Here is a 72,089-nt window from a genome sequence, read left to right as displayed (position 1 = left end):
ATTCAAAATACTTTTTAAAACAATATTGTTTGTAAAATATAGCAAGAATAAAGCCAAAACACAAAAAATTGAGACATAAACAGAACAAAAAAGAACACAAAACAGAAATCCTCAAAATCATCATCACCAAGTAGTTACAGATTCACGTATGGACTATGGAGTATGGACCAAGTAGTTATTAATATGTTTATGATTCAAAACAAATCACAACACAGCAATAAAAATGAAGTCTTTCTTTATTTTTATTTTAAAATTGACAAAGAACAGGTGGAAAAATAAAATTCTTTGTATTCCTTGTACTGAAAAAGAAAGGAAAAAAAAAAAGAGAAATTAAGAAGAATAAAACAAAATAGAAGAAATTTTTGAAATTTTAAACGATACTTTTGAAATTCAGAGTTGATCGTCTCTACGTTTGAAGTTCGTTTCTTTGTTTTTTAATTTTTTTAATTTTAATTTTTTTATGTAATTAGACTAAAGAGTTGGACTTTAGATTTAATATGATTAAATTTATTAATCCAAAATTAATAGTAGGCCAAATAAATTCAGAAGAAGAACAAAATAACACGATTTAGTATAATCGGTAGGATCATAAGATTCTATGAGATTCTACAATCATACTTCAGATTTTACAGATCCTACTTAGATTCTACTTTCCATAGATTTTAGATGGGATCGAAATCGTTTTGGCAATTTAGGATCGCATAATTGTAAGATTTTAAGATCCTGAATCGGGATTTTAACAACCATGGTTAGTAAGATTGTGAAGAAGAATATTGCCCATGGTTGTCAAAATCGCGATTCTGAGTCGTAGAATCGTACGATTCTAAGACTCAGAACTCAAAATCGAGTCAAATCGCAGCAGAATCGTTCAATTAATAGAATCAGGGGTAGAATTGGTAGAATCGGGGGTAGAATCGTAGAATCGAAGGTAGAATCGTACGATTCTACCGATTCTACGAAATTAGTTGTTTGGGCCTTTATTTTTGGGCTTTCTTTTATTTTTTGGTTGGTATCTTCTGGGCTACAAAATAAAAGAGGCCTGGCCCAAGTGCAGTATACAAAGTTAAATTTTTATTCTATAAAATATTAATTATTTTTTATTAGTGGCAGAAAAAGAAATATATATATGTATATATATCAATTATTTTTACCATGCATATTGATGTTTCATAATATATTTTTGTGTTTAATTATAAAAAATTAAAATGATCAATTTTATCTCAAGGATGCATATTCGTGACTAACAGGTTTAGACAAATTTTGGTTTCATTTGACTAATTTTTTTTGAAGGCTTATCATATATATTAAAAATTAAAAATAATTTAAAAGCTTAAAAAACTTGACGAATATGCCAGCCAATGTATAATCTTGTAGTCTAAACTGATAATAGAATGAGATCAAGTTAACGTGTGGTTCATATTTTGTTGTGCTAACTCTTGATTAATTTCATACTTGTGACTAATAAAGTTACATACACCGTAACATTTGGATTGGTGGACAAAAAGGTCTTTTTATTTCTTCAGTTTTCGAAAAAAAAAAAAAAAAAGGTTTACTTTTGATATGTAATTTTATTTTCTAACTTTGGAGATGGATGGGTTAAGATTTGAGATTTGTAAATTCATGTTATTTTGAGCTAAATTCTCTTTTGTTTATATTCGGACTTTGAAATATTGTTAGGATTTGAGATTTGTGAACTCATATATATGTAATATTGTATGTTTTGGCCTCATTTTTGTTATATTTTACAGATCTTGTTGTTTAAGAAGTTAGTTTCAATTGTATTTCACAATTTGGTAGAATCTTACGATGCACGATCCGATTCTACGGAGCCCAAAACGATTCTGCCTAGAATCCTTATTTTAACAACCTTGATACTGCCCAAGAAGGGGAAGACCAAGGCTTCACTGAATTCTTTGATTCCGAATTGGATGAACAAGTCCTCCTCTAGGCACTCCAACGTATTCGGTGACATGATTGCCCAGTGTCTCAATCCGGATCCACAACAAAGACCCGATGTATCGCTCAGAGTAGTGGATATGGACTATTTTGCAGCCATGGTGAGGTAAAAAGTAGATTGGAACTTCCCTTTTACATTGTATTTGTATGTTTGGACCTTCCTTGATTTGTCCTGAATTTTGCAGTCCTCATACAAACTGTTTAAAATTGAAAATGTAAATCTATAACAACAGTTAATCAAATGCTATAACATTCTTTCTTTACTACTTCAATTTATGTTAATTTTGGTCTAAAATTTTAATTGAGGTTCAGTCTTTTCTATTTTCTTTTTAATATTCTTTATAGATTAGCCCACACCCAACCTGCACCCATAAACCCTAGCCTGCCTAGAAACGAGCACCTTAAACCTCACAGAGTTCAATCTATGTCTGGTCGATATATATTATGCAGTTCGGTCCAGGTCTAGCTACCATGTACCAAACCCTATACACGAACAATTGAGCTCCCTACTTCAGAGATCATTCTGTGCAATGAACTACCAGTTAGGTAGGCCGAGATACTGAAATGAACATTAACAATGAATTTTACAAAAAATAGATCAGTCCAGAACAATCACATCAAGCTAGACATTGCCACATCCTTGGTAGCAACATATGACACTCTAGCTCGACATCGGAAGGCATTGAGTCGATGTATTTAAATCAGATTCGAAAAGAGTGAAGAACATAGACACGCATCCAGATCCAATAAATATCAAACTCACAACATAACTATGGGCTAATAATGCTCTTAGACAGAGACTGGTGTCCACCCATCAATCAGGGTAGTTCCTACAATAAGCCAGAAATTTTTGGACCTCTTACATCTAGATGGAAGCTGTTATATTATCATATAAACACAAGAAGCTAGGAATTAGTCAGATAGTTATGGGTTACTTATGTTAATCAAATACGGAGTATTAGATGTTATATACTACCTTTTATGCACTATCCCACCCCATGCCTAGCTTTTGTTCCCTTAAAACATTTAACCATCTGAAGTTGTCTGAAAACAAAAGCAATTTAACAATCACTATGGATCCCAGTACTTTTAAAATCATAAAGCAAATGTATGGATAGAAATGTCATGTTTTGGAACTTAGAAATTTATTCCTGTATTTTATAGAAAAATTACAATAAGGGACGGCAACTTGGCCAGGAAACTAGGTCACAGAGTGAATGTATTATTTTATGTGGTTGAAAATTGAAATAGCTTAAATCTAGCAACTTATGTAGTGCATGTAGTTATGTGTAAACAATACTTAAAGACCTTTTTTTTTTTTTTGTGACTGGAAAAAAAAAAAAGTTGGATTTCTTGGAAATTAATTTATGGAAAGGAAATGTGATGAGCAATGGACCAATGGTGAAAAATGGTGACGATAATAATGATAATGATGACATAAGCACATGGGTTTGGGCCTGAATTGGGCCAGACGATATTGAGGTTAGTTTATTTCAAATAGGTCCAGGGGAGGCCCATCAAATGGCTATGGTGACCAAATCTTAGTAACATCTCATGGGGGCTCCTGTTTTATTTTATTTAATTTCTAAAAGTTATTTCTCATTTCTTACTGTCTCCTGCTGAAATTGGGCACAGATTATTGTCTCTCATCTGCTAACACAATTTAATTTGTCTCCCTTTTAATATTGTTATAGCAATGATCCAATTGATATGATGACTAAGATAATTCTTATTGACAAGTTATGATTTGTATAGAATTTTCTACAATCTTTTAGAATGTTAGTTTTATAATTTTTAGTATACTATTAGGTAAAAGTATCAGTATACTTTGAATGAAATTTTGAAATATTCTTATGATAGTTTTGGAAAATTAGTGTGAGCAATTCAATTGTAACAATATTCATCGTCTATTGAGGAGGTGAAAAGTTATAAATAAGGGTGATAATAATAGTGTATGCCAACTAAAGTTGGAAAAGAAAATGTGAGAATTTTTTTTGTTTTCATCGTCTGACAGTTGTTGATGCAAGCCACCTAGAGAAACCAACTTGATTATAAGCAAGTTGTCACTTGAGTCGATTTGAAAGCATACGGGCTTTCAAATGAAAGAATTAAATACATAGGTTTATCAAGAAGATTTTATCGTGAATGAAATTAAACTTGCTTATGGGGTATTAGATGTTATATACTACCTTTTCTGCACTCTCTTGATCTATGATCCCACCCCATGCCTAGCTTTTGTTCCCAAACAAAAGCAATTTAACAATCACTATGGATCCCACTACTTTCAAAATCACAAAGCAAATGTATGGATAGAAATGTCATGTTGGAACTTAGAAATTTATTTCCCAGGGAACCAATCAGGTAAAAGGCAACTTCATGCATGTCAATTTGTCCTCAAATATATTGAAATCCACATGTAAGGATATTGACGCTTGGCTGCCTGCAGAATTAGTATTATACTACGTACACTGAATGTACTAATGCATTTGGTGAAATTTTTCCCTGGTGGCCCAACTCAACAAAGCCTCATCCAAACTGTTTACAATTGAAAATGTAAATCTAATCTAGAACTCCAGTTAACCAAATGTTATCACATTCTTTCCTTATTAGTTCAATTAATGTTAATTTTGGTCCTTCTCCTAGATCAATCACTGCCTTCTATGTCAATCACATTCCTGCTAGTGCAATTATTAGTCTTCACTTCAGAAGACCAAACCATCTAAGCCAATTGTCTCCTATTGTATTTCGAATGGACGCTACTTTGACCGTTTCATGAATGTATTCTTTTTTTATTTTATCATTTATTGTTAATCACACATCCCTCTTAAGGTCCACATTTCGCTGACACTATTTAAGAGCAAGTTATATGTTAACCACCCAACATTCTATCCTATAAAGCATGCATGGTCTATGAACTGTTCTATAAAATTTACCTTCCAATTGTAGAGCCATTTACTGGTCACAAAATATTCCAAGAGCACTTCACTTAAATCGTCGTGCTTAAATTTTAAGGACAATATCATCTCTAATCACTCTCTGAATAATTGAGACTAAGAAACAGAAGTACTAGTTTTTTGGTATCTCTTTACTCTCAATATTCACCATATTCCCACTTATGTTCTTAAGTTCCTAACTTTGACAAAATTACTTTCCATAAATTCAATTTTAGTCCAACTTATCTGCCCCCCATGATACAAACCTCTAATTATCCCTTCTGCAATTTCATCAACTAGAACAACATCACCTAACAACTAGCACAAGGTAACATCATTCCATACATGTCTTCAGTTCATCCAGAATTAAGCAAAAAGATAGACTTAATGCTGACACATGAAAACTAATGGTACCCCTTTGTTCCCTTGGCATCTGCAAGTTCTATCTAATCATCTTAAGTGGAACTATAACAGAAACAAAGATGTAGGAACTGCAAATAATTAGAATCATCACCACAGGGTGTGATATATCACAAAAGATAAAGAAAAAAGAACAAATGATTTGGTTCTTAAGTTCTTTTTAATAGATAAAAGAGAATCGTTCAAATGCGTCAAAGTTAACACAACCAGTGCAACCTGAATTATACACACGACTATACAAAAGTATAACTCGTATCAGCCTGATAAACTTATACAAGAATCAGTATAAACTAAGGATCTTCCATTTGTCCAAAAGAAGAAAGGAGCTTAATATCAAAGGAATGTCTTCTCCTCTCCTTCCCAAGGCACCACCAGCAATATAAAAGGCCCTCACTCTAAACACTCTACAATTGTAAAAGGCCATAAAAACAAATTTGAGGCGTAACCCATTGAAATCCAAACACGGAAAAGAGAAGACACATATATAAATCTCTAAACATTAGACAATGCAACATCATATGACTCACTAAGTCAGCATCACTTTACAAGTAATAGCAATTAACAATAAGTTTCCTCTTATTTATCAAATTGTTTACGGTAAGAATCTTTACAAACTCAATTGTCCTAGAAAAGGCTATATTATGGGAAATTTAGTAGCCCGATGACTTTCCATGGAAAATCAGGAAGGCCTCCACCTCTCAAGTCTCAACACCCAATGGAATGACCTTCCCATTCCCAACAGCACCATCTTAAGAAGTCCTAAGCCCTCTTATTAATAATACTGTAATAATCTAGAGTAAAATATCATGGTCATAGATTCATAAAAAACTTTGTAATAAATATGCAGAAGTTAATTGCTTTTGTTACAAACATACTGACTTAATTGTTTACTAATAAAATTAAAATACTGACTTAATTGCCCACTGCGTTAACTAAAACTAGCTGAAGAATGAAGAATCAACATCTTAAGAGTTAAGACACACAAGCATGCATATATATATATATATATATATATATATATATATATATATACACATTTTTATCAAGTAGTTATAGACAATCATACATTCATGTTGGTAGTAATGATGCTAGTGACTAGCTAGGTCATAAAGCTAACGGAGGTTAACTGAAATCACTATATAATAATGGAAAGGATCATACCTTTTTTCACCAATAGATCGAATTAATTACACACTACAGAAACAAAATACAGCTCTAGAATTCAACATATATTTATATACATATACATACATACATACATTTGGGGGGATTTCTCCAATGATTGTCCGCGACAAAGAGTGATCAGCGAAGACGACCATGACTGCAGACAGGCATAAAGTGAAACATGCAGTAAAGAGGGCAACAGAATTGAATTTTGGGCATTAATGAAGTAGGCACTAACCTCGCAAGCTCGCGATATAGATATAAAGTAGTACGGAGTGTATCAGATTAAAATTTTGAAACTACACACAAATGCCGCCCGTTGCTTCGAATTTACACATATGTATACGTGTGTGTATATATTCTTTCTATAATTGCCTGTACGCGGGACAGATGGATTACATGTATATTACGGTGGACTATAGAATGTTTTAAAAGGTGTGACACCCCTATCTACGGGAAAAAATAAAATGCAAAATGGCTTAAATTATCCTTCTATTTTCCTTTGTCATTTTTAATTAAGTCACCCTTTTATCCCCTTCATTTTTGTTATGCAAATACCATGAACAGTTGACGTTATAACTGGTTGCTTTCCTTTATTTCATTCACTCTCTTAACTAATAAGATCAGTTCTTTAATAAATAAATAAATAACTAATAATATAAGTTTTTATTTTTTATTTTATCCTCTTACTTTCTAAACATAATGTAAGCTTGCCTTATCAGTTTTTATTTATTTTTTATTTATTATCCTCCTACTTTCTAAACATAATGTAAGCTTGCCTTATTTAATTTATGTGATAAAATACCCCATATTTATGCCTTTTAATGGTCTGAAAATCATTTTTTAAATAATGCCTTTACATAATATAGAGTATAATATAAACATTTTATTTGTTTTGAAGAATGATAAAATAAAATAAAATAAATTATTCAATATTTTTTTTTAGGTGTGTTATATTTAATCAAAAAGTGTTAGAGGAGATAAAGTTTATACCCTTATCAAGTAATGTGCATGTCTAATGAAATTAGACATAGTGTTAGATTCCTTTTTATTATAAGGGTTAATTACATTCATACCCCCTGAGGTTTGCCTTATTGACAGCCAGATGAAAGATAGCCATTTTTTGAACAATGACACCCCCCGTCAGATTTTGCATCCAAACAATGCCTAAAAAGGAGTAAAATGTCTACATTACCCTTTAATACTTTATTCATATTTAATCTAAAATATCAGAACCATTAAATTACCGACATACCCTTTTTTTTTTAGGAAAAAAGAAAATTAACTATAGCTACCTACTTTCTCTCTCTAACCTCAATATCCTCAACCCACCGTCGCCATGACTCACATCTGCCACCGCCACAACCTCCACCCACAACCACCACCTCCACCCGGTTTTTTATTTTTCTCTCTCCACTCAACCGTCGGATCGCAATTCTCCTTGGTTAACGTTACTTCTTCGCCAATACGTCGTTTCTCACTGTAGATTTTACTCCATCCGATCAAGAAGAGCCCAATAAGTGTAACAACCCAGTTCTCTGTTTGTGTGTATATATATATATATATATTTTTTATTCACAAGGAGTTTAAAGGATTTGCGGCGACGAGAGGTGATGCACAGAGAGGAGGAAAGATGGTTGCTTCGATCCGACGAATATTCCGATCACCACCTATAGTCTTGTTGAGCCCGAAGATTGATGTTGGCTTGGAGAGTTCACTGTTCACGAATGCTACATCGTCATGCTCGCCGAATTCGTTGAACATATTGTTTCATCCCAATCGACACTCTCAAAATCCGGCGTGACGGCAATTTGGTTTTCATTACCATCTTCAACCCTCACTCTCCGGAGTTGACTAACCACCATCGACCCTAGGTATATTAGTTGGTGAGCACTGGTGTTGTTGGCGGTGACAGAGAAGGTTGCAGTAGCCACTTAGGGTTTCGGCATTTGTTGTTGACTACTTAGGGCTTTCAATTGCAATGGTCACTTTGGTGTTTGAGGATTTGCAAATCGTTGATCAGCGATTCAGGGTGATCGATGATCATCGATTTAGGGTGTTTTGCATTAGTGGGAGTTTTCAATGGGTTGCAGGGAATAGATGTTGAAATGATGAATAACGTGTTTTGGTGGTATAGATTACATGAGATTTTTTTTTTTAGGTAATCAAGGTGTCCAATCGATTATTAATGGAAAGGAGGTGGCCGACGTACTTTGGAGTGGTCATGTTTGGTGTTGTACATGGGGCTATAGTGGTTGTGGTGGTGTGCCACCAGTGGTCATGTTTGGTGTTTGACATGGGGTGCTATGCTGATGGCGGTTGTGGTGGTGTGCTGCTAGTGGAGATGGCAACCACTCTCTTCTTCTTCCCTTCCTCTCACCCTATGCTCTTTCTGTATATCTGTGTATATATATATATAAAAGGAGGGGATGATATATATAATTAAATGTATATAATATATATATCTGATAGGTAGTTTGGTAATTTAAAATTAGTGAGAAGGTTAAATCGGTAATTTTAATATTCTAATGGTTTAATTGACAAGTCAAAGGGCATTTTAGTCATTTGATAAATGTCAGAGTGTTTAGGTGTGCCTTTGTCAAAGTCAACAAACTTGAAGGGGTGTCATTGTTCAAAAAATGGTTATCTTTCATCTACCTGTTAATAGGATAAACCTCAGGGGGTGTGAGTGTAATTAACCCTTATTATAATTTATCCTTTGGGTCATAGCAAAACAAAAAACAAAAAAAAAATTATTAGGCAGAAAAAACTCAATCAGTAGAACTAATCCAAAATTTTCCTGATTGGATAGGATTAAACATTCCAATCGAATTTAAATTTCATCAATACGCATAAATTGGATTTAAGTCAAATCGATTCGAAGATTTGGTCACCCTAATTATAATTTTATCAGTTAAGTATGGGATTAATAAATAAAAAAAAACTTAATGATTAGCAATATGCAGTGATTTAGCGTTACGAGAACCTTAACAATTTTCCAAAAATAAGTTAGGATTCGAGCCTCCATGCAATCATCAACACATTCAACAAACCAAAACTGTAGCTCCCTATCATTTCATTAGTATCAAAGCAGACCTTTGACCTAATAGAACTTTCAAATCCACTTGTTTACCATCTAAAGAAGCAGAAAGAGAAAATGGCATAATAATTTGAAATTGTTGCATAAACTCTCTAGCCAAAAAAAAAAACACAGTGTGATTCACCAACTACACGGTTCTTAATTAATATATGTATTTATTCATAATTCCTATATATCAAAGTATGGGTATGGGTGAGTTGAATTGCAAGGACTCAATAAGATCAGCAGAATCTGGAAAACTGAGAGGAGGCAAAGAGAAGTGACTATAAGTAGAGCTTCCTCTTCTAATTTCTTGCATGGTGAGTAGAGCTGCAACTGTATTCCTGAAGATTCCTTGTCTGACCACTGTCATTGCTTCTCTATCACCTTGGATCTTAATATCTTCGTCGTCAACGCCGAACACAACATCCATGGTGCTTTCACATTCTTTGACAAGCTTTGAAATCAGATCGGTAGTAAAGAATGGCTGCTCCAACACCTTCTGAATGAAGGGCAAGCGTAACAGCCCTCCCGTTCGCTTGTCATACTTCTTCAAGATCTTAGCCAACCCTAAAAATCCAAGACTTAATCTGATTTTTCATTCACTAACAAAACAACAAAATAATTTATTTTACTTCCAATTAAGCTTGTCGACTCTGACTACTTTTAGCCTCGATTAAAAATATATATATACCTACCTGTGTAATTAATGTTGCTATAGTTCACTAGGAGCACCATTTCACCGTGAAAATCGACGATTATTTTTCTGATCCTTCCCATCTCCTCTCTATAATCCGTCTCTGATGGCTGACTGCTATTTGGCTCCAATTTCTCAATCACTCTCTGGATCCTCTGTTGTATTTCCTGCATTATTTTATTAAATTAAATCTTTTTTAGCAGTGTAAATAATAATAATAATACTTATGCAGGATGTCTTTTGTGGAGAAATATGTTGATGATCTTTAGCACCCGACCAAACACACACATCTACTGCAAAGACCTTGCAAACGTTTTTGGTATTATTTCTTTTGTTCTAGTTTTAAAATTTTTTTAAAAGAAAATTATAAATTTTTTGAAACCCTTTGCTTTTAGACTGTGATCATTTTTTACCGACTTTAAAATTTTTAATTTGAGTCCCTCATATTCTGTTATAGGAAACCTTAGAAGCATTGAAAGGATCGGGCACTTCACATTGTGACTTGTATGGTTTTAAACTTTTAATTCTAAGCACAACCTTAAAAAATGTGTGACATTTTACAGGTCAAACAAAAGTGTTACTATAATGCTTATTGGAGGCTTCTTTGTTTGTACAAACATTTGCTGACTTCCTCCTCACACCATTGAGAGGTTTTTGTTTGGGTAACTAAGCTTTGAGAGGTTGTTTTATTGTAGTAACGTATAACTTTACTTGAAATTCTTGCTGAACATTGTTGTAATTAAAGTTACTCTTGTTTTCAAATAGTTTTGAAATTCCAAATTATTCCCTATGCTAAAATAATTCTCCAATTCTGAATTTGTTCATAAATTCGATAGCAACTTAATTGTCATCTTCGATAGCAACTTAATTGTCATCTATCTACACGTAAATAAAAATCCAAGACCATATGCTATCCTATTTCTTATCTATAATTATGGAATTATGAATTTGTTCCTTTTTTATTTTTTTGCGTGTCTAATTCGTTAACACATTCCTCACCTTTTATTTAACACCGCACACTTGTCTTCTTATTATCCAATTCAATCACAACGCTAAAATGATTCTCAAAACCTGAATTTGTTCTTTTATTCGTATATTCAGTAACAACTTAATTGTGATTTGAACAATTTTCACACAAATAAAAACTTAAGATCATGTATGGCTTGAAATGGAGCAGAATCATATGAATTCAGATTCACATCCATAATTTTATGTCATGATTTATATTCAAATCGGATCCTATTAACATAATCCATATTGGATCCTGTTGACATGATCCGTATACACGACCTATGTGATTTGAATCGGATCTCAAATAAAACCCAATTCTTTTCAATTTTCAAACAACTCACAAATCCAAAATTTGCTACTTATTTTGTTTCTTACATTGGACTTCGAGTAGGGCCCACATTTCTTGGTACTTCCAAGTCATTTTTGACAAGGTGTAAAACAAATACTCGTATTACTTACCCAACCAACAATTCTAGTCCAAACGTGAGTGAGTAATGATGATGGTATATAAGTAGTTGGCTAAGAGTAAACCAAACCTTATTTGCTCAATTAGTAATTTAGTATCCTTTTTGCCCATTGGATATATAACTTAATAACATTTTAAAAAAAAAAAAACAAGAATAATTAGAAGTCACCTTATGCCGGATAACGAAATCCTCTTCTTTCTCCATGAAAAAAGCATTAAATTTCTCAATCTCACTGTTCAACAAGTAAACAAACTCTGCCTCCGCCTTCCCAAAGTCCGGTGATCCGTTCAACGTCTGTGGAGCCGACGAAATTAGCCGAACAAGCTTCTTCAAATCCTTGTAGGACAAAAATTTGTCACCCCACCCGGGCAAGGTCTCTTGAATTTGTTGCTTCAACCTCTTTCCGAATTTCATTGTTCCCTAATTTTGAACTCAAATTGACAATAGTTAGACACTCATAAAACCAAGGCCATGATTTGAGAGAGAGAGAGAGAGAGTGTGTGTGTTTGTGTGTGTGTGTGTGTGTAAAAATGAAGAGAGAGTAAAATGAGTTGGGGGTGGTTTTAGTAGGGAAAGGATGGAATATTTTGAGAGCATATGCTTGGCGTGAGGGAGTGGCAGTTAAGAGAAAAGCATGAAAGAGCCGTTGAAGTAAGAGAATTCCCAGCATATTCGGTTACTATTGTCTCATTTTAGTCGTACTCGAGACCGAAGCTACCAAATGACTTTTCTATTGTAGTAGTTAATGGGGGAAAGTGGGTGGAATGGGGGCTATGTTGACATGTTGGTGAGAGACTAGGGGGCATTGGATGAATGGGTCCCATACACGTGTCATTGCCTTGATGGGGTGTGTTTGAGATTTGCATGTCATGATAGTCATGAATGGGATGATTCTTTGGAATCTCCTACGAATCTCCTCTTCTAAAATTGAAATAATATATAAATATGAGCTGGGGAGAGGCATTGGAAGAAACCAATTAAGGGAATATGTGATTTTTCAACTTTTAGGCAGCTCTATTGTTCCCCAGTAGAACCCAACCAGCTCATCAATGTGTGACCTTGTGTGTTGTGTTGACTCATTTTGTTGCCCAATTAAATGGAAATTTGAATATTTCACTGTAGGTGGAGTGATCTCTAGGTTTACTCGGTTTCGTAAAATTCACTCATTTTAAGAAAATAAAAATCTCCGATTTATAAGGCTTATATCCTAAAATGTGCAGTGCATGACAAGAGAGAATCCAAGTTCTTAGAATGAATGACTAAGATAATGTTGTCGTCTTTGGTTTAGTTAGAGGAGTCTCATTGTGTTAGGAAATTAAAAAAATGATTCTTAAACGCGTTTTTTTAATAATTTTTTTTTGTTTGACTTAGATGGGTTGAACCTAATGCAACCTCAAAAATGTCGAAGTTCAACACAGAATACTGATGATGAGTTAATCTAAAGAGATTCAGACACACATTTGGGAGATGATTTCTTCTTATGAAGTTTACATATGTAACTATTTTTACATATACTAAAAAGAATAAGAAAAATATATGAATAAAGAGCAACGATACACATCACCAATTTATTCCGTGATTTTGTATCCGGTATCCAAAAATGACAACTTTTTTTTTTTTTTTTTTTGTGGTATCCTTTAGAATTCGTCCATCTTCATTTTTCTTAACAAAATAACTAACCATGTAGTATTACATGATATTAGTTATTCCTCACGAGATATGAAACTATTCTTTACCACTGGATAAAAAATTAAATAGTTAGGTTATATATTCAAAAAATAATAATAATAATAATAATAATTTCCAGTTATGTTACTACAATTGCACTATTAATTTATGAATTCATTTTTCTTCTAGTAAAATGATAAAGGCAGTGTAAAATTTCTAAGAAAACTAGTAAGTGATATATATATATATATAAGTTGCCTATGTTTCTTTACGTACATCGTCGGTCTCATGACAGAGAAAGAGGATTGCGTTAGTTAGATGCATGAGAGTCGGATGTAATGCGTTTTAGCTAACTATTTTACCAAACATGACTATTTCCATAGCTTAAAAAAAACATGACCACTTCCGTACAGAATATAAAATGGTTAAAGAAAATAATATTTGAAGAATAAACCATATATGATGCTCTTGGACTAATCATTGCACTGGATGATCTGTGCTGGCAAACACTCTTCAGATCCGCTTTACGCATTATTCAAAAATTACATAGAACACACCCACAAATACATATATATATACTCCTGCGTGTGTGTACACACACACATATATATAGAGAGAGAGAGAGAGAGAGCCAGGCCAATTATAAGGTCTCAACAGCTAGCAAAAGTATATCGATCAGCGAGATCAAAATGTGCCATTTTTTGCTGCATTTCTAAACTAATAATCTTTTAAGAAGAGCTCTAAATTTTCATACTGCTTCAGCATATATTCCCAACTTTAATTATCTCACACTGCTTTTTCATGATAACTGATGCGTGTGTGTGTGCGTGTGTGTGTATACACAAATGCTAAACTCACATAGCCAACTCTATCTTAAAGTACTGTAATTATGCCACCTTTAGCCATTCACAAATGTGTCTATTACCCACTCTTTATCATTTCATGTCTTCCCACTCGTACATCCCTATTCCATTCATACTGGCTATAGTCAACATATATATAAGCTTGTTTCTTGACTACTTAACATTATATCATGTATAATTGTCCTCCCAAAAAGCAGGGAGTGGGGTATGCTAATACCGACAAAATAATTTTTTTTTAAACAAATCGAAAATATAATAACGTATTAACAGTACATTAGAATAAGTGGAAAAAAAAAAAAGAAAAAAAAAAAGGGCTATAGTACATAAATTATGCATGAGTGCAAGAAAAAAGAAGTTTTTAAAAAGAAAATGAAATAAAAAGAAAAAAATAAGAGAGAATTAATTTTGAAGGAAAAAATAGGTTTTAATTGTAAAAAGATAATGCAAAAGTTGTAAAAGATTTTGAAGATGACAAAAAAGAAATTTGAAGAATAAAAAGAAAAATAAATAAAGAATTAAAGACGTTTTAGAAATAGATAATTTTATGGAGTATAATTTATAAATTTTATGGAATATTTTATAAATATTTATAAATTATATGCATAAAATAAAATATAATAAAATTTAGTGGATTCAAGAATAGATGGACCATTTTATTAATTTTTTTTAAAGAGATATTTTATCACATGTATATAGAGGGAGAGAGAGAAAAAAAAAAATATATATATATATATATATATATATATATATATTTATAAATTATATGCATAAAATAAAATATAATAAAATTTAGTGGGTTCAGCAGTAGATGGAACATTTTATTAATTTTTTTAAAAGGGATATTTTATCAAATGTAGAGAGAGAGAAAGAGAGAGAGAGAGAGAGAAAAAAAAAAAAAAAAAAAAACTAGTGGGCCAGCAAGGGGCAGTTGCCCCACCCCTGCTTGTGGTGGGTAGGAACTTCTCAGCAGTCGGAGTTGTGCTTTCATGTATGTTATGATCGGAGGATTCGTCGTGGGTTGGTGGTCGGAGGAGTTGAAGCTGGCATTCCGAAAGCAGAACTCGGCAAAGTTGTCGGCGCGTGAATTAATGCGGTGAGAAGCGAAGTCTACCAGGGAGAGTTATGGTCGGCGATTGCGTGGAAAGAGAAAGTTGGGAACTTGGGAGGAGAGAGAAGACGATATTGATATGTAAGGGCTACTGCCGAAAAATATGACATGGCAACTTATAAGTGGCCGGAACCATAAATGAGGTGGTGAATACCGGATCACCTAATACTTTCTCCTACGGTTCCTAATAGGACCAGCCAGCTCATCAATTTGGGACCTTATGTGTTGTGTTGGCTCATTTTGTTGACCAATTAAATGGAAATTTAGATATTTCCCATGTGGAGTGATTTTTAGGTCCACTCAGCCTCGTGAAATTTACTATGTTTAAGGAAAAAAAAATCTCCAACTTCTAAAGACTTATACTCTAAATTGTACGTGCATGACACGAGAGAGAACCTAAATCCTAAAAATAAATGACTGAAATAATGTTATTATCTTTGGTTTGGTTGAAGGAGTCCGAAATTCAAAAAAATAATTCTTAAAGGCATTTTTTTAATATTTTATTATTATTATTTGACTTAGATGGGTTGACCCTAATGCAACCTAAAAAATGCAAAGTTCAACACAAAATACTGGTGATAAACTTTTCCAAAGAAATTCAGACAGATGGAAGGATCTCTTCTTAGGGAGTTTACATATGTAACCATTTTTTCTATAAAAAATGCAAAATTAAGATGGGTGTTAGACTATGTGTGGACCAAAACTTTCTATAAAACCACATCAATTAGAAACTTGTATTTGATAGTATAATATTTAAAATGGGTAGATATAAAATTAAAAGCTATAAAATGAATAATTCCTCACTGATCTCAAATTTAAAAAATTTTGATTGCCAAAGAATGAATAATGAAATGGAGAACAATTCATTGGCACTGAGCAGTGAAGAGACACGTGGTGGACTACAGGGCAGTATGGGAAAGAAAAGAACGAAAGTTCACGCAGAGAGGAGAGATTATAGCGTAAGCTTCTGTTCACTGTTGAAACAAACATCGAATAGACACGTGGTAAGATTACAGGGGTACTACGGGGAAAAAGAAATAACAAGGACATTTTAGTAAAAAAAAAGGGTTGAAGGCAAAATAGGGTTTGGATAATTCCTTAATATGTGTGCGTAATCTGCCATGTTAATCTTCTTGTATTAATTTTATAGCACGCAGCTACGGTCTGCTGAAGTTTATATATATAAACTCTCAAATTTTATGTTTCCAACCAATGTGGGACTTTATTTTTTTTTTTAATACTCACACACACGTGTCTTTACTGAGATTTGAACTCCGACCTCTCTTTGGGAAGTAGGAGTCTTGGTACCGCTAGACCACAAACTTGTTGGTAATACTCTTTTTTTAATATGTTTACATCTATTAACACTGCAAGGATAGTTTTGGATCAATAATCACTTGAAAATTTGAATTCCTGGGAATGGAATATTGTAAATTTCTTGTTATACCTTAAAAAAAAAAATTCAAAATATAATGTTCTTGTTATATAAAATATAAATTTATTATTATATATAATTTTGTGTAAATAGTGTAGTTTTCAGTTCATCTCTTCTAAACACCTTCAATAATAGAGGCCAAATTGGTGATGACCATTTTCGAATTCCTGGGAATGGAATATTGTAAATTTCTCGTTATACCTTAAAAAAAAAAATTCAAAATATAATGTTCTTGTGATATAAAATATAAATTTATTATTATATATAATTTTGTGTAAATAGTGTAGTATTCAGTTCATCTCTTCTAAACACCTTCAATAATGGAGGCCAAATTGGTGATGACCATTTATTTTATAATATTACATATATATAACATAGTTTCTCCGTAGCACTAACGCGATCTCATCTCAGTTAAATTTTCACAAATCAGTGTTTCCAATCTCTACATTTTTCAGGTCGAGAATATCCTTTTGTTTATAGAGCAACTTAGTGCCTATCTAAATTGTGTTTGGTCATAAAGAAAATAGTTTTTGACTACAGGGATCTAGGTTCCACTAAACCTTTGGCTGAATTTCAACCCTGATACTTTTCTTTAATGTGTTCGTGATGAGAAGAAGGATCTTAAATGTGTGTTTGTGAGAAGAAATAAAACAATGAAAAAGAAAATTTATTTTTGGGAGACCAAAAGAGCTTTAAATACTGATAAAACTTGAAACATTCTATCCAAAAAAATAGTTCACTTTTTTTTTTTGTCCCTGCTCTAATGTGCTAGCCTATGGCCATACTTGTCAAAAAAAAGGATCCTCTTTTCGCCCTCAAGTTGATGAATGGCCTGGAGGGTTTCCAGGAACATGTTTTTTATTTCAAACGAACTTGTTAAATTTCAAATTGGAGAATTATAGGTGCATGACTAAATTTTTTATAAATATGTTCAGAAATTTGGAAAGAAAAGCAAATTAAAAGATATAAGCACTTACAAAAATTCAATTAAATATACTCAATAAATCTAATTTGAAACTTGTTTGCATGAATAACAAATTTTAACACAAAAATAAAAAGTATATAAACCCTTCGTCAATTTTTTTGCAGTCTCTTATGTATGGCTTTCACCATTAATAGCTCCATAAACCTACCGATTATTGAATCATTCTCCAGGAGGCTCTTTGATTTTGCAGATTCTGTAGTTATGTCTTTCAATAGGTTGTGCCTTCTAAATTCCATCTTCACTGAATGACAATGGATTCAAGACCTTCACTAGTGATTATGAAGGGTGGCAAAGCAAATTGTCAACCATCAAAATCTTCTTCAAAAAAATCCACATCCCTAGGTGGACTCCGAAGCTTTTCTTGGAGTTCCAATTGCTTTGGTAGAACAAGTTCGGTACCTTCACCGGACACGGAAAAGTATCTTTCCAGCACAATCTGTAACCAGAATAATGGAAAAGAATTGTAAGGGGATCATACTTCAATACCTTGACCATCCCTATTCATTTTATGTTTACATTTCACAAACTGAATAAGCAGGGGATGCATAGACAATACAGAGGAATGCAAGCATGAACAAAAAAGGGGGAGTAAATGGTGCTAGCCTTTATATGAGAAACACTGGAAGCCAAGGAAGAAAAGGAAATAGTAACAAACATTAGTACTCGTAATAGAACTCATTCCGTACCATGGCAGCGTAGGCATCAATTTTCCCTTGACGAGCAGACTTGCTGAGGCCCCTGAAGAATTTTAGATAATATAATTTATATATTAGCACATATAAGTTCCTTTATGGGACCATTTTACAATCTTTGAAATCAATATGCTTAAATCCTATGCCATCAGGTAGCATACCTTGTTTTTCTTTTGGTAAGTAACTAGCATATTTCTTCTATTTTGTCATTGGAGGGTTCAATCCAAAGTACTTTAATTCCAACAAAGATATTATAGCACAGAAGTATTATTCAATAAATACAACCAGCGGGAAGAAATAATATGCACGCGCACTTTTGATTGTTCTTTACTAATGGTCAGTAATATGCTTCAAATGGAAGCCATTTTCATTTCATTGATGCCATCATGTTCATTTGATTGGTGAGAAGTGGGAAAAGATAATATAGAAAGCGTCCAAACCAACCCGACAAAGCTCTCATATTCTTCCTCCATGTCTTCTCTGCAATCAGATGGTTTATTAAAGAATCATTATGCAATTAAAGCTCTTCTACTTGAGCTCAATTTAGTCTTTAAAATGCTTCAAAAACTAGGCAGAACAAAAGAAAAAGGTCTGGGTGTTTGGACATTAATTAAAGGTTGGAAACGTAATTGTCCTATTGTATTTAACACAAGACAGAGAAACGACCTCTTGTTTTTCAGCGACATCATCTAATGAGTCTGATTTTCTCTTCGGTCAAAAATGATCTCCATTGCTATTTAATTTTTGGTGAGCATGGAGATGTCTCTATATTATTGACTCTACTTTTATTCAAACTTCAGTAAAAGTAGAATGGACTGCTTTAAAAACCATGGGTCGTGAAAATATCCACTTAATGATTTAAGCTGTTTAGGAACAAAGAACAAGTTGAGGACGATCAATTTTTTTGCAGAAGGAACAATATATCAAACATAATTATAATAATGAATGCTCATTTTCTAATCTATGGGAAAAAAATAAAATAAAATAAAATAAAATACTTGCATATCAATCATGATGCTCATGGCCTCAGTTGATGTCCCATGTTCATCCTGTAGGTATACTCTCCAACCCCTGTTTTCATAAACTGATATCAGTAATCCATATAGTAAGGTTTCCAGATATTTCGCTAAAAAATCAGAGCATTACACACACGCAAGACAATAATAGACATAATGAAAATGAGTGCCAAGCGTATCAAATAACCTTTTCACGTGCGGTCCCTTACAAAACAGATAATAAACGTATGAAAATAAACATACAAAAACAAATATTAAATATGAAAGGCAACTAAAAATATTAATCCTTAACCATATAAAGGTACAAGAGCGACTCAATATAGTTTGGCAGGCAAATACTTTCTCCAACAGATTAAGAACATCTGGTTTGAAAATAACACAATTCAAGCAGTTTAAGTTAGTTTCTTTAGATGAATTACTTGATCTTGCATGCCTAAATGATTGTTGACATTGTTTTGGCATGCTTTTAGCCATTTTGCACGCAAATGACTTCTGAGAATGGGCTTCAGCCGCTTAAACCCATAGGGAGAATTGTTTTGATAAATTTGGCGGGCGTAGTCAGTTTGTAATTTAGGCAAGGAGTTCACAGAAAATACGAATCCTATGCCTCTTCGAGCAGGGATTATGAACCATCTTGTAAACTTCTGCAAATTACTCAATGAAAATTAGACTACATAATTTAGACAAATAGCATGTCTTAAGGAGTGCTAAACCATAGAAAAACAGAATTATCTTTTTTGGTCCAACTCAAGTTGCATCCTTAATATATTTACATCCAGCCTTTATCAACACAAGTGTTTACCATAATGCTTGCAGAAATAGCATATGCAATTTACAACTTAAGAATAAACTTTATTAAAGAATAAAGTGTATACGTTGAAGACCACCAATCAAATCATCAAAATGATATCATGTTTCTTTCAAATTATCGATTTTACTAAATTAACTTAGATTCAATAACCTATGCAAATAATATACTTCCAACTTTCCAGGAGGATTGGAAACCCTAACCGAATGTTACCCAATTTGCAAAATACTTGGAAAGTACTGGGTGAAAATCATAATGGAAGAATAGCCAGATTTATGACATGCAAGAATAACAGTAATTATATTCATAACCATTCACTTGTGATAGCGAAAAAAAGAAAAGAAAAAAGAAACAAGGAACACTCATAAAAAAAAAAAATGTATGAATTGTATATACATAATGTACTATTTACGAAAAAAAAAAAAAAACTACCTCTCTGCAGCTCGAACAGCAAGTCTTCCTGCAATGCTACGAACTTTGTTGGACTGGGGTGTCTCCGCACCATCATGAGACTTCGGAAGCCCAATTATAAACTCATCAACCTCCTAAATTTCCAGGAATCATTTTCATCAAACAACAAGAAAATATATCAATATATAAGTAACCAAAAAACAATAATAAAAAATTCAAACTTCAAACAAATATATATATATTTTTTTTCCGGTAATTAAAACTTCAAATTTAATTAAAAATTAACCATCTTTAAGTAACAATTCACAAAATTCACATCAACTACACATACCTAAAGACGCACATTATAATTATATGTGCATGTGTGTCCATATATAACGTGTGTGTATATATTGAGAGAGAACGTTTTATACCTGTCGTTCCGCAATTTCAAGAAGGCGAAGCTCGAGCTTCTGACCTCGCAGCTCCAAAACCTACAGCACCAGCACAAAAGGAACCCTAAAAGTTAAGAGAGAAAATGAGGAGAGAGAGAACGAGGGGGTGGAGTCAATAATATTACGGTTAGGGGACGGATTGAGAAGCCTTTGCTAAGGGCGAGGCCGGTGCGAGACATTCCCAAGTCTAGCCCTAGACTGAACCCTCCACGCCAACTGGGGTCACACTTCCGGCGAAGGGCATTGGGGGGAATTTCATCCAAGGACACTGCACTTAATTTATGACCCTGGCACATACGAGTTGTTGTGGGTAAGGGCACAGAATTTGGGACACTACGAAATAAGGTATGGGTATAATATGGTAAGGTTAATGGAATCAACTGCAGTGCCATTTCAAGAACCGTCTCCCCCAATACATTTCCTCTTGTTGGGAAGATGAGAAGGGGAAGCATCTTCGAGTGGTACTCCTATGACCTAACGGCACCGTTTTGAAATATGATTTTATTTGTCCCCAAAAAGGACTTAAATTGATAATCATTAGTTTATCCTCAAATCATTAGTCATTCTTAACCTTGAATGTGCCTGTCTTCAAGTCCTTCTCTCATTAGTGGTGTTGGCAGGGATCGGAAGGTAAATTTTTGATAACTTACTTTTAGACTGTATCCTAGATTTGAATGACACACTTTAAAATCGCACATCTGACTTAAATGGTAAGTGTATTAAGAAAAACTTAAAAAGTCTAAAAACCAATAGAGACTCCTTAAACTTTGAGAGTTGTTTGACCAAACTTTTTATATTATAACGTCCAACCTAAGTTATTGAGTTTGCTTTCGGGTTGTGTAACAAAACACTAACATGCACAATACAACAAAGTGAGTATTTAGCAATAAGATAAATTATATTAATCTCCTCTATGATTTGTCATAATTACAAATTTTTCTTGTGATTTGAAAATTTATTCGAATCGCTTCTGAAATTAAAAATACCCTAGGCGGACTTCCCTCCTAGCAACGAAGAGTCAAATGCACTAACTAATCTCTTTAATTTACTGAAATATCCTGGGTTACTATGATATATTATCAAATGCCCATTCTCTTAATATATATATATATATATTTATTTATGTATTTATTTATTTATCTCTCCTCTCTCTCTTTCTTTTTCTAACATCTCTGGTGAAGTGGAAATGGAGAGCGAAAAAACAAGAAGTGGTGAACGGTGGATCCGAGAAAGGCGAACGAGATCGGAGAGGGAAAAAAGCAAGTGTCGCCGGAGCTGGATCCGCGCAAGAAGTGTTACTTGAGTGGTGAATGATAAAATCGTGTTAATGAAGATAGATGGTTTAGAACAGAGAATTTGGTGAGAGATGCACGCGTGATCGGTCGACGGCAAGGACTCGAGCTCAAACGCGGCAGCAGATTGGGTGTCACGGTCAGAGAGTTCATATTCGGTTGGGTCTGTTCTGAAGCTCACTAGTTGGGTACTGTTGTTTTTCCAGTTTGGGTCTCGGTTGGGTCGTCGTTAGTTAAGAGTTTCTCGTCGATTTGGTCACAGTAGTTGGGTCGTCTCTCAGAGATTCTGGTCATCAGTGGAGTTCCAGTTCGGTTCTCTGTTCACTGGAATCAATGGAGGTTTCTATTTGGAGCTTTCAACGGTGCCATTGTTTTAACTTCTTTTTTCGCCTGATCTTCTCTAAAGCTTTTCGATGCAGGAGCTTTTCACTTTGTGGTTGATCTCACTGTTTGAAGACGCTTGAAGCTTTTCCGATTTGGGTCTAACTGAAGTCTCAGTGTCTGGTTTGTCGCTGTTGTTAATGTTCTCTCTCTGTGTTGGACTCTCTTGATTAGTTCTCAATGCTCAAGCTTCTCGGTTGGTCTTCAATGGAGTTTTCGCATAATTGAAACCCAGAGAAAAAATTGTGGTATTCAATCCTCTGACCACTTGACCCTCTTCAATTGTTTGATTATGAGTGGGAAAAATATAAACCTACCCTACCCTCGATAAGATTGATTAAATTTCATTATCAAGATAATGAAATTTAATCTGACGGTGATTTAACAAGTAAGAATAATCCTATTATAACTAGAGAAGGTCAAAAGGATTAAATTATGTCCCGACAAATTTGGTATTTCGCACAAGCGGAAGATAAGGTCAACCATCGATATCAGCGGAACGATTTTGATTCTAATCAACAGCCATAAATAGGGCATCAAGCCATTAAATAAGGTACGACGTAAAAACTATGATTAATCCCTATCTTCTTTTTAGACCTCCGTGACTAATTTGATCGTCGGAGAGCTCTTGGCAGGCACCACACCGGTGCCGTCAAGGTTCATCGATCTTCTCCTCTCTTCCTTGCAGGAAAACGGTATTGTATCGGATTGCGCGAATTTCAGCCTCAACAGTTGGCGCCGTCTGTGGGAATCACGATTCCCTTGAATCAATTAATTACTCGTTGGGTATATACGTTTGCAGTCCGGTATGGTTACCAAAGGAACACCGTCACAGGGATCTGGTCAAAGGGTAGAGTCGGGTGAAAACCTGGACGTCCCAAACGACCAGGCACGGCTTGCAGCGTTGGAACTACAGGTTCAAACTCTGAGTCAGGGTATGAACCAATTGATCCAGCAAAATGCAACGTTCTTGCAACACCTTGTTCCACCGGCTCAACAAAACTTTCCAAGACAAGATCTCTCAAGTCCAAACGGAGGTAATGAAAATCTTGAAGAGAGGGATAATCATTCCCCCCAAAATGAGACTGAAGTGGAACAAAGCCAGGTGGGAACCCGACACAGAGAGGTGGTTCACCTATCTCTCCTACGGAGTTCCCGACCTCCTGAAAGCATAGCCTTCTGTCTTAAGGAAAAGACAAAGAAAGTTACCCATCTCGACTTGTAGATCAAGGATCTCAAGGGGAAAATGGAAGATGTAATGCAGGCTATGAAAGAGAAAGGTCCTGCCGCTGTAGATGACCTGGTACAAAGGACCAACTTGCCTTTTAGTCCCGCCGTTATGAAATGTCCACTACCTAACAAGTTCAGAATGCCCTTGTTGGAAAGCTTTGATGGGACCAAAGATCCCCTCGATCACCTGGAAACTTTTCAAGCTCTTATGCATTTACACGTTGTGCCAGATGAAATCATGTGCCGAGCTTTTCCCACTACACTTAAGGGATCAGCGAGAGTTTGGTTCAACAAGTTGAAGCCAGGAATCATCAACACCTTCGAAGAATTGAGTAAGCAGTTTGTGAGCCACTTCATTGCAGGTCAGAGGCATAGGAGGCCAGCTACCTACCTGTTTACCGTGGAGCAACAAAAGGAAGAGTCGATTCGGGAATACATCACCCGATTCAACGCAGAGATGTTGCAGATAAAAGAGGCGGACGACAAGATAGCTTTGACCGCTTTCATAGGAGGACTCCAAACCTCCAGATTCTTGTTCTCCTTATCAAAAGAACCTCCCACCAGCATGATAGAGTTGCTAGTCAGAGCGCAAAAACACATCAACGCTGAAGACACCATGAGTGCACGGAAGGAAGGAGAGGACAAGAAGAGGCCAGCCCCTCTCGCCAGGGATAAAAATAATACCAAATATAAGAAATCGTTCTTCAGCCAGAGTGACAGCACATATCATGAGAATGACTCAGATGAGTATACCGACTAGAAATTGGCTCGCGGCTAGAATTAGCCTTATCAAGTCATTCACAATAAAGACTGGGGGCATCTTAGTTAATCATTTTAAATGGAGGGTAGCTCCATCACGTGTTATTTTGTTTTTAATAATGATGGTCTTTAATAAAATTCCTTTTAGTTTATACGTGCAGTATCCCCGTACTATAAGGGGTAGTAAATGAGTGTCCTTTATTACAAGGATCCGGGCTGAATGAATCCCGTAATCCGTATCCCCGTACTATAAGGGGATAGTGAGTGTCCTGTATTATAAGGACCCGGGCTGAATAAATCCCGTAATCCGTATCCCCGTACTAAAAGGGGATAGTAAATGAGTGTCCTATATTACAAGGACCCGGGCTGAATGAATCCCGTAATCCGTATCCCCGTACTATAAGGGAATAGTAAATGAGTGTCCTGTATTACAAGGACCCGGGTTGAATGAATCCCGTCATCCATATCCCTAGACTATAGGGAATAAGTATCTTGTATTATCAGGACCCGGTTTGAATGAATCCCGTAATTCATATCCCTGTAATATAAGGATAATAAATGAATGTCCTGTACTACAAAGACCTGGATTGGATGAATCCCATAATTAATATTCCCTTACAATAAGGGATAGTAAATAAAAATCCTTTATTAAAGAGGTGAGCTGAGTAAAACTCGTAAAGTTCAAATTCCCTTATTAAGGAGTAAAACTCGTATAATTTATTCACTTATAAAAGGAAGAGTATTGTTCCCTCGGGTGCCAAAAAAAAAAAAAAAAAACATCCTGAGTTACTATTCACATGAATAGTGCCCGCGGGTACTGTTCACAGGGGTATTAAAAATTTTAAAAAAAAAAAAAAAATTCTAAGTTACTATTTACGTGAATAGTACCCGCGGGTACTATTCACCGGGGTTGCAAAAAAAAAAAAAAAAGAAGAAAAAGTATTATTATTATTTATTACATTCCCAAAGCTAGACGTGCAAGCTTGGGAATGGGGGGCAACTGATAGGGAAAAATATAAACCTACCCTACCCTCGATAAGATTGATTAGATTTCATTATCAAGATAATGAAATCAAATCTGACGTGATTCAACAAGTAAGAATAATCCTACTATAACTAGAGGAGGTCAAAAAGAATTAAATCATATCCCGACAAATCTGGTAATAAATCTCCTATGATTTCGCACAAGCGGAAGATAAGGTCAACCATCGATATCAGCGGAACGATTTTGATTCCAATCGACAGCCATAAATAGGGCATCAAGCCATTAAAGAAGGGACAACGTAAAAACAATGATTAATCCCTGCCTTCTTTTTAGACCTCCGTGACTAATTTGATCGTCGGAGAGCTCTTGGCAGGCACCACACCGGTGCCGTCAAGGTTCATCGGTCTTCTCCTCTCTTCCTTGCAGGAAAACGGTATCGTATCGGATTGCACGAATTTCAGCCTCAACAGATTCCAAAACAAAGCATCCAACGATTAGCCCAATTTGTTTGATTGCCACAGTTGTGAGAAAAAATTATGGGATTGAATCCTCTACTCTTTAATTTGATGAGTAAAAACACATTGGATGGGATCGAATCCCCCACTATCGTCTCCAATGGATGCAAACCCACTTTGAATCAAATCCCCAAATCTAATAATCAATGCCAATGGTGGCCATCAGAGAATTTTTCTCCCATATTAAAATGATGCAAATTTTATATCAATTGGTGAGGATAAGCGGGGTGGCAATTCGTGTTGGCGTGTCGTGTTTGTGTCAACACGATTACGACACGGACACGATTAGGTTGACACGAACACGATACGATTATTAATCGTGTCTAAGACCCTTGATACGAACACGACACGATTATTATATGTGTAACACAACACGACACGCATAACCTATTTAATAAATGGGTCAAGATTTGACACGACAAGAAAAGACACATTTAAGTCATTTTCGACACGAATACGACATATTTTGCTAAATGGGTCATTTTTTACACGAACATAACACGTTTATCTGACACGTTTAGTAAATCGGGTTAATCGTGTCATAATCATGTTTACAGGGTTAAACACGAACACGATACGTTTAGTTAGCGGGTCAATCCGTGTTGACACGATTATAACACGAATACGATTAACCCAAACCCTAACTCGCTTATCTTGTGTCGTGTTAGCGTGTCGTGTCAAATATTGCCACCCCTAATTATAAGGGTATTATGAAATTTTTTATAAATTTTGTACATGACTTCAACACATTTCGCCATTGATCGACAGAAGGGGAGGTTCGTGTAGGATATTTTATTTTTAGAAGAGGCCGAGTAAATTTTCAAACGAAGAAATCCATATAATTATGGCAAATCATGGAGGAGGTTCGTGTAATTTACCCTTTGCAATATTGAAATTTTTTTTAAAGAGTTGAAACTAGTGTAATAAAGACTCAAACAATAATAGAGCCACCCCTATTGATAGAGTAACTAAGGGTGTGTTTGGATGGGAAGATTTGGAAGGACAATGAGAGAAAGAAAAGAGATGATAAAGTGTGAGTGTATTTGAATGGCTTAAATGAAAAGAAAGAGTAGATGGGGAGAGATAGGGAGGGATATCCCTCCCTATTTCTCATTGGATTTCTCTCCAATTTTGAGAATATAGGAAAGAAAGCATAGTGATTTAAGTGATATTTTAATAATACTAAAACTAACCTCCACAAATCAATATACAAATTTATTATTTCATTCAAGTGCTATGCTATGTTTGTGTGTGTCTGCTTTTTTTTTTTTTGGAATTACATGCTATGTTTGTGTTTGATCCACACTCACCAATTGGGTTAGCATGCAGTTTTTTACTTTCTCTTTCCTGCTTATCAACCAAACAACGTTGTGAGTTTCAAAGAAATGAGATATATCACAAACAAATGAGTCTGCATATTTCAAAAAGCCTATAGAAGAGGAGAAATGCTGCTCTTCTAAATCAAAAAAATCTGATAACGAGATAAATGAGATATTCTCTGGAAATTTTCAAAGAAATTATAAATTTGTGATTTTTATTATTAATTTTGATTTTTGTTTCAGCAAGTGGGTTTCAATTAATAGATATATACAGTAGAGGCTGAGCATATGAAGTTTGATCTTACTATTAATGTTAGCTTCCAATTTTAAGATTTGTGCATCCAAGGAAAAGAGACTTAACCACTTACAATTATAAAATGGTATAACAGTAATTTGATTACTATCATTTTATTTCTTTCCTCTATTTTATTCAAACAAAAATGACTATTCTTTCTTTTCTTTTCTCCCATATCTATCCAAACATGAATACAAATTATTATTATCCTTTCTTTTATTTGCTCTCCTAATTAATACTATCATTTTTTTTCTTTTTTTTCTTATGTATCCAAATGCACAGTGCAAAATTCAAATGTAGAAGTCATAATTATTGGTGCAAAAGATAGACGTGACTTTTGGTTCAACCTCAAAAGATATGACTCTTGATTTATGTTCTTAATTTCATGGCATGGACACTGGAAGGAATTGTCGTCGGCTTATGAACGGACATCTTGGGCCAATTTGATTCGATGGAGAGATAAATCAGGGCCTTTTTCATTATGCAAGCAAGATTGGTTGGATTAGTTTTTAGGCATGTATGTTTAAAAATAAATAAATAAAATAAAATAAAGTATGTTAATTACTTATCGTGTTTGGTTGATTAATGAAAAATAAATAAAGAAAAATATAGTAATCATATTTAGGGAACACAAAGTTAAAGAAACTATTTTAATAAATTTTTACCATAGCATTTTCCATAAATTTTGTCTTTTATAAAATTAAGGTCAAATTTTGTATTAATAAAGTTTTTTCATGATTTGTTTGGTAGAAAGGAATTTAGAAGGATGGAGGGAAAATAGGAAGGAATAAAAAATCTTCCTTCGTTCAGTAGAGACAATAAGAGCAAGGATGATAGGAGAGATGAGTCATCCTTTCTCCTTTACAAATTTCATCCCTCCAAATATGGCCACAATAGAGGAAGAAAATAAATGGTGTTATAATGGAAGTTTTGGAATTACAATAATATTCTAAATTATATCACTTTTAAATTACAATATTATCCTATATAAATTACCAAATACAATCTTATAAATAGTAATGGGTATAATGGTAAAACATAATAAATTGTAAACTTGTTTTCTCTTTTATCACAAATCTAACAAAAAGATGGAAGAATACCACGCATAAAAAATGCTAGCATTTTCCTTCCATTTTGGAAATCTCCAAATCCTTCCATTCCATTTCTTTTCCTTTCAAAAATTCTTCACCCATCATTTTCTTTCTTTTTTGTTTCTTTTATTTCTTTCCAACTAAACTGGCCTTAGTAAAAATAGTCACGTTCTTGAAGTTACATTTTATGCTTAGAAGAACTTTTCACGCCAATATATGTATAGAGAGTTGGATTATAGAATCTTTGCTATTTACTCGTGTAGAGAATTATGGGATGTTGTACACTGATGGGGATTCTCATATAAGTTTGTAGCAATATGTAGTTTCGTTGTAAATATCTAAGATATTTTAGAGTGGTGTTTTAAGAAAGATCTCTCGCCAGCCCTTCATTAGTTGAAGAATGTCTATATAAAGGTTAAAAATCTCATTGGTAACCAACCAGCGCTCAATCAAGTAAATTATTAAACAGTTGACACGTGTAGTGCTAAATATCCTTATCAAAAGAACACTATACCATTAAGAAAAAAGTAACGTGTAATAGCATTTGAGTATGAATTTCATTCACCATAATAACGGTGGCATGTTGTTGACTGATAAGTTTAAATCTTCTTTATTCTGTAATTTAGTGCTTCAAAAGTAGGTTAAGTAACAACTTTTATCTGAGATGTTTTTAGTTTACTAAACCCTGAATGAATTTTCTAGATAATGGGCTAATTATAAAAATATTTTCATAATTTCTATACTATAATGAGAATCCATTTATTCACGCTTTTCTTATTTAATAATTACAATCCATTTACTGATGAAAGAGTATTTGTTAACCCAATTTGACATAAGGAAAATATTAGAAAATTAAATAATTTAGGAATTCTCTGCCAATTACTCAAATCCATTTACCATAGACGTAGCATTGGAATCCATTTACCATAGAAGTAGCATTGGGAAAATAGTAAGGAGAAAATAGTAAAGAGATAAACACACTATTCATGTAAGGTTTACCATAGGGTGAGGTGTATTTTAAACACATTAATAATATTATAATGGCTAATTAAATCCATCTCCAATCTTTGGATAAAAATTGTTTATCCAAACTGCTGACGTGATCTAATGCACAAATATTACAAAATTAGAAAAGTGATAAATAAAGACAAATAACTTTTTTTAAAAATACTCACCTATAGTAAGCAAGTCTTGTCCAAATAATTCATGCAACAAAACCGACATTTGAGTAATAGTTGTTTTGTGTTTCTTTTTCCAGCCTCTTCTTCTTCGTTCATTTTCTTTTTTTTCTTATTTTTTTTCAGCTCTCTTCAATTTACATTCTGATTGTTATGAAATCAATTTGGACCAAATTTTCAACTAAGCCTTTTAGATTTCCCAAAATGCTTCAAGCTCTTACAAACACATTAGCAAAGGGCACCCTAGCCGCAAACAATTTCTCTTGTTTCTAACAAATGCAATTTTCAATCTATTTCTAAAGTTGTCTCTTGTTCATCTGAACATCCTTGTGAATTATTGGGTACAAGAAGCATGCAACAGCTTTTAAATAAACACACGAGGGATTTATAAACTAGACAGCTTTTAAGTAATAGTTGTTTTGTGTTTCTTTTTCCAGCCTCTTCTTCTTCGTTGATTTTCTTTTTTTTCTTATGTTTTTTTCAGCTCTCTGCAATTTACATTCTGATTGTTATGAAATCAATTTGGACCAAATTTTCAACTAGCCTTGTAGATTTCCCAAAATGCTTCAAGCTCTTACAAACACATTAGCAAAGGGCACCCTAGCCGCAAACAATTTCTCTTGTTTCTAACAAATGCAATTTTCAATCTATTTCTAAAGTTGTCTCTTATTCATCTAAACATCCTTGTGAATTATTGGGTACAAGAAGCATGCAACAGCTTTTAAATAGACAGACTCGAGGGATTTATAAACTAAAACAACAACCCCCACCCCCCACCGCCCCCCCCAAAAAAAAAATTAATAATAAAAAATAAATTAATTAGTAGGCACTTTGTTCTTTGACTCAAGCTCATCCTCCATTTTGCTGTTGATTCAAGGGATAGCAACCTGGGCAGAGGGCACAATTCGGCAAGTGGGCAACACACCAGCTTCACCTGTTGCTGTGCCAGAACTAACTTGCTCAGATCCAGCAACTTTGTTACCCAAAACAGCCACAACTGAGTTATCAGTGGGATGATTAATCTCCTCGCTTTCAGATTTTCCATCCTCAGATTTGTTTTCTTTCCTTGAAGCTGGTTCAGCTTCGAAATTTACTGTCACAGATTCCGGCTGAGGTTTGGCTTCCACTGTAACAGCATTACCATTTGCAGCTTCTGATGTGACTTGTGAACCAGAATCTTGTTGATCTTGGATATCTAAGACAGGTGGTGGAGCTGATGCCGATGTGTTACCTGGTCCTGGTGCCTCGCCTTCAGGAAACATAACAGGCCCTGGCTGAGGAAAAAATCCTTGAGGACCATGAACAAGTTCTTGATGAAATTGAGGGGCAAAGGAAGTTGAAGCATTAGAGTTAGGTGTGCAAAGTGCCTGAAGTGCTGGGTAAAGTGCCTGAAGTGCTGGGTAAAGTGCTTGAAGAGCTGCTTGTCCAAGCATAGCTTGCTCATCCTGGAACCGCTTGAAGTTTGAAAGGTGCTTTTTACCAGCCAAATGAGTTTCAAAAACCACCTGTGACTCGCACTTAACATTGCACAGCTCACATATTAAGGGAATCACTTCTTTGGGTTTCGGAGGAGGCTCCACTTGTCTTCTTGACCCTTCATAAGTTCTCATCCACTTACCGCCTTGGCCTCCCCTCATCTTACGCTTTAGACCACGCCTTCGAGCTTCAAATCGATCCGTCCTCTGCTTTCCTGCTGGTTCCTCTGTTGGTTCTTGTTCCCCTGAAACTTTTTGCTCATCAGTTTCAACTTTATTTTCAGTAGCAGCTTCAGAGGACAAGTTTTCTTGTGATTTATTCCCTGATCCACCAACATTTTCAGGTTGAACAGAAACTTCTGGTTTAACTTCGGAGACAGGCATTTGCTCATTTTGTCCAACCAAAATTTTTTGGAGATTCTGCAACTCTTCATATACCTTCAAGTTCTTTTTATGCCTCTTTCCATTTTTGTGTTGTTCGAGGATTTCATAAGTGTTGCAATCAACCCTGCAGAGTTCACACCATGCCATTCGTGGAGGCTGCCGGATTGGAGTCGGACGTACTTGAGCTGGGGCATTTAGTGGTGTCTGCACAGGACCAGATGCATATGGTGGTGCCATTAGTGTTTGAGGTGGCTCTCCTTGGATGTGTGATGCTTCTCCATGAACAAATGTCGCTGTGTCCACAGCTGGCATTGATGCAGAATTTGACAGAAAGTGCCTACCACGACCCCTAGCAAAATGGCCGCGACCACCTCCTCTGAACGGTCGACCACCTCTTCTACCTGCACCCCTATATTGAGATTGCCGGATCTGCAGAATGATATTAAGAGGTTCTTCAAGAAAAACATACAGTAGACTGCTTTGAGACATGCTAAATGCTGACATGATTTAAGTTAGAAAATGATTAAATATTTTTCAGCTGAAGTGAAATATTACTCCCGAAATTGCATTGTACATCCAGAATATTATAGATTCTTCTAAATTTCTATGTACACAAAACTACTACAATATCAGAATTATATTAGATTCTTCTAATTTTTTTTCCTTTCTCTCTCTCTACCAGTCTCAAAACCTTGACCTAAGGCTTAGGAGTTAAAAACCAAAGCCACTAGGACAAAGGGAGACCAGTTGTGAGATGCATAAATTGATCATAAGGAGCATCACAAGTATAGAAATCTAATTCAAAAACAAGTGCAATGGTAGCATGAATAGAATATTTGGTGCAATCAAATAACAATAAAAAAAAAATCCAAGAAAACCAAGGTATTGAATTGGAAAAGGGCTCGTCTTCTTCAATAACTGCTTAATCAAGATGATGTCAGTAAATATTAGGATATGTCTAAGCAACATTTCATGCCTAAACATATATACTATAGATTCACCTATTAATAAAAAATAGTACATAAATATCATGGGCCTTCTAGTCGAAGTGGTTTCCTAAAGCATTACAGGGTCATACATTAGAGTTCAATTATATCAAGTGTATCTTAAAAGAAAAGAAAATGTACACAGAACACATGAAGAGAGAGAGAGAGAGTAATTTAGTGAGCTGATAACAGAGCAGGAAGAGCAGGAGCAAAAGGTGATCAATTAATAGTCAAAAATCTTCCATAAATGCCGGATAATTGGTGAAATTTTGATATCCTAAAAATTCAATTGGACAGTCAAAGTTGGAAGGGGTTCCAAAAGATGAAAAAGAAGATTAGGAATGCAGGTATCCCAAGTGGAAGAAGAACATGAAAACGCACAAGACAGACAACTAGTTACTAATCTGCTAAAGGTTGCTCAATGATTGGTGAAATTTTGCCATGTTAAGGGTTTCTTCTAGAGTATGTTGGGATGGGAAATAGGGCTAAGAAGGAAATTGTAGCACACAGTAAATTAAATATGCAAATTAACCCAAAAATTTCTACAATGTAGGAGAATGAACAGAACCAAGACGGTTGGTCATGATGCCAATGTTGCAAATTGGTATCGCCAACTGTAAGTGTGCACATATGGAGAGAGAGAGAGAGAGAGAGATGGGGTGATGACAAAATATACCAAAAGCAGTGTCAACATCTTTAATATCTGACAACAGCGAGATAAGGGCAATGGCGCACCAAACCTCTAAACAGTAAACACAGCTGAAAGTGACTTGTAAACAATATTAAAGGATTTAAAAAGTGAATTATGCCTTGTGTCCCAGTTTTTTGGGGAGGTAATGTGAGATAAATGAATACTTTTAACAATTTAACTCTCTTGATTTTATATACACACAGAGAGGTGCACCTAAGCATCACTGTGTACACACAGCACATAACCTATAAGTAGTTGTCATAAAAAGAAAACAGCACACAAACTAAAAGCAGGCGTCATAAAAAGAAAACAGAAAGTTTATATGCCAAATAGGCATGCCCTGCTCAAAATAGTTAAACACAAAAGTGTAATGTAGAATAAAAACATATTAACTTACTTAATCAAATATCATCATCAGTAGCAACCAGTAAGAAGTTGTAATGCAGATATAAGTACAAACACATGACAGGTGAATAAGTAATTCAACTCTATAAAGCCATTCCCAAGTTCCCAGCAACTTTAGATCTGCTATGTTCTATCAACTAATTTATGTAGCTGCAGTGCATTAGGATGTTACTATGATAAATCAGCTATGTTAAGTAAAAACAGTGAATTAAAGATGTTTTGGTGGATAATGACTGATTTTCAACAATAAAAGTTGCAATCATCGTTGATTCTTAATGTATCTAGACGCTGACTTGAAGTTACACATTATATATCTATATATTTCAATGAAAACTATTACATTTTATTACAAGATAACAAAGTATCATAGATGACTTGGAGGCGGAGAGAGAGATTGAACATAAGTTTCACACAAGACATCATCAACCTGTGCTGGCCACTCAAAAAAACTCACAAGACCTGTTAAAAAAAATATGCTAGGATCCTTGTCCCTTTGTTTTGAAATACTGTATTCTTTAACGTCCCCAGATTCCCCATCTCACCTTAAATTGGCTGAAGAAGCCCACTCCACGAGGACTGATACCCTTTTGCTTTTCAAAGCAATTAATGCTTTTGAAACAGCCATATTGTTAGAAAACACAATTAGTGCATTCACATCTTACCATTTAAAATTAATTTTTTAGACAACTGTCCACTGTTTGACCTCAGACGTCATGTAAGTTTTATGCATCTTACATGCTACAGTCTGCCATTGATGTATAAAATTGCATAAGGTGTCATGAGGAAGTGTTGAAATTTCATAACCCTATCTTTTTAAATGGACAGCCAAAAAATGAAGAGGCAATTCCTTGTGGATTGGGGGAGAGTATATTATTTATATTCAACCTAAAATGAGAAATTTTACAAAATAGGCAATTGGTGGGGTGTCACACTGGATTCAAAGAACAATATTTCCTCATTACGACCAAGCTTACACCATAATTATATCACCGTTCTGCCACATTCAGCACTGCTTAAAGAGCAAATGACCTGCCAGTGATTTCCACAAAGTATTTTCTAAGCATCTGTCTCCATCCACAAAATATGGGCAGCATGAAGCCATGAGAGGTTTAGCATTCCTTGAGACGTCTCAATTTACAACCCTGAATAGAGGCTCATTGCTCACCTATGCCCAAAAATACAGAACAAACACCTCATTCAATTCAGACCCTTGTAAGAAATTACCTATAACAGAGAAAATTTTACCCCATCCTCAACTGGAAGGCACATCGTATGATAAAAGTTAACAAGGCCCTACAGTTAACAATGGGTCAAAAGCACAGAATCGGTTCAACATGACCATACACATGAGATTCAAAAAACCCCATGTTAGGGAAAAAAACAGAATCACTGCATCAAGGATGCCAACATGCCCACATAAGCTCTAAAGCAACCAGGAAGGAAAAGATCCATTATTGTGCACCAATAACAAGCCACCTATAGCTACTGCTACATGTGCCTCGTAAGAAAAGGTGACAGATCTGGTTTGAAATTATTCTTGCTCTGGTTGCTTTAAGGTTCTGTGGCCAAGTTTATAGATGCCTCTTTTACATCTTCTGAGAGTAAAACAATGGGCATGCTAAGATTTTGATTGCCCATCAGGAAAGGAAAAAAAAAAAAAAACAAATACACTCCTACAGAATTATAAATACCTTGTACCATGTCTAATACTTGCAAAATCTTCAACCTAGCAAAAATCTTGTGACTAACCACTTCTGCAAAGGAAAGAAACAACTTTAGGTGAACGGTCAAACAGAGCCAAATAGAGGGCTGTTCAAGCCCAGTGTAGTGATATTTAACCATGGTCAGCTGGTTTGGTCTCAAGCTTTAGCTACCAGATGATGTTATGCAGCTTCAGCTCGAGAATTCTATCCAGCTTGTCTAGTGACAGTCTAGGCTTCTGACTTAGCGGATAATATTCATTGTGTTTGCTTGACTATATTTATAGAGGCTTTAAAAATGGAACCACAACTTCCACAGTTGATGCATTTTTTTTTTTTTTTTGGGTGACGAGGAACCGTTGCAATCAGGCTCCCTTTGGACTCATAGCTACAATGCAAACCCCAGATATTCACAATCACCGGCAAACCACGAATATCGCTTAAAACAGGACTCAAACTTAGATTTCAACGTAATGACCTTGAGACCTTGCTATTCAAGCAACCCTGACGGATGGATGCAGTATTGCTCCCTCTAAAGCTTCTATTTAAACCACTACAGAAATATGATTCATGTGTGCCCTTCTAGCCAAGCTTAACAGCCATAGTATAGGTCAACGCACATTAACACATGATAAAGCTTGAAACCAAATTTTAAAGAGCAAAGTTTGAGTGGTTTAATTACTTTCAGTGCCCCAAATGAGCACCCAAAATCTATTTTGGTGGCATTCATCCACTAAGAAAAAATAAAATAAATAAATAAATAAAAGGAAAAATAGTTACCAACAGTGGCCTAGCAGTACCAGGCCCCTACTTCCCAAAGGGAGGTCAGGGGTTCGAGCCTCAATGGAGGCATGTGTGTGTGAGTACCAACTACAAAAGAAAAAAAAAAAAAAAAAAAAAAAAAAAAAGAAAAAAAAAAAAAAAGGGGAAAAAATAATTTCTTTGAGTAAGATGGAATAGATGAGACACTAAACTAAAAAAAGATGTCACAAAACAATCATGATACGACAGAAATTATATCCCCTAGACCTGGTAAAGTGCAAGACCACGGTCGATACTGCCTCTAGCATGAATCAAATTAATCTATTACAGTGTTAGACTAGACAAGCAATTTTTTATTCAACCAAACTTCCTTTTCCACAGGCTCGTTCCTCATTCCCAAAATCATCAAATAATCAAACTTTACCCCCCAAATAATTGAAGGAAAAAAAGCTCCCTCTAGGTACTTGTGATTGGAAATTCACTTCATCAGAACAAACACATGATATCACGATACTTCAATAAGATTAACTGTACTATCTAGATCAGAAACAAGAATGCTATGTCATTTAGTTTCCACTTCAAGTGTCCCTACTGCTGCAGCCTCAATGCTGCATAATGAGGAAAAGTGCAGTTTAATGATGAACAAAATATAATCGATGGCCATCCAATGAAGCACTAACACCAATAGTAAAATTCAACTTTTACATTTCATATTATCCTATATAGGAAATGTGGGTGTGTGCGCGCGGGTGTGGGTGTGTGCGCGCGGGTGTGGGTGTGTGTCTATAGAGAAAGTGAGAAACAACCCATGACAACTTCAAGATTAAATAAGTATTTAATTACAGAATACTCATCTGACGCTAAGACATGCATCACTAAGGTATCTATTTAGGTTTTAGATATCAAAATTAAAAGATATAAAGATCTTATTAATCTTGGTATGAATAATGAGGGAGATATAGACACGAACAAATAGAGCATGAATAAACATATTCACATGGCATAAGCGCTCTATGCTGAAATAGAAAAAGTACAGAAAAAAAAAAAAAAAAAGTCATATTGAGCAAATTTAGGGTGGAGAGGAAATATATTGTTCCAAAAAATATTTGGATAAATAGCATCAACGTATTGACACTCTGTTATATAAACCAAACTATCAAGTTTTAACTTCCCAAGAATGCTCTCATTCCTCATTCAACTTTTCTTATGTTGCAACTCATTCACCTCAGAATTCTCATTTGCCCTCACTTCAGTTTGTATACATGTTTATCCCAAAAAAGAAATTTAGCAAAGCTACTTCGAATGTAGAATGACAGCTTGTTTAAAGATAGTTGCTCCACACAGTCTTCTACGTGCTTCATAGAAAATTTCTCCAAAAAGATCTTCAATAGCAATGCAGATACTTTTTAAGAAGGCTGATTCACCCGATTAGCAAAAATGTGTGTTCATGCTTTTTCTTGATCATGTGTATGACTTGCATATTGCTATCTTATATAGTTGTGCCTCATAACTAATACTAGTAATTAAGTAGATTACACACTCATAAATATACGATGATATGACTTGGGGTCAAATAATTGTATCACTTACTTCTAAATTATGTCACTTACTTCTAAAAGATGATCTCTTCAAAGATAACATCTGGAAAACTCTATGAATGGTACCAAAATTACTTTAGTCTAACATATTAGTTCTTGGTTTACACAATCAGCTTGGTCAGGCACAAATAATATACTTGGTCAATGTATAGGCCTATGCTTTGTTAGTCTTGACTATAGTCATGGTAATACTACTTATCCATGGCCCAGTGCAAAATGCTAGCAAAAAGCGGCTTAAGTGAGCACAATGGCACTTCAAGTACACAGGCTTGATTTAATAAAGAAGGAACAAGAAAACTAATTGCAACCTTAGAATTTATTATAAAAAATTTTGTTCTATCTATTGAAAATATATCAGCCACACATTTAGAAAAAGAACAAGAAAAAACAATTGCACACTTAGAATTACCTATCAAAAAAAGGTTCTATCTATCAAAATTATCAGTGACACATATCTATTGACGATATTACCAATAAACCAAAACCCACCTCCATAAATTTGAAGATGTTTTACTAGGAGAATACCATCTTTCAGTAATAAACATTAGGAATACCGTTCAATCACTTAAAGTTGTCAGACTCACAATCACTTCACTGCATGAAACTTTGGAATACTCTTCCACTTAATCCATCAAATCTATTCCATGCAACAATCTCTCCGACCTCTTCCTCTTAATGATAATGAAGGCTAAAGTTGATATCTTTTTCCATCAAACTAACTACATCCTCATTTCCATTTCTAGTTTTGTTTTAAAAATATATATGTCACCTATTTGGTATTGGTCCTGCACTCCTACTCACCTTAAAACCTCTTAATGGATGACATAACCATAAACATTTACTACATAACTTATTGAATTTCCAAATCACATCCTGATTAAATTCAAGAGGCGGTTAACTACTATGCAGCACGCATATATGAAACATTAAAAATTGTCCATGTGCATGTATTTTCGGGTGTGTGAGTGAGTGCATAAATTTGAACAAGTGAAACTATATCAAACTAGCTAGTTTATTCAAGTAAATTAAGTCCAGATAGGAAACCAAAGAATTAAAAATAATTGAACATAGGAATTAGAAATCATAAATCAAAACTGTATAACCAAAAACCCATTTTATGCTGTTGGATTGCGATTCGAAATCACAAATCAAAACTCATACCAGCAAATGGGGTTCATTATTTATTGATACCTGTCCAAACCCTCCATTATTTCCCTGCCACTGTTGTGAATTCAGTTGGTGTTGATCCAAAACCCCTTTTGGGTAATAAGAATTGTTCCCCAAAAGCTGTTCTGGGTCAGCCATTTGGGTTGGTTGATGTGGAATAGGAACCCCAGGAGGGTGAATCGAAGTGGGTTCTTGCTGAGATTGTTGTTGGTGGAGGTATTGTTGATAAGCACTGTTGTAATCTTGGTGGTAATATGTGTATTGTTGTGGATTGTATTGATCGTATGTGTAGTAAGCTTGTGTTGATTGATCGTAAATTTGAAGTTGATATGGATCAGAGACTGTGTGTTGTTGATGATGATGTTGAAGTTGGAGGTGTTGCTGATATTCAGTGGATTGATCCATGGCTGTGTTTTTCCGTAGGGTTGGTTTGGCTCTATCGGTTGTTATCAAAGGGACCGGGCTTATTTATTTACAAAGTGGTGGAAGTCAGTTGTGTACTTCTTGTTGAATCTTCCCAAAATATTTACAAATACACGAAGGGCAACTTGCCAGAACATTTACAAATACATTGAAAGCATTGTGGTGGAGTTTGATACAAATTGTTCACGCGTGCTTGCCCCCAAAAATTGAAGCACGAAATGTCATTGTTGCAATTGAATCATTCTCGTGTTAAAATATATATTTTAGGGTTAATTACGCGCACACTTTTTGAGGTCTTTCTGAGATTTGTCTTATTGATTGTCAAATGAAAGTTAATTTATTTTTTAATAATGACACCCCTTTTAAAAAATTTAAACTAAATAGTTCCTTAAAAAGTGAAAAATGACAAAATTATCGTTCAATAAAATATTAATTTTAAAATAAAATATCATAAATTTTAAATGATGAAACTGCCCTTGTTAGGCTTCTCTCTCTACCTCCCCACTCAAAAACCCAAAACTTTCTTCCTCTCTTTACCCTCTCACCTTCATCAAAAACCCACCACCACCACCACCCGCTGCAACCTCCACCACCCACCAGCATCCCCACTACAATATTAATCACATGTTTGTATTTACATTTCAGAAATAAATTGATTTAGGAATCAAACACACATACATATATACATAAACACACATCCCCATTATGTATCTCCAATCCAATCTAACCCATCTACATCAAGCTCTTCAACAATCCTCCTATATTGGTGAAAAAAATAGCATTCAATCCCTCCTCTTCTCCAATGATCCTCCTCCACACATGCTAACCCGAAACCCTAAAATCAAACCAATAAAACCTAATCAAACCCATTTGGCATCGCGGTGATGGTGAATGAGGTGGTCCGACGGCGGCGGCAATTATAGACAAGGCGGTATGACGGCGGCGAGGAATGGAGGGTCTCGCTGCCCGCTCACTGTCGGTGATGCCTCCACCATCGCCTCATCTGGTTCGCTCACTGCTCCAAAGAGAAGAGCACTTTGTTTGTCTGGTTTTTTTTTTTTTTTTTTTTTTTTTTTAAGAAAGATGTAGGTCTCTCTTCAAAACCCTTGGTGTGTGTGTATGTGTGTGTTTGGAAGCTTTTTTATTTTATTTATAATATAAAAAAACTGAAGAAGAACTATATATAAAAATAATTTTAATTTCCATTTACATTACATAAGGATTTGCTTCCAAAATTATTCAGTTTTTCTCTCCATACTAGTAGGATTAAAATGGTTTATATCTTCTTCTTCATCCTCTTTCAATATATGTAATTATATATGTATGTGTTTAAGTATAATTGGAGAAGATAATATATATCTAACATATATGTATTCTGAAGAGGTTGATTTGATATATTAAAATTAGTTAGAAAGTTAAATTGGTAATTTTAGCACTATAATGGGTTAATTGACAAGTCAAAGGGTTTTTTAGTCATTTTATCACATGTCAAAATGTTAAGGAGTGTCTTTGTCAATTGGAATAAACTTGAGGGGGTGTCATTTTTTAAAAATAGGCTATCTTTCATCTGACTGTTAATAGAACAAATTTCAAGGGTTGCGTGTGTAATTAACCCTATATTTTAAATCATTCTACTTATTTATTTATGAAAATATTATTATCTCCATTCCATTTTAAATGTTTATTTCAAAAATTGTGACTAAGGAGTACTACTTAAAAATTTATGATTAATACTTAAAACATTTAAATTTCAGCTCTCAAACTTTTTTATTTTATTAAGATTGTGTTTGGAATGTCAAGATTTGGTGCAATTTGAAATAAATAATTATAATAATAATAAAATCCTATTGTTTGTAATGAAATTAGAGTGTATAAGGATTTGAAATTTCAAAATATATTGTCCGCAACGGACAATTTTGAAATAATATACTAATTGAAATAAATAATTATAATAATAATAAAATCATATTGTTTGTAATGAAATTAGAGTGTGTAAGGATTTGAAATTTCAAAATATATTGTCCGCAACGGACAATTTTGAAATAACATACTAATTGGTCGGATTTGAGGGGATTTGTAAATTGATTACCGGACAATTTTGTAAACAGAAAATGGGCCTGATGGTGAGGGATCAAACCAGCCAAACCCACTGGCACGAAACGAGCCAGAAATAAAAGAGGGTTGGGCCTAAAGCCTATAAAAACAAACCACAAACCAGGAAACTACCCACTGTGGCGCATACTAAAATTTAAAAAACCGTCATAACCAAACCCTAATTAGGGCGAATTACTAGAGAACTTAAACTCCACCAAACTGCCATGGCAAAACCATGCCTTGAATCCTTCACGCAAATGAAGGAAGGCAAGAGCATCTTCAAATTCTTTTCTTCCACATTTACAATTATTTGATTGAATTTTTTTGAAGATTCGATGAATTAGTTAGATAGCACTTTTGATCCGACAATCATAAATTCATGTTTATGGTGAGATTTCTTTCATAATAGATGTATTCTTTTAGAAAATGGAGAAACTAAAAGAGAGGAAAATATATATATATATATTTTTCTTTTAAAGTATGTATATCGGCCCCACAACATACGTACCATTCAAGTCAAGAGTGCGGTTTCGAAAGTTAGACCCCAAGAACTTACTTCCTGAATCCCAACCAACGCTATTATTCTTATGGGGATGGGAGAAAAATAATTTGAAATGTCTAATTCGTTTTAATTTAATGAATAGTGGAAAGAAATTAATGATGTGACTAAGCACATATTGACGGGGGTTGAGATAAGATAGATGATGAACGTGATGATCTAAGTATTACTTTTCCTTTTGTCAAAAGGTTAATGTAGAGTACGTTACTCAATTGGCAAGTACAATGAATCTTCATGCAATGCAATGCAGATCAATTTTGTATTTTTCTTTCTAGTGGTGGTTTAGGTTGTAATTAGGAAAATCCTATCAGTGTTTGAGGCTATATCTAGCCTCACCACATGTAATATATATAACAATAATTTAATATCACTATGTAAAAACAAACTTTAGTGCTGTTTATTCCGACTTTGATTGATAATTTAATATCACTATGTAACTTGACTTTGATCCATAATTTTACTAAACGTTTGAAATTATATTATGTGATGGTTAAGGACAGAGCCGATGAAGGGGCACGTGCTCTCTGTCTGGCCCCATCCTTTATAATAAATGTGTTATTTTTTTAAAAAAAAAAAAATTTATAGAGTGCCACCCCTAAATTTTGTAATTTTTAAATTTATCTTTTTATTTTCTCTTTTACTCTTTAAATTCCTTAAATTTCCTTAAAATGAAAAGTTAAATTTTCCCACCTCAATTGAAACTCTTAATTTTTTCCTTTTAAAGTTCTCCCAATTTTCTTTCTTTTTTTCTTTTTCTATTTCTACTTCTTAAAATTCTTCTACATGCATATTTGAATAATTTTTTTCTTCTTTTTTGTAATTTATATTTGTTATATTATATATATTTTGCACAGGTACCCCTAACTTGAAATCCTAACTCCGTCCCTAATGATTGTCATGCTATTCACTTTGCGTGGGGCACTCGGTGACGAGAGATAATTAAACAGTTGTTGAAAGAGATAATGGTGATGGTGTAAACTTTAATTGTTAGAAACCTTGAAGAAAATTGAAAAGTTGAGGCTAAAAAAAGATCATATTGATGACTGGCTCCTTTTTGGGCTAGCTTTTTGAAGCTATGCCAGCAAACGAAGGTTATTAATTGGTTGGTTGGTTGGTTTGTTTCTATCTCCATTCAAAACTTCCACGAGCTACAGTTACCTTTCCCTCCCCCACCACTTTTATGGTGGTGTTAATATCACATCGGTCTCTTTCTCACAAAACAAAACCTTAACCCTTTCTTTTGTGTGTAAAGCCAAATCTATTGCCGGTTCAGATATATATAAGATATGGAGTTCACACTTCACCAATTTATATGTGTGTTTTATTTTTAATTTAAATATTTTATAGGATAAAGAACAACTCACCGACTCATGACCAAGGACCGCACTATATCCGTATATACCAATCCTCTCCTAAACTATAAAGAGGGCTGGTCATAAATTTTGATATTTGAAATATAAAGAGGGCTAGGCTAGCCAATGTCCCATCATAACTATAGATTAGCATTAATACTCATTTAGGTTGGAAGAAAGGTAGAACCGTAGATGTGTGTATATAAAATAGGAAGTAAAAAATGATTTTTTACTTTTTTTTTTTTTTTATTTGATAGAGATGATACAAAGAAATAAATGAGATTAGGTAGGATAACACGTGGCATCTTTCATCCTTTATAAATTTTCATCCGTCCAAAAATAGGGTGAAGAAAGGAGAGAAGACAAATTATATAAATTTTAAATTTTCTAAGTTTTAAATTAATATTATCCTAAATTATACAAATTTTAAATTATAGTTATATCCTCTATATATTAGAATATTATAAATATTAACGGATATAATGATAAAAATAATTAAAACTTTCTCTTTCCTTCTCTTTTAACGAACATGGTAAATTATTAGGTTATTCTCTCCTCTTCTATCCAACCGAACAAAAAAATAGAAGAAAATACACAATCTCTTCTTTAGAGATTTCTTATTCATTGCTTCTTCTCTCTCCTCCATCCAATTTTTTTCTTTTCTACAGAATAAAACATTATAAAAGATAAGGTGGGAATAAGAGGGCATATATCATGGGTTGCTATTTGGACACCCCAATTAAAGATTCATTTTGAAGAGGACATTTCCACTTTTTTTAAAATAAACAAGGACTAGGATCCTCTAAGTTAAAATCTTTCTACATTATCTTAAGTTGAATTGTTATAGTTTTAACATGTGTCATTTCACCAAATTCTAGGACTGACAATGCTCCACATAATTTGATGATAAAAAGAGCTTGAAACGATAATATTTTGAGAAAGAAAAACAACTTTAGGTTTCCAATCGCCCACCTCTCTCTACCAGTATTCTTGGTTTGATTTTTGATTTTTTTTTTTTTTTTTTCATCTCATACAACTAGATTCTCAGTTTATTCCTTCAGTTTTCGACAATGTAAGACGAGAGAGACGGAGGATCTTTTTTTAGAAAAGATGAGGGAGAAATAACGACGTTAAATGTTCGTTAGAGTATGCTGAATTTTTCTTAATTTAAAATGGTGCAGTTTTTAAACTTTGGTAATTGTTTCTTATCTCAAATGGTGCAGTTTTTAAACTTTCTTTAAATTAGTTGACACGATTTAACACAGTAGTACATTGATTTTAAATGTCACATGTCAATCTGTAACGGATTCAACTAAGGATAACTTAGAAAATATTTAATTTAGAGGATCCAAGTCCATATATATAATGGAAGATTAGAGTATAATGAATTTTCCTTAATTTAAAATGGTGCCGTTTTTAAACTTTGATAATTGTTTCTTATTTCAAAATGGTGCAGTTTTCAAACTTTCTTTAAATTAATTGACACGATTTAACACCAGTAATAGATAGATTTTAAATGTCACATGTCAATCTGTAGCGGATTCAACTAAATATGACTTAGAGAATATTTAATTTAGAGGATCCAAGTCCATATATATAATGGAAGAATATAAAAGAAAGAAAATAAAGAGAAAAAAAAAAAAAAAATTTGTGAAGTGATATGTTCTACACTTGGTTGTTTTTTTGGTTGTAGTTACTTTTTTTTTCTAAGTTTATTTTTTTTTATTTTTAACAAGGTCTATTTGGTTGATGAAAATTAATAAAGGAAATTTTTTAAAAAAAAATTATGAAAGGACAATACTTATGACTTGTCACATGAACTAATAATAAATGCATACATCTTTTTTAATTATCAAGTCACATGTGGTGAAATATATCTTTAATCACCAAATTAGAAATGATGATACACACTTACAAGTATTATTTTTAACTTTATAAATAAAAAAAAGTGTCAATTTATTATTGGATCAATAACACACTTACTAGTATTATTTTTTCACTTCAAATATATATTATTTATGAAGAAACTGGAAGGTTACATACATCATATTATATATATACAACAACAACACAATAACAACATTTTCCCCAATTTTCGATTTAATAAAAAAAATTCAAACACTTAAAGTCTTCAATTTGACCACGTGCTCAAAATAATTCGTGAACCAATTTCGTTGAAGATAGTCCAAACTTCAAATCTTGAAGTTAGAGATATTTAATTATTCACTGTCTAATTAAAATTCAACATCACCAAACTGCTGAATTTGGTTCTATTGCGTGTTATTGTGCCTGAAGTATTCAATTCTATATATTCTGCCAGAATCTGGACTGTTTAATAATTCATATGAAATTAAATGAAATCAAAACCTTCTTACCCATTTATATTATTATTCTAATTATATTTAAAATAAATCTACATTTTTTTCTAAAATTAATTATAATAATTGATATTTTTTCACAAATAAATCAGTTGTCAATAATAATAACAATAATAATAATAACAACATCATTAGCAAATTTTTTTTTTTTTTTTTGACAGAACTTAAGCAATTATAAAATATTTAATAGTGATAAAACAAATGGCTAATTTGCTAATGAAGCTGTTAATATTATTATTATGTCATTGTCTAGTGACCTTATCTAGTCCGACCAAGTCTACTCAATCGCAGCCCTTTATTAACTTTTACTACAAAAGCAAAACAAAAAGAAGAAGAAAGAGATGAGTTATATATAATGAAAAATTAGAAACTTGCAATTCAAGTTATATACAGTATATAATAATATAAAGTCCACTGAAGCCCAACTTTAAATAAAATGATATTTTTCTACCACATCAAATTGTGTAGTCAATTATATCATAATTTTTCTAAATAAATAACTCTACAGGCACAATTTTGTTTCATGTAAAGTTTAAATATATAAACATATTTACAGGCACAATTTTGTTTCATGTAAAGTTTAAATATATAAACATATTTTCAAATTACTTGATTTTTGTAATTATGACAAATCATATTCATATAATTTATCCTATATTTTTACTTTTACAAGTGTAAAACGTATACCATCTTAATTAGAGTTTAATTAATAAGTTAATAACTCTGAGTTGATCATTTCTATTTTGTTAGGAATTATGTAAAAAATAAAATAAAATAAAATAAAATATTGATAATGTTTAGTGACTTGTGCACATGTGAAAGTCATAAAACCTTTAAGAGCACGTGTCAAACAGCATAGTGTTTATAGTGTGACTTGTGTTGTGTATAATGTATGACCATCTTCAGCCTCCAACTCTTACTTAGATAATTCTTAGGAAGCAAAAAGATCCAAAATTTTGGTCTTCGATCCTCACCATTGTTATGCTTTCAGTTACTAAAATAAATCGAAATTTGCTTAAACTAAAAATCACTCAAATCTGAAAAGATAAAAATTAATGGAATATAATTTTTTTTATTAGAAAATATATATATCTTGAGAATCTTGACAGTAGGTTGTAATTTTGGAAAATAAAACACCTGATAAAACCCTAATTTTTAGGAAAAGAAAAAAAACAGAGTTTTTATGCACAATCAATGACATCCAAACAAGTAAACACAATAATTTAGAAAGAATTTTGATACATTTTGAATATTTATTGGATTCTTACATATTCAGAAAGGTTAATCAGTTTATATTTCTATGCTTACAATTCAACCTTTTATCATAAATGTAGAGAAATTATTAGATGATGTTGGGCCACTAATATTTGATGGTCCAATTTAGTTAAGACTTTTCAATTAAGAAAATTGTAATAAGATATTATTAAAAAAATAAACATTATTTTTTATTGAATTAGACATCCAAAAAACCGATAGCCACATGCGATTAATTAATTTATTTTTTTTAACAAACATGCCATTAATTATGTATTAAATGAATGTGACTGATTTTCCATATGTTACTGTATTACACCTGCAAGAGCCGGATGCGTAGGCCATGCCAAATCAAACAAACAATAAATCCTCGCATGGTATTTTGCACTTCTCTGTTTAAGTACTACAGATTTCCCAAACTATTGAAATTATATTAATTAATGGTAAATTAAATGCACCATAGAAAATATTTTATTCATTAAATAATTATTTGCTTGTTTTTTTTTTCCAACTATTAAATAATTAATCTCACTCTAGTCAGTATTGGAAAGGGTAGTCAAATCTGCAGAGAAATGTTAAAATAACCATTAAGATTGTTATTGTGGTGCAGTAAATAACTTAAAGCAAAGCAGAGAAAACGACGAATCAAAAGAACAAGATTAATTAAAAAGACTAGAGATGAGAAACATTTAGGGCATATTTAATTTAATTTTTTGAAAAAAATATCTTGTTGTCAGTGAATCAAAAAATCAAAAACAAAATAAAATTTTGTTTGATATACAATTTATGAAATTGTTCTTTTGCAAAAGGAGTTCGAAAACTAAGTTTTACCTTCAAAATTCTAAAAAACTCTAACGCAAAAATAATTGAAGCAAACGTGTCCATAACTTCTCTTTTAACTTTACCAATTGAAAGTCGAAGATTACCTTTTTCATAACAAAATTTGCATAATTCTTGATCAACGTCTTACAACAATTTATTTTCTAGGCATTTTTTACTTTTAGCTCCTAATAGTGCAGAGTTGGTTGCAAAAATGGCAACTTTTTTGTCACTGAAAAGAGAGAATTGTAAAAAACAGCTTTCCAGAACAGCTCGAGACTGTAAACACAGGACATAGATATATATATATATATATGTTTATATAAACATATTATAAAGATTTGTAAATGAAATAAATTTATCTGGTTCCTCTATTAATCAATGGATGTTCTAAATAAGCTGTCACAGTAACAGACCATAATTCAGAAGAAACCAATTACAGTCAGATTATGAATGACAATAATATGTTAACATAGAAAACTGAGAAAAACCCATTTGACCCGATTGGCAAAAAAATAGTAATATGGTCTTAGATCTATTGATATGAAAAAGTAACAAAAAATTCTTTTACCTCTGAATCAATAATCTTTCTTCTTCGTCTCGAAACCATTCAATTAATGCCTGCTTTGCTTGATTGGATTGACAAATTCAGCATCAGAAACCGCGGAGAGCTCGATTTGGCTAATCTCATCATCATCAATCGGAGCAGGAAGATTAAGATCTATCAAGCTTTCACCAAATTTAGCAGCAGGAGCTCTAGGTTGAAGATGATGAGTACTAGTGGTAGTAGTAGTAATTGGTGCTGAACCAGTGACATGTGACCTCTTGTGCCCACCAAGTGCTTGCCCAGATGAGAAAACTCTGTAACAAACGGGACATTCATGCACTTTTTCCTCCGCCATTGATGAATTGCCTCCTCCATTTGTGTTCTGAATCACACCCAATTCATGGGTTGTTAGGCTTTTGTTGAATTTGATCTTCTTGTGACTCGCTCTGTGCCCACCAAGTGCTTGATAAGATCGAAACACTTTCTTACAAGTCTCACATTTGTACTTTTTTCGAGCACGAGCTTTGCTGTACTTCAATTCATCAGACTCTTCGCTCTCGTTATCTTCTTCTTCTTCATCATCAACTATGTATTTCTCTTGCTCTGCTTCTTGTGGGTCCCCTTCGTTTTCTTCTCTCATCCATTTGTCCCTCGACAGCATCATCAAACAGTATGCAACATCTTCTTCTGGGGTTGTATCAGAGATTGAACTCACCGGTTCCGACTCAGTCCCACCCAGTTTTCCCAATTTGACCATCTTCAATTCTGGACCTTTTTGATCGTGGTGTTCTGTGATTGAAAATTTTCGAATCCGTTTCGATCTTCTGTGAATTGGGTTCTTGGATGACTCGGTCTCGCTCTCTCTGTCTTGAAGAACAACAGACCCAGCATCAACTGCAAAAGAGAACTCAGGATCTACCAATCGAATGCTCTTCTTTGGATTCTCTCTCAAACCATAACCCAATCCTTTGTCTTCGTTTTCTTCTTCCGATGAAGAAGATGATGACGATGGAGCTGACTCGGTCTCTTCGCCGAGTTGATGATTATGATCAATGGGTTGCTCTGTTTTAGGAGGAACATACAGATTCAACATGTGAGATCTCATGTGCCCACCCAAAGCTCTACCATTAGCGAAGCTCTTGTAGCAGAGCTTGCACTTGTGTTTTTCCATTACACAGAACCAAAAACAAACACAAACCCAGAAAATGTTATGCGTTTTTTATCTCTACTTTCTCTCTCTAGGTGCTCTGTGTGATGATAGACTTCTCGCCCTTTGTTCTTAGGAAGTATAGAGAGAGTGAAAAACTAAAAAGAGTAGGTGACAAGCATTCCTGCACCAAGATATATAATATATATATGTGTATATGTATATATACATATATATATACAAGATATATATAAATTACAGAATTTACAAAAAAATTGGGTTATGATTCTGATTTCATTTGGAGTAATTTTTCTTCCTAAAACGGAAAAACGCAATAAATAAATTTTAATAGAAGCATATGCATGAAGGGTGAAAGAGAGACATTTAACATGTAAGTCTTGGCCGTTTCTTTAATTTACTTCCACCCTCTCCATATTTCCAAAAATGCCCTTCACATTCCTTTTTACCTTTTCTCACAAAATATGACAATTAATGTATGTGTCGTTTACAAGTATATGTTTTTCCTTTTCTTCACATGGCTTTTTCAATATTTGTTTATTTTTAATTAGTAAAGTTTTATTTTGTGGTATTAGTAGTATAAGGTTATTTTGGGAACAAAAAAGTTTACCAGAATGAACCGGTGGCTAGCTTGTACAAGTCAAGAAAACTGCTGGGTTTGTTGTAACGACGAAGCAGAATATAATACCACGTGAACCGGAGGACCAAACAGTCCCATATTAAAGAAACACTTTATTAGTTAACTTCACCCAGCTGTGACCATATAACTTACCCAAACAAATGAAATAAAATATAAAAGAAGCCGATTTGTACATTTGTCACCACCACAAAAAACGGTCCTAAACCAAATATAACCTCACGGTGACGTGTTTTAAAAAATAGTTTTAGGTACACAGTTAATGTGGGAATTTACTATAATGTTTTAATTAGTTATAAAATCAGATTCTGTTACCTTTTCGCGGGTATTAGCGCCAATTGTTAGGTGTTGGAAGGTTTGGCGTGCCTGTTGGACCGGTAATGCCCTTAATAATGCTTAAGATAATATTGAATGGTAATTTAACCTATTGATTTCAGAATTAGGCCTTTAATTTTGGATCTTTTGTTGAAACCACTGACAAAGAATGAAAGGTTGGAAATTGAGTATGAAACTAACCTCCCTTTTAGAATGCAGTTTTCTAAGGGGAGTAAATGCAGTTTTGTTGGGATGTAGACCCGGTCCATCTATTTCGACATCGTGTTATTGTGTTTCGATTGTAACACGCGCATTTTTGGTCAATTTTACACGTTTTTTTCATTTAATTTTAATCTTATGTTGTATAATTTTCATTGAACTAAAGAGTTTTTTTTTTTTTTTGGGCGGGTTGATAAGGTTTGATTAAACACAATATGCATCTAACCCGAATACCCAATTGGTTGAAAACCCATTCAAACTCGGTTGGACCCACCCAATTGCCGGGTCTTAATGACAATTGACTCAACAAATGGGCTCTTTTGTCAGTTACAGTTGAATTGGAAATATGTACACTTATTCATTATTTTGGTCATTGCAAATAATTTAGCGGTGGACTTATTAATTTTGTTTGTCAACAAAGTTACAAGTGTTGTTAACCAATTCTTCATAGCTTTTGTGATGTCACTGATATAGGCAAGTCAAGATTCTATGCTACTCCTAGAAATTTCTAATATTATGAGGACACAACCGTAGTTCAGATTAGACTGCTCATGACACCCACATGAGTCCCCTGAGAAATAATATGAAATTTTTTATTTTTATTTTTTAATTTTTAGGTGTGTCATGTGTGGCACTCTTCAATATCTAAGACTACGTTTGGATTGAAGAAGTTAAAAGGAAAAAAATAGAATTATATATTTTGTGTTTGATTTAAAAAGTGAGAAAGGAAGAAAATAGAGAAATCATATGGTTCTGAATAATCACAAACTGTTATGCAATTAAAAATTTGCATAAAATTGACGCATTTAATTACATAGCGGTTGTGATTTGCCGGGACAATAGGACAATTTAATAATTTTTGGAAAATTGGAATGATTTAGAATAGAAATGATAATTGTACCAAAGTCCTAACAAGTAGAATGGTTGGAATGGGTCTTGCGTGGGAAGGCCTACTACTAATGGGATGGGTCCTCGGATGGACAAAAGATATGAGATCAATCTTCTAAACCATGCTAATGCTATGTAATTTAAGTGAACCCCATTAATAAAGATTGCATATGATCCAATATGATTTGATTAGAGAGATTGAGATTATTCACAATAGGGGAAGATTATGCCACTCCTTGATGGGAAAGTGGTCATTGTTACCTTTTGATTGAGAAAATTATATTTTGGTGATCAAAGTTAAACATAATTGTTATATTGTGATTTTAAAGTCAAGAAAAGATGCATAGTGACTAATATTGAAACTTAATTGATATTAGGTGATTATTTGAGAATAATTTGGTCAAAAATACTTAAAGGTTAGAAAAACATTTTAAAAAATAAATTTTAGATGACAAAATTGACATCCAATACAAATAATAACTCATTGAATTCATCCTCCTACTCTTTCTCTCTCTCATCCAAAGTTTTATTTTTTCCTTTTCCATTTCAAATTTACCAATTTAAAAAATTAGAATTTCTTTATCAACTATCTCTTTTCACCCTTATCTCTTTTTCAAGGCTCTCCATTTACAGTGGCAACTAAGAAAAGAAGTTTCATCCCAAAATGTTCTCTATATAATATTTATAGAGGCGGTCCCTTCTCATTTTGTTACTTTAATAAATCATCTTTTGCTGAATGATTATAAGGTCACGACTACAAGATGTGGTTAAGGCTATTTAGTTAAACTAGGGTTGTGGATTACTCATTTTTGTCATTCAAAAACGCAAACATCAACTTGTAAAGTATAATAACAATATCTTGAAAATAATGAATAAGAAGAAAATTTACAATTTTCTCGTCTTGCCTCTTATAACCTTGAAGAAAACGATGTAGAACATCCGTTCTTAATTTTCTCCGATCTTGGTCTTTTCTTCAGATACCCACCCTGCTAATGTATCGTCTATTTGTTAGTCAATTTAAGTAAGTGTTTATTTAGCTTAATGTACAGGGTAAATTTGTTCACTTACATAATAATATATTATAAGGTCATTTAAGTAATAAATCATCAAATGGTCACTTATTAGTAATTAAGATTTAGGTTAGGTGACTATTCACCTTTTCTTGACTTTATGGTCACTTTACGCCAATTATGATTAATTTTGGTCACCAAAATGTAATTTTTCCATTTTTGGTGTTTTTGGTATCGGATCTTTACTTCTTGAAGGAAGGTCAGAATTTGAGTTTTAATAATAAAAAAAAAAAAAAAACAGTAAATTGCCTTAAATTTCAAAAATAAAACATTGACACGTCTTTAAATTTGCTATTTCAATCCCATTGAAAGATATGTAGAGGATAAAGCAAAACCCCTAGACTAGATTTTAACATTATAAACCTAAGTTCAAGAAATCATCAACTCATTATGTAGTTTAGATACATTTAAAGTTCGACAATGCATGTAGTTTTTAAAATGACCGTAATTTTATAACTAAGGAGCACTGTTATGTGACCACATCAGACTGGTCGGATATCTGACTTTAGCTATGAAGGTCACTACAACAATTATGGGACTCATCTACAACTATACGTAATACTTGACTATCGAGTGTATCAAATTTGACAAATAAACTTTCATAGAACATCTAAAAGTCAAAAAATAATACAAAAATATCTGTTTGTATAACATTACTTAAACTAGAAAAAGGTAAACCCTCATATTTATACTACATAATATGAACAAATGAAAAAATAAAAATTGAAAATTGAAAAAATACATTGCAAACAAGATACTTGCACGGACTGAGATTATTCACAAAGTGGATTAATAAAGATTGCATATGATCCAATATGATTTTATTAGAGATTGAGATTATTCACAAAGTGGATTACAAAAATCCTCATTGGTAGGGAAATATTATGCCACTCCTTGATGGTAAAGTGGTCAAAATTGTTACCTTTTGACTATTTTTTTTTTTTTTTTTTTTTTTTTTTTTTTTTTTTTTTTTTGGTATGAGATGAAAGGATGTGAGGATTCAAGTTTCGGAGGCGGGCACGTCAGTCAATTGCCTTAAATTAAAAATAAAATATTGAAGGGTTTTTATATTTGCTATTTCAATTCCATTGAAAGGTTTACACACAATAAAAGCTAATACACGGGAATAGATTTAAAAAATATAATCCTAAGTTTAGGAAATCACCAACTTATTATGTAGTTTAGATACAATTAAAATTCCATCTAATTTTTAAAATGATCTTAATTTTATAATTAAGGAGTACTGTTATATGTGACCACATTTGATTAGTCGGGTATCTGACTTAGTTACGAAGGTCTCTACAATAATTGTGGGATTCACCTACGACTATGCAAAATACTCGACTGTGTCATTAAATTTGACAAATAAACCTTGATAGAACATCTAAAAGTCAAAAGATATTCATATTTATACTATATAATATGAACAAATGAAAAAATTAAAATTAAAAAAATACATTGCAAAGAAGATACTTGCACTGAATTTCCTGTAAAATCATAGATTATCATCAAATACATTGATAGTCCTTTGTTTGAATGAATAGTGCTATGATTAGAGTGCTCTTATCTATTGGATTGAATGCAAGTTCACTGTGACAACACTGTTATCCTAAAATTGTCCTATTTGAATATTTTATAAAAAAAAAAAAAAAAAAAACAGAAACAAAAGTCATATCATAGTTAATGACTTGTTTGGTTTGTAATTTTAAAAACAGTTCTAAAAAAATTCAAAAAATCAGAAATTATTTTCAGGAAACAATTTTTTATAATTATCTAAAAATAGATATTTTTATATGAGTTTTCTAAAAACTGAACTAAGATATTTTTATATTGTTTTATGTTTTTCAGTTTTATAAAACTGTTTTTATAATTACAAACCAAACAGGTTCAGTTACTTATAATTTTTTTATTTATATTTATTATTCCATGAAAACATGAGTCCTCACAATTATAACTCTTATTTAAAATTTTATATGTACTGAACAGTGAGCTTAAATAGACAATGAGTTTGTAGAATCCAAGTCCATAACAATTTAAATGCCCTTACCCCATCAATAGAAATTCATAGAATATGTTGAACTCAATGCATAAAGCGATAAAAATAACATATTCGGTGTACATTATGATGATATGTTGGATAGAACACACCATTAGAGCTCCATCTTTTTTCTCATGTCAAGCATGCAAGTTATTAACTCTGCATGTGACATTCTATGTAAAATGAGAATTTGTTCAAGACAACTCAAATGAAATAGACATCAATTATATTCTTACTTTTATTTTTATTTTTATTTTTATTTTTTAACTCAAAGATAGAATATATATATATATATATATATATATATATATATATATATATATTGAAGTCTCATACACTAAGTCACATAATTCGCTCAAACCACTAGCGCTCCATTGTTCCGCGCGTGAATTGGCGTTTTGAGAGCGAATTCGCCAAAAATTCACGCTCTCATATTTTTGAATTCGCGAATTCAATTTAAGAATTCGCCGGTTTTTAAAGTTTAATTTGACGAATTGTGTAAGGATAAATCACGTATTTTGTTCAAGAATTCGACGATTTTTGACATTAAATTCACGAATTTAATGTAAATCTTGAGAAATTTCGATTTTACTCCCAAATTAAATAGACCAAATAAGGTTAATTATGTTAAAAAGTAATCAATTTAATTTAATTAAGTAAACTCTGTCTAAAAATCAAATAATATAACAATATACTTAATATTTAATAACGTAACTTACCTTCATTAGACAATATTTATTAGTAAAGAAATAAATGAATGAATAACTTTTCATATTCTGATTGTGAATTTCTAAATCTCTGATTTCTCAATTTTCTATCTCTATTAAGTGTTGGGTTTGTGATTCTTGAACTTCTTTCACTAGTAATTGAGTCTTGATTCACCCTTGTAGTCTTATTCTCAATCCATTATTTCCTATTCTCTCTGCTATTACATTTAGGGCTCTTTGAATTGAAGGAAATAGGAATAATTTATGCATTTTTATAAAGCAGTTTGTATTGGTTGTAATGGACTCATATTTGATTCACTATTCTATCTTTTTATTTGCATGAAATTTATTTAAAACATATATTTATTATTATAAATTAATATTTTATATATTTATAATGCGGCGTTCTAGCGGCGCTCCCACTCTAAGATTTTTCTAAGATTTTTTGGGATATGTCGCTCTCGCGTTCTCGCTCCCGCTCTATGTGACTTAACTCATACAAATGTAATTATCTTTCAATATAGAAATTAACTTTTTTAACTAATCTTATTCTGGTTAAAAAAAAAAAAAAAAAAACCTAACGAAGAAGACTAATCTTATTCTAGTTATATGGCATAAAACTCATGATCCTCAAATAGGTCGTCAAATCTTTTTCTTTTTTGTTTTTTAATTTAAATATGTTGCAGAATGTAATGAAGAGTTATTAGTTTTTTTAATAATAAAAAAGTAAAACAAATATAATTTAATATATATATATATATATATATATATATATATATATATATTGAAGGGCATAATCAATTTATTACTAGAAATTAATTTATATACCAATGGAAAATTATATTGACAAGATTTTAAACTATAACTAATTATCTTTAAATTACCCAAAGTCAGTACACTCAAACATTGCACCTCTGGTTTCTAAAGCTTGAAAAATGGATTCATCCATAGACTTTGGGGACGAGGGTTCAGATCTCTATCTATATTGTGGCCAGTTTGTTAGTTTAAAAGTCTATTAAAGAAGGTTGTTAGTGAAAATGGATAAGGATATTCGAACCACTAAAAAAACCTATTTCATATGTTGTACAAACGGATCCCAGTCACACAGTCTGTGGATGATCGTGATTCGAGAATTTCATTCTAAAAGATGGAAATCCATCCAATCACATTTTGAATTTACTAGCTTCAATTCACTGCATGAAAAAACAATTGCCTAAAAGCATAAAGCATGTTTGATTGTTACAATTTGAATAGTATCAATACATTTTTAAAAAAGAGGCCAAAATCAAAAACAAAAAATTGATGCTCCCGTAATGTAGCAAAACAATGTTCAGAAAAAAAAAAAACAACCCCTCAAAAATGACATTTTTAACTAGCCTTGCAATACTTTTTTTACAAGACATATTTTTATATTTTTTGCTTTCAAAAATCTTGTAACAAATACATGTTACCAAACAGGCTTCCAAATAGTACTGAACACACTTCAAAACAGAATAATTGATTCTATTTCGGATCAAAGTAAAAACACAAAATAACTGTAATTGTCAAACGAGCTATAATTGTTTTTGCTTAATGTGGTTTTATTCACGTAACAAAACAATACTGTATTTGTTTATGTCCCGAGCTCAAGAATAACCTTTAAATAATCATTTCTTTCTAGTCCTTTTCTATTATCACTGATAAGGTAAAGTTTTAAATTTGTAATCACTAATTACTCTGATTCGGAGTGGTTGACGAAGACATTATGACGAAGACATTATGTATTATTATATAAATAAAACCAGAAGTTATTATAAAGTTTTTTTTTTTTTTTTTTTTTTTTTTAAACACGCCATTCAGTTATGAGTAAGATTCAAAAGCGAGATCAATGACTTACCAATTAAATCCTTACCTATTAAATCCTTACCAACACCGTTATTATATAATTTATAAAACTTAATTTAGGTGTGTTACAATATTGGTTCCAAAGTCAAATGTTATTTTAATGGCTAAGTATATTCTAGGAAGGTTAAGCATGGTTGGAGATAACATTGAGGGCGTGTGAGTGTGAAGGTGATTTAATTGGGCAGTTCACAATATAATGGAATCGGTTAGCAAGTAGTATTAGTTATGTTAAGTAATTAAAGTGGTTGGAAGGTCTTGACAAGAGAGGGCTAAATGGGGAGCATGCATAAGTAATACGTATATAATAATACTAACGTTCATCATCAACTTTATTTTATTGCTAACCAAAAATTTGAAGTCAACCTTGGTGTCAATTTTTGCTTTGTTATGGGCCTTGGGTCCAGTGAACCCAAAGGCAGTAAAATCAAAGTTTGAACTTCCCACCTAACCTTTGACTATGTTTATGTTGGACAAAAGAATAAAGTAAGGAGAAAGGGAAAAGCTATACAAGAAAAGGCCAAGGCCCACAACAGAGCGCCAAATTATGAGGAAAAACAGGGGCTAACAACCCAATGCCTAAGGAAACAGGCCAACTAGCCCCAGAGAGAGTAACTGAAATCCGAACAAATATCAGGTTAGTGTTTGATTGGATTTGGGTTGACCCACCCAAGTTGCAAGAATGGTTTTACAATGACAAGCAGACCAAATCTAAATTGGGCCAGTCTGGCCCAGCGGCCAAATTTCATCCTTTTTGAGGGGCTTCTGTCTCATAGATTGATCATGTTCCAAGCTCCATGAAACAATTATTAGAAATAATGTCTAAAACTCAATCGCACAAAGATTTCAACTTTAAAATTAATTCAATATTTTTGATTTTTTTTTTTTTTTAAAACTAAATATTTTTGAATCTTGATATGAAAATAAAATGCATTTGAATATTCATTCTCTCCCTTATGTCAGACCTCTAAAAAGGAAGCATTAGGCCATTTGCACCAGCCTCTCCGGATTTTGGCTCTCTAAAAATGCCACTTCAGCTTTTCCAAGAGTCACATCAGCAATTCCAAGAGCCACGTCAGCAGTTTTCGCTCTCCAGAAACATGCACTCTATCAGGCTCTTCGAATTTTCGCTATCCAAAAAAAATAATAATAAAAAATTTACGGCAATATTTTTCAATCGAACAATATTTTTCAACGGCAATATTTTTCAATCGAACAATATTTTTGAGAAAATAGAAGAAGAAATAAGTTGAATGGTAGATAATAGAGATGTGATGAGTGATGGTAGGAGTTGGGGTATTTATAGAGATTTTAAAAATTTTAATTTAATTTTTTTTTTGAATAAAGTTAAAACATTTGAATTTTTAAACTTTTTTTTAAAAAAATTATAGCTGTTAAGGCACTGTTTGGTATTGTAGAAACAGTGCCTTAACGGCCAAATACACTATTTGGCCTACTCATTTAAAATTTAAAGCAAATTTTTTTTTTTAAAAAAAAACCAAATTTTAAGGGGGAAAAAAAAGAAGGTAAAATTTGAATTTTTAAACTTTTTGTTTAAAATTATAGCCGTTAAGGCACTGTTTGGTACTGTAGAAATAGTGTCTTAACGGCCAAATACACTATTTGGCCTACAAATTTAAAATTTAAAGCAAAAAATAAAAAATAAAAACAAAATTTAAGGGGGAAAAAAAAAAAGGTTTTTTAATATATTTTTGGCCCAATTTTTTTTTTTTTTTTTTGAACAAACAATGCCTAAACAACATGTTTTTTATTTAATGAATTTAATTTTATTTTTTCCCTAAACAATATGTTTGGCTACTATTTGTAGCCCTTGCAAGAAGGGCCCAAAAACAGGCAGCCAAAAGGCGCCGTTTTAATCCAGAAAAAACAAAAAAAAAAAATATCACGATTGCGGGCCTGCTCGCGGTCAATCTGGACCCCACCATTATCAAGAGCCCGCTGCATAGACCCAAAGTTGGTTTGGCTCGCGGAAAGGGCCTTCCGCGAACCCACTGCGGATTGCCTTAGAGAAGGAAATTGATCTTCAAAATACAAATAATCCAATTTCATTTTGAATTTCACTCCTAGCTCATACTAAAGGTGATAGTGATTTTTTTTTTTAATTTCCTTTTATTATTATTATTATTAATTTTTATTTTTTGTGTTTATAAAATTTTATATGATCAATTTGTGGGGTACAAGAATCAGAGGAAATAAATGAAGGGAAAGGATAGAAGGGATGGTGACATTTTTTATTGACTTGACGAGAGGGAAAAGGAATAATGGTGGAACATCAAATCCTTACAGACACCATTTTCAATTTTGTGAAGGGATTGTGAACATCAAAATGCCTTCACAATATGCATTAATTGGTTCGTAAGTTTGGTAATATTCTAAAAATTGAATACAAAAATGAGCACTAGTTCATAATTTTCTACTTCCATATGCAAGAGTAAGAATTATAAGATATTGAATGTAATATCAAAATAAGTGACACAATAATAGTATTTCATTTCCTTTCAAATACAAGGTGGACAGTAAAAAAAACGGAGCAGACCATGTTTTTTTTTTTTTTTTCCCACTTTCTCTTAATGGGTAACTCTGTCTTATTCATACATCTAAATTATAAAGACAAAACAAAGTCCATTAAGTTGAAGGTGAGAGCTTCGCACTCTATCAATTAGGCCATGAGTAATGTCTGTATTATATCCATATATTAACCTAACCATTAAAATTGATTCGTGATATATAGGTTTTTCCTGGCTGCCAAACCGCCGGTATCACATTGTTTGCCACCAAGTTCTTCCCGGACTCGTTTGAAGTGAGCTTGATAGAGAATGGCGGTCTCAACGTGGAACCCGGGTCAAGTTTCCAGACTGCACCCCAAGATTGCTGCATGGGCAGCCACGAGTCCGAGTCAGCCTGCTTGAGATCAACTTTGGCTAGGTTACCATCTCCGGCTTGGAACTCAATTACTGAAGCAAAGTAATTAGGGTTGGAGCCAGCATCCACATGGAAGGCTATGGAAACTCCGGGATAGTGGCACTGTACTCTGATAAACCCATTCATCCATTCCAACAAATTAATTAAAACTTGATTAATACGGATTAAAGTAATTGAGATGATTATATTACCCTAGCAGTAGGATTACCGTTACATCATTAAAAAAATAAGTGAAGCATTTCGTGAGAGAATATTCATATATTCATTACACACTACACACACATCCACGGGTGGGGTAAAGATTTTAGTTTAGGAGAAATTATATAAGGGACCATAAGGGAAAAAAATAAGAAAAAAGAAAAAAAAAGGTTAGAAAAATGACAACTTAAAAAAAAAAAAAATAGAATTTAATTTATTAAGAAAATTTTAAATTTTATTTAAAGAATTTAAAAAATAAATGAGAAAACAACTACAAAATTAAGAGATAATTTTAAAAATTAATAATTTAAAGAGACATTATATAAAAAAATGCATATATAATTATACATGTAAAATAGAAAAAAACTTCGAGTGCCCTGTCATACACCCTGTCATACACTAACTCGGCGCACATCATATTATATTATATATATACACAACACATGTACCCACCTTCTATATTGAATTTGTAAGAGTCCAGCGTTACGCAGTTGATCTGCATGGGCGGATTTAGCCATGGCTCCGAAAGCAGTGCCACTTAAATCAAAATGAACAGACTCTGAGACGCAACCAGGGCATGAATCTGTTATCACTACCTTTACGGGAGCCCCAGAGCATGCTTTATTGCTTCTGCATTTTACCTGTAATATATTGGAGACCACACACACACCCACACACCCACACATATATATATTAATTCATCACTCGCATCAAATAAAAACAACAATAATAACCAAGTCTATGATACATATATATATATAGAGAGAGTAATGTATAAGTATTTGAATCATCATCACCTCATAGCAAGCTCCACACCCTTTGCCTGATTGGAACAAAGAAGGTCCACCACTAGATATTAAGGAAGAGAATGGGGGTTGCTCCACAGCATTGCCATATCCACACGCCCCACCTATATATACAACAATATATAACCCATCAAATATTGTAAAAATTAATCATAGCTAGTCAAACATGCATATATACGTTACACACACACACACATATATATATATTACGTACCATCGCTTCCAGCACCATTAGAGCTACCATACCATGTTGCACCAGCCAGAGACCAACCGGAATTAGATTGGATTTTGGATACATTAAGACGCTTGGGATGGAAGCATGAGCAAGAGGTAATCAGAAGAGAAAAGAGAGTTACAAATAAAAGGAGAGGGAAGGAGTAGTACTTAAGAGCCATGATCAAAATTAATGCTCAAAAAATCAGTATTTGTAGTATAATTAATGTGGCTATATATATAATATTGGTTGTATTGGTGGGTTTTACACTTAACTCACTGCTATTTATAGATCGAGTGAGAACAATACTTGTTTTCAGTTGCACCAAAAAGTCAGATATATGAGTATGAGAATGCTAATTCGAGATTCATAATAACCAATTAATCTGTCTCTACGTTTATTTGCTTCCATAGGTCCATAACTAAACAAAATAATCTTAGTTCACTCCGTACCTTGTTTACGTCTTACCCAAATCTCGTTATTATTTTATGATAAATCTTGTTTCCATTGCTCCAAAATTTTCCATGGTAGTAAATCTATCATGCTTGATCAGTGCTGTCCTCCTACTTTAGTCTTTACCACACCTTTTATAACATTAATTTAATGCATAACAAAAATGATCCATATATATATTTAGATATATATTAAAAGTAAGGTTTTCTCATTCAACTATATTGACTTAGAAATTATGAAGCACACAAGCATTTTTTTCCAAGGCTTTTTTTTTTGGGGGTTTGGATAGATGGAAAAAGAAACATAATGGAAAACTTTTTCTACACAAAACACATTAATAATATTTTTGCGTGAAAGGAGTGTCTTTTTATTTGAAATTCAAATTTTACCCGTTAACTTAATCTTGCAAAACAACTTTTTTATTTAATTTTTTTTTTTTTTCTGATTTCAAAGAAGCTGAGTGCTCTACAAAATAACTCTTTTTTTGTTTCCCCCCAGTCTTCCATTGGCACAAACTAATTTGGTTCAAACACCATATACCTAAACATAGTCTTATACTATGGATGGCAGTGAGGGGAAGATTAAACACTCTCGATGCTAGACCTGTCCTCCACAAACACTACACTAACAGCTGCTATCTTTGCAATTCTGCTTGGGAGTCCATTGACCATCTCTTCTTCAAGTGTGCCTACACTTCTCGCATTTGGAAGTTTGTTCAGGAAGTTGCAGGTTTCTACATCAGGCCTGACAATTGGACACAGCTACTGCAATGGTGTACTGCCCATTGGAACTCCTCATATTTCTTAGTACACAAATTACTTTGGGCTGCAACTGCTTATTTTATCTGGATGGAGAGGAATGCTAGAGCTATAAACAACTTATCAGCCCCATTTACTACCATCATAGCTCAGGTGAAGAGTTGTGTTAGGGCCAGACTTGCAACAACCAAGCTTACATCCAGCTCTGATTTGAAGAAAATTCACTCCATCCAAGAAATGCAGGCATTGTTCCAGCAAGGGTGTGCCTCCTTTGGTCGCCAAACTCCTGCGAACACCTTGACTCATGGTACCGAGCATGCTGATTTTGAATAATCATACTACTACTTTGATGGAGAGTTATCCTGTTGATCATAAATGAGTTTGTCCTCTTTGAATCTCATAGTTGGTGTACCGTATTTTGGATTGTTTGTTGTTCATGTTTGTTCTTCGATTGTCGTTTCCCTTAAATGGGGCTCCATGTACATTCTTCAATCTTATATACAAGCTTACCATTTACCTAAAAAAAAAACAAAAACATACAATCAAATCTCTCTTAAAAAAACACTTCTCTCTTGGCCTTGTTGATCTACTAGATATTTGATGTTGTGTAATGGTTATATTGCTGGTTGTTAGTTTTATTTGGAAATGGAATTGTTCCATTTCAGGTTCTTTGTAATGCCGCTCTATTGTATCTTGTACTATAACTTTTATTTTTGAATTTATAAAAACAACCCATTCGGAAGAAAAAAAAAAAACAAAAAATATTTTTTTGTTTTTTTTAGTTTCGTTTCTCTTAAATTAATAATTAGTTCTACTTCTACTTAAGAAAATATTATAAAGTCTTATTTTAAATATAAATAATTATATTATTAAATTTAATAATCCATTATTATTATTATTATTATTATTATTTTCACTTTCATGCATTCCAAAATAACAAATTAATATTTTCCTATAATTTTTTTGAATAAATTTTCATGCTAACAAAATGCACGTTAAAAATAATTTTTCTTTTTATTCATTTTACTTTTATTTTATTTTTTATTTCTTTTCTTACTTATTTTCATATAAGCAAATGGAATCATAACTCATTGGAAATATAACTAACATTCTCAACTATTCCTAGCTCTCAAATTCAGTGAAATCAGAATAAATTAATTTGTATTACATATTGTGGTCAAACTAATCGAATTAAGGAAGGTTGATGAAGGATATGAATTTGGTAAAATCAATCAAATTAAGGCAAAGATGGTGATGGGTATAACTTTGCACAAACTAATTAAAAATTTGAAAAAATAAACCTTATTGTGCGTTTAGTAAATTATTAAAAAATTAATCATTTTGCTTTAATAGTGTGTTTCTATTGATTGGTTGTATTAATGACGCGGTGCATTTGTAACCAATAAATTTTAATGATGTAAAATGAGGATTAGGGGTGTGCAAAAAAATTGTCAACCAGAAAAATCAAACCGGAGTTGACCGAATCGAACGGTTTGGGTCAACCGTTCGATTCCATAATGGTTCGGTCCGATCACGGTTCTAAAATAATGAAATCGTAAAATTTTGATTCGATCCCGGATTAGGGTCCTACAAGACCAGACTGGCCTAGACCAAACCTTTATAATATGTGTATGTATATATATGTATATGTGTCTGTGTATATATATATATATGCGTGTGTATGTATATATATATATATATAGCTATACCTATATACTACTCTTAACTTTGCAAGGAATTTCGGCACAACAATCAAACGTAAGTCAACATTCATCACTATATGATATATTTTTTATTTGCTTTTGCTTCTCACAATGTTTTGATTTTTGGCCCCAGGGCATAGTGGCGTTGGCATTTAGGAGGTAAGTTTACTTTCGAATTGTACTTCTGACTTAAATGGTGCGTGTGTTGTGAGGCCGATACACATGCTCTAAGGGAAAAAAAAAATGCTTTAATTTTTGGGTGCATGTCAACATTCCTCCATTATCTCATTTTTTTTCTTTACTCACGCCGCCTCATTCATTTCTTAGTTCTCATCGTCGTGGGATTCAATTGTTGATCAATCTCTCTCACGCAACATTCGAAATTCGGTCATTGCCGTTAATCTTTTATCGCTGTCATTGGTGACATCCTTTCTCACACTCTTTTCCCTTCTCTTTCACTTTCAATTCACATATCTCTGAGTCTCACGACGCGATTACACTTCAAGCACAACCAACAACGATAACATATCAAGTTTTGTAGTTTTCAACCACAGATTTGTCATCATTTTCAGTTTCTGCAAGATTCAACCTTAATTTAATTTCTAGAGTTTAGCTTTCGGGTCTATTTTACCAATTTTTCACTCTCATTCTCTCTCTCTATTTAGTCTTGGATTTTGGAATGTGAATACTTTATTGTTATTTTTGTTGTATATACAATTTAAGGGGAAAAAAAATAGGGAACCATAGGGAGCGTTTTGATTCTAAAAATTCTCAAAACCGAGAATATATATATATATATATATATATATATATATATATACTTATCCTATTTTAATAATATATCATAATATGTAAAAGTAATTTAATAAATTTATAGTATATTTGGGGTAAGGCAACTCTCTTCTAAAACTGTCCCAAAACCCGCTAGGTTTTCAAAGAAGCCGCCCCCATCTCCTTCCACATTTACATAATCTGTTCCTTAAAAACATCCCGTTTCAGTTTTGGGTCGGGGCGGGCTGCCCTCGCATATGTAGGGATTTTTGCCATCTCTTATCATTATTTTGTGAGTGAAGGGGTGAGTGACATCATGTAGTTGGTGCCAACGCCATATAGAGACCTCACCCACAAAATTCCTGTCTTTTTTTGGATTAAATGGAGTAAAAGTCAATTCATATATATACTCATTCATTATTCTATCCGGATTCAATATTAGACGAACTCTTTCTTGTAACAATTTTGACCTAATAATATTTTATTTACTTTTCAAAATGGATAAGAATTCAAATAATGAGTTTGTGCTAATTGTCAAAAAAATAAATAAATATAAAAAATTATTGGGCAAGCAAGATACCCACTTGCGTGGCCCCACAGAAGCTCATATTCTAACAAGGTGCGTCAACCCACGCCGTGAGTTCCACTATATTTCGTGTCCAAGCATCCACAATATCTTCTCCAGTCGAAGACCACTCCACTTCTTGAGGTAGGTAAGTCTTGACCTTGCACAAGAGAGATGTGGGTACAGGAAGCCTCAAAAAGCGAGGGCGGAGCTGTAGGTCACGTGACTTGCACCGATTTGGTGGCTGACTGGGGTTTTTTTGTGATCGAAACAGCCGTTTGTGGTGGTGATTACTGTTGAATATCTTATCATCAAACGGTTATAGAACACGTGCGCATCACATAACATGCGTCCAGTAATATTCGGCGGGGATTTGGGTTTTATGTATGTATAAAATATAACTATGACTTATGGGCCGGAGGGAGTACAAGAAAAGGCCGAGGCCCATATACAAAACAGCTAGTCCACAAGAAAACGCCAATAACTGGGCTAATAACCAGACCATGTGCCTAAGGAAACAGGCCCAACTAGTCCCGGATCTGGCAGAACAGATCTAGATTGGGCCAGGCTGGCCCAGTGTGCGAATCTTCATCCACTTTTAGGGGTTTCTGTCTCATAAATAGATTGAACATGTTCCTCCAATCTCCATGAAAGAATTATTATAAACTAATGTATAAACGAGTCTGATCCCAGAGGAGAGATGAATATTTGCAGAGGCTGATGCAGCTTCCCAATCGGAATGGGCTGAAATTTTAGGACAGGCATGCCAAAGTGTGTATTTCTTGACGGATCCAGACATGATCTTCATTGTGCTTAATATATTGCAGACAAATATAAGTGTTGCTTAGACTTCCGTCCTGGATAAGATTTTAATCCGGATAATTTGAGGAGGAGGAATCAAGTGATGCCGCTTAGACTTCCGTCCTGGATAAGATTTTAATCCGGATAATTTGAGGAGGAGGAATCAAGTGATGCCATGTCAAAATTCAATTGACTAAGATTTCACCTATAAATTTAATTCAAAATTTTTACTTACCCAAAAAAAATAAAAAATTTTGAACCTTGATATGAAAATGTATGTAGTGCAATTGAAAATCTAGTCTGTTAATGAGAAAATGGCGGTATATATCCATTCCATCCCTTATTTGAAATATAAATATGTTGATATAGAGACAAAATTGAATGTTGGTTACTAGTTTGTAGAATTTCTTATGAAAGGTCAAATCCACTTGATTTTTTTATATATGGTGGTAGTGTAATAATTTTTAAGATTGTGTTTCTCAAATCTTATATTAGGTAACACACTTACACACGTCTAAGGAACTTGCATGATCATACTTTTCGAACATGCGCTACCAATAGAAATTTTGCTCGTATTACCATTGCATATTTTGGTTGCCTACATTATCTTAAATTATATTTTATTTGTTTATAAATTGTCAGGTCACTTAATAATTTAAAATATTTGAAACTGCATAGTTTAGGAATACTATAGATCATTAGAACGTCATGGTGTTTTTTTTTTTTTTAACATAAAAAAAAAAAATTAGATTATTTATTTTTAGTTCCAGTGGTTATTTTATACTTTTGTGAAAAAATATATCCTCCAATAATAACCAATCAGTGTCATACCTGGACCCTATATAATTTTTACAAACCTACTTAATATATGGTTGATTTGTTAATGAAATGAGAAAGAGGGAGGAGAAAAGAAATATGTTGATGTGGCTGTGTAAAAAAGTAGTATAAAATACACATGGCTGACGTGACAGTGTATCGTAATATTGTGCCAGAGATTAAAAAAAAATTTACACATCATACGCAACAGTATATATTTTACACAAAATAATGTTTTAACAGACTGCTGAAAATACTCTTACAAAAATACATATCAATTTTTAAACAATTCAATTTACATGTACGAATTCAATTAGAAGATCTTTGTCCATTTTGATTTTAAAAAGAATCAAAGGAAAGAGAAGGGAGGAAATATTTTTATTTACTTGATTAGAGGGAAAGAGAAAGAGAAAGAGAAAAAGAGAGGAATAGTATTTTCAAATTTCCAATAAATGGATATAAAGGGGGAAAAGAAGGAAACTCCAATGCTTTTCTTTATGTCATTCCCAACTAAACAATTGAGGGAAAGGACAAAGATATAATTTCCCTCACCTTTGTAACATGTCTCGTCATCTTATTTTTCCTTCTTGTTTAATATTCTTCTTAGTTCTGCCAGAAAAGTCCACATTTATCTTACAAAGGTGCTCAAAATGTCAAAACCATATGGTTAAGACTTTAAGAGATTCGAATTGCAATTGTAATCAAATTCGTTTCCCTTAAAATACTTAATCCATTAGAATATTTGCTAATCCCATCAAAATGACTCAATTTTCAAACTTAATTAGCTTCTTACTGAATAAATTTCAACTCTTTCGGCAACATTTGTTTTTTTTTTTCTCCTGTTTCCTTTTTGTTCTCAAAAGTTCAAAAAACACAAGAAACAGGTTTGTAAAAGTCCTTTTCGACAAACGTATCAGTATACGTTTTTCCTCTTGACTTTTTGTTGCTCTGAGAAAGATGAAATTGAATAGAGAGATAACAGGAAGAATCATGATGAGATGAAAATAGGGAGAGGGAAAATCGGATCTAAATGTAATCCAACAGCATATAAGAAACAGATGAACACAAAGAGAAACGTAGAGGAGGTGAGAGAGATGAAGATAGGGAGAGAGACGTAGAAGAAGAGGTGAAATGGGAGTTAATGGAGAGAGAAACGTTTTTGTGTTTTATGTCGCAAAGGAAAGGAAATAACGTTTGTTGACACGGCTATGTCACCTCAAAGTCAGACGTAAATTCTAACTATATACTCCATATCATTATATTTTTTTAATAGAGAAATTGTTAACCGTTTTCATCTGAAAAATGAACACCATTATGCTATATACCTAAAAATGATATTACATTATTACATTGGGATCGAAACTAGCAAATTTAAACTTGTGGATTCACAATTACTAAATTATGAACTTACAAAATGAAATTACACAAAGTACGGAATTTCGGAAAAGAATTATGGACTTCATGGTTTGGCAATTATATTAAGAAGCCCCCGCGGGCTAGCAGTGATGGTGGGGCTTGGGACTGCCACACAGGATGTCAGGGTTCGAGTCCTTTACCAAGCCTCTAGTTTCGTCGACTTACCCGGTATTGCAGCTGTGGGGCAGGCTGCCGTATCCCCAATTTGGTGCTTCAGGGTGGGGCCCTAAGGGTCGTGTCTTGGGGAGTTCTGGGTTATCAAAAAAAAAAAAAATTTATCTTAAGAACATAAATACGTGTAATTTCCCTCGGTATGTTAATAATTTTATAATTTTGTATCCATAAGTTATAACTACCTAATTTGTTAGTTTTCTTACTTACATTTCTTTATATAATATGTATATATTTTATATTTTAACTTATTTGTTAAGCTAATTTTTTTTTTTTTTTTTTTTTTCCAGCTAAATTTAAGTTAGGTTAAAATAAAAACTAACATAATATATACTGAATATAACATGCACCAACACATGTAACATAGGAGTACTTCATCTCCTTTTTAAAGTACAAGTTGGAGAGTAGAAAAAAAACCAGTTATATCAATAAATAAAAAAGACGAGCAGACCACATTTACTCCAAAATGGGTAACTCTATCTTATTCATACATAGGTAAATACATATAAAGACTGCTAGCCATTAAAAATTGACTAGAGATCTATAGGTTTTTCCTGGCTGCCAACCGGCGGGTATGACATTATTGGCCACCAGTGTCTTCCCGGACTCGATTTCAGTGAGCTTAATAGAGAATGGGGCCGTCAACGTGGAACCTGCGTCAAGTTTCCAAACTGCACCCCAAGAATGCTGCATGGGTTGCCATGAGTCTGAGTCCAGAGCCTGTTTGAGATCAACACTGGCTAGGTCACCATCTCCGGCTTCGTACTCAACTACAGAAGCAAAGTAGCTAGGGTTGGAACCAGCATCCACATGGAAGGCTATGGTAACTCCGGGATAGTTGCACTGTACTCTGCTAGACCATTCAATTTAATTAATAAATTGATATATAACCCTAGAAACAATTATATAGTTCAAAATCATGTAGTGACCAAAAAACAGAACATTAGTTTAAAAATTATACAGTTTTGTGATCGTACTGGCATGCATATACCCACCTTCTATATTGTATTTGTAAGCGACCAGCATCACGCAGTTGATCTGCGTGGCCGGAGAGTGCCATGGCTCCGAAAGCAGTGCCACTCAAATCAAAATGATTAGACTCACAACCAGGGCATTCATCTGTTATCACTACTGTTACCGGAGCCCCAGAGCATGCTGTATTGTTTGTGCATTTTACCTGAAATCCATCATAACAATAACAATTAATTTATGATATATATATATATACACACACACACATACATATATATAGTAATGTAGATTTTAGTCATGATCACCTCATAGCAAGCTCCACACTCTTTGCCTGATTGGTACAAAGAAGGACCACCAGCAGATATCAAGGAAGAGAATGGGGGTTGCTCTACAGCATTCACATATCCACAGGCCCCACCTATATGTACAACAATATATAACATCAAATATTGTAACTTACAATTATATATAACTAGTCAAACATGTATATATATGTTGCCAATTAAACTTTATACACGTGTGTGTGTGTATGTATGTATATATATATATATATATATATATATATATATATTACCATCGCTTCCAGCGCCATTGGAGCTACCATACCATGTTGCAGGAGCGAAAGACCAACCTGAATTAGATTGGATTTTTGAGACACTAAGCAGCTTGGGATTGAAGCATGAGCAAGAGGCAATCAGAAGAGAAAAGAGAGCTACATTAATTAAAAGGAAAGGGAAGGAGTAGTTAAGATTAATTAGAGACATGATCAAAATTAATGTAGCTGCTATAGAGATTGGTTGTATTAATGATGTGTTGGTCACTTAATTGACTGCTATTTATAGAGTGAGAGCTGTGCTTGTTTACTTGTTTTCAATTGCATACAAAATATCAGAGGCCGTGTGCCCTTACAACAAAATCTGGGCTTCATTTATTTTATTATGGAAAATGCCTAGAGGGATTTTATATGCATTTTTTAAAATATAAGCATTTTCAACTCATAAGAGTTTAAATATATATATGTGGACCAAAAGGCCTAGTGGCCCATAGGAGAATGGGTGTGTGTTTTAACTTCCAAATATTATCATCCATTGCTCATACATAAAAGGCCAAACTCAGAAGCTCATATTCAATAAGGTGGGCCAACCCATGCCGTGGGTCCCACAATATTGCCTTGGTGTCCAATTATCCACAATATTTCTGCAAACGAAGAAACTCAGTTTTTTAAAGTAGATACGCCTTAACCTCGCACAAGATTTGCGGTTGTGATTGATAGCGATACATACATTCATTTATGCATTAACCTAGCCGTTAATGGTGGTTGGTTATTGACCGTTGAATATCAGACGGTTAGAACACGTGCGCGTCACATTCATAATAAACATACGTCGCGTAATATTTGGCGGGATTTGGGTTTTTATGTATATAGACTTGATTTCTGTTTTAGTTTATTTTCTAAGGTCATTTTGTCTTTTAATATTATTTATGCCATATATAAATATATATATATGCTCTGGATGCAAAATAATTGTTGTTTTTTAACTTTTTAAACACCTTGTTTCTTTGAGCCTGGGCTGTGCCTATATGGCCTCTCCGTTTTCTTCCTACTGTTACATATCAATACAATTGCCATTTATTATTCCGAAAAATATTAATATTTGTAGTTGTTACCAAAAAGTCAGTCTTTAAGGTTTTTTTTTCTTCGAATTATTAATTAAATTAGAAAATTTGAAACTTTGTTTTTTATTTTTATTTTTTTAAACTTCAATTTATCAGAGAAATTTCTAAAGAACAATTCG

At 33.3% G+C, this 72,089-nt stretch overlaps 6 protein-coding genes across 8 annotated transcripts; all 6 read right to left on the bottom strand.

The window, feature by feature from the left end:
- Positions 1 to 9,522: 9,522 nt before the first annotated feature.
- On the bottom strand, positions 9,523 to 12,408 carry LOC132276497 (SPX domain-containing protein 3). The gene is made up of 3 exons (XM_059777935.1): positions 11,896 to 12,408; positions 10,251 to 10,416; positions 9,523 to 10,122 (listed from the first exon to the last, which is right to left on the bottom strand). The coding sequence occupies exons 1-3, from the start codon at positions 12,139 to 12,141 to the stop codon at positions 9,749 to 9,751; spliced, it is 786 nt and encodes a 261-aa protein (XP_059633918.1). The 5' UTR covers positions 12,142 to 12,408; the 3' UTR covers positions 9,523 to 9,748.
- A 5,366-nt stretch (positions 12,409 to 17,774) lies between these two features.
- On the bottom strand, positions 17,775 to 21,627 carry LOC132276496 (uncharacterized). 2 transcript variants are annotated; one of them, XM_059777933.1, is made up of 6 exons: positions 21,273 to 21,624; positions 21,127 to 21,186; positions 20,735 to 20,847; positions 19,481 to 19,549; positions 18,473 to 18,524; positions 17,775 to 18,222 (listed from the first exon to the last, which is right to left on the bottom strand). In XM_059777933.1, exons 1-6 carry the CDS (start codon positions 21,597 to 21,599, stop codon positions 18,088 to 18,090), a joined length of 756 nt encoding a protein of 251 aa, XP_059633916.1. In that variant the 5' UTR covers positions 21,600 to 21,624; the 3' UTR covers positions 17,775 to 18,087. The 2 variants fall into 2 exon arrangements, with proteins under 2 accessions (XP_059633916.1, XP_059633917.1); XM_059777934.1 differs by lacking the exons at positions 17,775 to 18,222; positions 18,473 to 18,524 and adding an exon at positions 18,531 to 18,958 and having other exon boundaries at positions 21,273 to 21,627.
- A 9,097-nt stretch (positions 21,628 to 30,724) lies between these two features.
- LOC132276494 (uncharacterized) lies at positions 30,725 to 39,817 on the bottom strand. Of its 2 annotated transcripts, none has more exons than XM_059777931.1 (2): positions 39,355 to 39,817; positions 30,725 to 32,480 (listed from the first exon to the last, which is right to left on the bottom strand). In XM_059777931.1, the coding sequence occupies exons 1-2, from the start codon at positions 39,763 to 39,765 to the stop codon at positions 31,065 to 31,067; spliced, it is 1,827 nt and encodes a 608-aa protein (XP_059633914.1). In that variant the 5' UTR covers positions 39,766 to 39,817; the 3' UTR covers positions 30,725 to 31,064. The 2 variants fall into 2 exon arrangements, with proteins under 2 accessions (XP_059633914.1, XP_059633915.1); XM_059777932.1 differs by having other exon boundaries at positions 39,385 to 39,815.
- An 8,786-nt stretch (positions 39,818 to 48,603) lies between these two features.
- On the bottom strand, positions 48,604 to 50,132 carry LOC132279533 (zinc finger protein ZAT9-like). The gene has a single exon (XM_059781528.1). The coding sequence runs from the start codon at positions 49,955 to 49,957 to the stop codon at positions 48,854 to 48,856; it is 1,104 nt and encodes a 367-aa protein (XP_059637511.1). The 5' UTR covers positions 49,958 to 50,132; the 3' UTR covers positions 48,604 to 48,853.
- Positions 50,133 to 60,427: 10,295 nt separating this feature from the next.
- On the bottom strand, positions 60,428 to 62,048 carry LOC132278275 (putative expansin-B2). Its single transcript, XM_059780076.1, has 4 exons — positions 61,868 to 62,048; positions 61,645 to 61,757; positions 61,301 to 61,488; positions 60,428 to 60,758 (listed from the first exon to the last, which is right to left on the bottom strand). Exons 1-4 carry the CDS (start codon positions 62,046 to 62,048, stop codon positions 60,428 to 60,430), a joined length of 813 nt encoding a protein of 270 aa, XP_059636059.1.
- A 7,675-nt stretch (positions 62,049 to 69,723) lies between these two features.
- LOC132276493 (putative expansin-B2) lies at positions 69,724 to 71,217 on the bottom strand. The gene is made up of 4 exons (XM_059777930.1): positions 70,868 to 71,217; positions 70,599 to 70,711; positions 70,317 to 70,498; positions 69,724 to 70,171 (listed from the first exon to the last, which is right to left on the bottom strand). The coding sequence occupies exons 1-4, from the start codon at positions 71,055 to 71,057 to the stop codon at positions 69,844 to 69,846; spliced, it is 813 nt and encodes a 270-aa protein (XP_059633913.1). The 5' UTR covers positions 71,058 to 71,217; the 3' UTR covers positions 69,724 to 69,843.
- Between the last annotated feature and the right edge of the window lie 872 nt (positions 71,218 to 72,089).

The sequence above is a fragment of the Cornus florida genome, unplaced genomic scaffold, assembly GCF_030987335.1.
Source record: "Cornus florida cultivar Cherokee Brave unplaced genomic scaffold, ASM3098733v1 CherokeeBrave_3.0.0_Hap2_Chr10, whole genome shotgun sequence".
In the NCBI taxonomy this organism is placed as follows: domain Eukaryota; kingdom Viridiplantae; phylum Streptophyta; class Magnoliopsida; order Cornales; family Cornaceae; genus Cornus; species Cornus florida.
Note: the sequence above shows the minus strand (reverse complement) of the source record. Positions and strands in the feature narration are given on the sequence as shown.

What these genes read in the sequence shown, in the direction of transcription:
- LOC132276497 (XM_059777935.1), bottom strand. Translation starts at nt 12,141, where the DNA reads ATGAAATTCGGAAAGAGGTTGAAGCAACAAATTCAAGAGACCTTGCCC. An exon ending in ATTTCGTTATCCGGCATAAG is followed by an intron (nt 10,417 to 11,895) that starts GTGACTTCTAAT and finishes AAAATAATGCAG; the next exon opens with GAAATACAACAGAGGATCCA. An exon ending in TAGCAACATTAATTACACAG is followed by an intron (nt 10,123 to 10,250) that starts GTAGGTATATAT and finishes TTGGATTTTTAG; the next exon opens with GGTTGGCTAAGATCTTGAAG.
- LOC132276496 (XM_059777933.1), bottom strand. Translation starts at nt 21,599, where the DNA reads ATGCTTCCCCTTCTCATCTTCCCAACAAGAGGAAATGTATTGGGGGAG. An exon ending in TTGAAATTGCGGAACGACAG is followed by an intron (nt 20,848 to 21,126) that starts GTATAAAACGTT and finishes CTGGAAATTTAG; the next exon opens with GAGGTTGATGAGTTTATAAT. An exon ending in ATGAGCATCATGATTGATAT is followed by an intron (nt 18,525 to 19,480) that starts GCAAGTATTTTA and finishes AAAATTCTTCAG; the next exon opens with GGGCCTCAGCAAGTCTGCTC.
- LOC132276494 (XM_059777931.1), bottom strand. Translation starts at nt 39,765, where the DNA reads ATGGATCAATCCACTGAATATCAGCAACACCTCCAACTTCAACATCAT. An exon ending in ATAATGAACCCCATTTGCTG is followed by an intron (nt 32,481 to 39,354) that starts GTATGAGTTTTG and finishes ATCATTCTGCAG; the next exon opens with ATCCGGCAATCTCAATATAG.
- LOC132279533 (XM_059781528.1), bottom strand. Translation starts at nt 49,957, where the DNA reads ATGGAAAAACACAAGTGCAAGCTCTGCTACAAGAGCTTCGCTAATGGT.
- LOC132278275 (XM_059780076.1), bottom strand. Translation starts at nt 62,048, where the DNA reads ATGGCTCTTAAGTACTACTCCTTCCCTCTCCTTTTATTTGTAACTCTC. An exon ending in TAATGGTGCTGGAAGCGATG is followed by an intron (nt 61,758 to 61,867) that starts GTACGTAATATA and finishes TTGTATATATAG; the next exon opens with GTGGGGCGTGTGGATATGGC. An exon ending in TTACAAATTCAATATAGAAG is followed by an intron (nt 60,759 to 61,300) that starts GTGGGTACATGT and finishes TGGGTTTATCAG; the next exon opens with AGTACAGTGCCACTATCCCG.
- LOC132276493 (XM_059777930.1), bottom strand. Translation starts at nt 71,057, where the DNA reads ATGTCTCTAATTAATCTTAACTACTCCTTCCCTTTCCTTTTAATTAAT. An exon ending in CAATGGCGCTGGAAGCGATG is followed by an intron (nt 70,712 to 70,867) that starts GTAATATATATA and finishes TTGTACATATAG; the next exon opens with GTGGGGCCTGTGGATATGTG. An exon ending in AGTGTGGAGCTTGCTATGAG is followed by an intron (nt 70,499 to 70,598) that starts GTGATCATGACT and finishes GATGGATTTCAG; the next exon opens with GTAAAATGCACAAACAATAC.